This window comes from Hippocampus bargibanti, linkage group LG13, assembly GCF_051943395.1.
Source record: "Hippocampus bargibanti isolate YZ-2025 linkage group LG13, ASM5194339v1, whole genome shotgun sequence".
NCBI classification, from domain to species: Eukaryota; Metazoa; Chordata; class Actinopteri; order Syngnathiformes; family Syngnathidae; genus Hippocampus; species Hippocampus bargibanti.
The window spans coordinates 15,858,489-15,930,577 of NC_142746.1; the positions used below are offsets into that span (position 1 = coordinate 15,858,489).

The 72,089-nt window shown below is 40.5% G+C and overlaps 1 protein-coding gene across 3 annotated transcripts; it reads right to left on the minus strand.

Moving 5' to 3' along the window:
• Positions 1-9,046: 9,046 nt before the first annotated feature.
• Positions 9,047-33,640, minus strand: LOC148889501 (uncharacterized). Of its 3 annotated transcripts, none has more exons than XM_089011945.1 (16): positions 33,579-33,640; positions 22,363-22,413; positions 19,593-19,696; positions 18,521-18,650; positions 18,392-18,441; positions 16,499-16,604; positions 15,815-15,949; positions 15,638-15,743; positions 15,484-15,542; positions 14,757-14,882; positions 14,585-14,676; positions 14,389-14,505; positions 14,110-14,306; positions 13,733-13,862; positions 10,237-10,430; positions 9,047-10,153 (listed from the first exon to the last, which is right to left on the minus strand). In XM_089011945.1, exons 3-16 carry the CDS (start codon positions 19,659-19,661, stop codon positions 9,919-9,921), a joined length of 1,746 nt encoding a protein of 581 aa, XP_088868071.1. In that variant the 5' UTR covers positions 19,662-19,696; positions 22,363-22,413; positions 33,579-33,640; the 3' UTR covers positions 9,047-9,918. The 3 variants fall into 3 exon arrangements, with proteins under 3 accessions (XP_088868071.1, XP_088868069.1, XP_088868070.1); XM_089011943.1 differs by lacking the exon at positions 33,579-33,640 and adding an exon at positions 23,036-23,840 and having other exon boundaries at positions 14,389-14,502; XM_089011944.1 differs by lacking the exon at positions 33,579-33,640 and having other exon boundaries at positions 22,363-22,455.
• Positions 33,641-72,089: the final 38,449 nt, after the last annotated feature.

Here is a 72,089-nt window from a genome sequence, read left to right on the forward strand (position 1 = left end):
TTGATGTGGGTGGACATGCAAATCAATATTTCACATCATCAGCGGTGGTTGGTGGAGCAACGAGGCACAACCCATGTCAGATGTGATTTGGACCATATGAGAAACCAGGTCTCACCAATGTGGACAGCATTTGTTTTGCCACATTCATTCTTTCAAAATTGTGCCTCGGCTAACGGGAAGATAGTTCAACAAAATGACATCATGACAGAATTATTTTTGATGCCGTTTGGATAGAGTGGATAAATACAAAACATGCTGTCCTTGATCAAAGGTACAGTATATGTAAATATTGGATTGTATTTGTTGAACAAACCGATGTTCAGCAATGTCATAACACGGGCATGTTTGATGCAGCTCGGCAGCAACATTTTGAGCAAACATGTCATTCAGCTGTAAATTGCAGTACACCCAAAGTGACCTTGTGAAAAGGGGGCGGGGAACAAGGCTTGATGGTGTAATTCATCTCAACATGGCACAGATATATTTCCCGTCATCATAATCAAATTATTTGCAATGCTCATTTTAGGTAATTTCCTGTCCATGACGATTTACTACGCAAAGCCACGTTTTGTTGCGCATATCATTTTATTTAAACATAGCTATTGCCCAAATGGAAGACAAGTAGGTATTCATGTGGCACCGTAAAATCTCCGTCCTTGAATGACTTTCACCTCCGCACCATGCTCCCCCAAGGAGACATGTCTTAGCATAATTCGGAGAGCTTAGAAGTCATTGATATGTGCTCCCTCCGCTCTGACAAGCCCACCCTTCCAGGCAAAGAAGTCCCCCTTCCTCTTTGTCGGTTTATTGCCTGTATGTTGCCAAGTCTGTGCCGTGCCAGATTTGCCACCCTTGACCATGAACCCTGTTTCTGTCACACTACCCCTCCCCGAGACAGACTGTACCAGACTCTTGCAGTAGTCATACCGACATTAAACATCCTTATTGGATATGATACGTCGCTGGAAGAAACAGCATTGTCGCTTGCTGACATCATTTTAATCCATGAAGACAGCGTATACGAATATCTTGCAATATGTCTCTTGTGCGTGTATGTCTTTGTCTCTCGTTTGCCATGTATGGGTATAAAAAGGCAAGGTCAAATCTATCCCTACAGTCCCAGCTGGCAGCAATCCAGTCACAGGGGTGCCTGTGAGTTGGAGATGTTTTCATGCTGGATGCACAATTTCTCCAGCGTTTACTCTCTTGTCCATCTGCATCACTGACAGTCGACCTGAGTGACATCAGCATGGCGCGAGCAGAGCAAAATACTTTTTTGGGGGAAGTTTGAGTCCAGGTTTAAGTTCAGGCATGTTCTTATTTTTATTCCATCATTTGTTCAAATCTTTGTTTGTGGGGAAAGCGAACTACTGTACACGTTGGCCATTTGACACCCTGGACTGTGTGACAAAAAGCTCAGTGACTGACAAACAACAAGACAGCGGTTTATCAAACAAAATATGTCAGAACAGATTTTCGATAAATAATTCTTTTTATGTGGATTCAACAAATGGAAGGAAGTATTTTCCAAAGCAAGTCTTTAACTCATTCACTGCCAGAAGTGCAAAAATGTGTCCACTTCAGTGCCAGGGTTTTTGTCATTTTCACTGACATTCCAAGACCTACAGAATATTGAGTTTTAGGACTGCATAAACATGCAATGCCGCGTAATAAACCTTACACTCTCTTCTTCCATCAGAAAAAGAAGTTATTTCTTGAGTTACTGTATATGGGTCTGGAGTTACAGTATCTGAGCTTGAAATGCGGGCAGCCTTACAAAAGGCAAATGCAGCCCCCTCGTGGATGGGAAAAGATATTCCCGGAGATCTGGCTAGCGCTTTATCGGCACCTCCCGCAAGAAAAACCGAACCAAATTTGGGATTGGTACCCCACGTCATATTTTTGGGAATGGCAGTGAATGAGTTAATTGCCAACATCGCCACTCTACCATGGTCGCACCTCTTTTCCTTTTTGGAAATATTCGACAATTATAACGCATCTTGCCTGAACTTGATGCTCGTCTGCATGTTTTTGAGATCACGTGCGATCATACGAGAGCTTTGCCTTAAAGGACTTGATTTGAAACCGATGGCGGGGCGAAATCTTTGTGTATGTGTATTATTCTGTGGTTTGATTATCGGAGCAGACCAAGTGCACTCTGACTGATACTGTTAAACCGCATTTTCATCAGCATCTTTTTGTACAGACACTGTCACAGATTTGAAAAAATACAATAAAATATTTCAATATGTGTCCGTAGCCAGCCTAAATCACAAAAGACTTCATCAATGTGACACAGTGAGAGGACTCTCAGGAATGTGTATCAAATTGACTGAGGGTCCAACTAATCAATGTGGGGAAATAGATGTTGAAAACTGTAGCAGAAAATCAATTACAAATCCAGGTCCTGTCCCAAACTGGGGAGTAACCTTGACGTCCTTGGACGAGATAAAGAAACTGCAGTGAATGGGGAGTCTGAAATGTACCCAAGTACAATCCACGTAAAATCTAATGATTCCATTTATAAATGCAAAAAAAATATTGTAAACGTAACCCCACACGATGAAAAAAAGATGACCAAAAAATAAAACATGACAATGTGACATATATGAATAAGTAAATGTAACTGTAATGTATTGCTCAATTCCAGCTGATAAGATACAAGTAGTGTCAGCTCCTGTCATGAGCTGTAAAAAAAAAAAAAACAACAATAATAAAAAATGGAGAATCCCACACAGATATGAGGGACAGAATAAATAACTGTCAGAAAAGAAAAGTGACAGGTAAATCATCTTCGTAAAGGAGTGAGCGAGGAGGCTAATTCTCCAGGATGATGACGACCCTGTCATGCAGTGATGGTGTATGGTGCACTAAAGAAAAACATTAGGCGACACGACGGTGAAGGAAAGATGAATAGGGAAGATGAGTTGTTCTGCTGGAATGTTAAACCACGTACAAATAACAGCATTTGATTAAGATCAAACTGATTTGTAGCCTTGAACAAAATTTTAAAATAATAATTAATGTAGTGCTTTCAAAGAAATGTGAAAATTACTTAAGGAGTTGATTTTTGTTTAATTTAATGGAAAATATATTAAATAAAATGGTGAAAAAATTATAATGTGACAATAAAAAAATCTAAATATACATTCTTAAGACATTCATGTTGTTGCAACTTTCAGGCTTTTAACTCATTCACTGCCAGCCGTGCAAAAATGTGTCCACTCCAGTGCCAGGGTTTTTGTCATTGTCACTTGAATTCCATGACCCTCAGAATAGTGAGTATAAACATTCAATGCAGCATTAGAAATCTTTCATCTGAAAAAAAAAAGTTATTTCCTAAAATATATGGGTCTGGAGTTATATGAGCTCTAAATGAGGGCAGCTGTCCAAAATACAATGCAATGCATACATATTGGTTTACACTTTAACAACAGCTGAAGCTGGAACAAAGCTCTCACATGAAAAAAAAGAAATTATGCCCCTCAGTGGAATCGTGAAAACATTGCCAGAGGTCTGGCCAGCGCTTTATCAGCACCCAAGCAACAAAAAAAAAACAAAACCCGAACAAATTTGCGAATGGCGCTTTCCATCATATTTTCAATTCCCGACTAAATTTGTGAATGGCAGTAAATGAATTAAAATGAATCTCATTCCAACCTAAAAGTGGCTTTCATATGCCTTTTTTAAATCCAAACATATTCTGAAAATAATCGTGGATTACCAATATGTATTCAAACCTGTTTTACTACAGATTATAACAACTCACCCACATCACATACCGATGATAATCTCACGCAAACCTTCCTAGTGCCATTTTAATAAATAAATATTCCATTTAATAAAGGAAAGCAGAGCACAAAATTCAAAAACACTGCAGGGTCTGTGTGCCTGCGTAGCTTCTATTACATAAGGCCAGTATGTCTCTATCCTTGCAAACGTATCCTTACACCTGATGAGTGACCTGGTTTCATTTATCTCAAGAGACATCTGTGCACATGAAGATGCACGAAACGCCAGGCCTCCGTTTCCCCTCTTCCACCGCCTGTCATGGACTCAATCCTGCCTTTCGATGTGCACTCCTTAGGGGATGAATCGGAGAAGATGCGATGCGTCAACCTCACCGCTTTCTCTCTCTGGATGTATCATCCATCCATCCTTCCTAATATTTTGTCGTACATTTTTTTTCCTCCTGCTGAGATTAGCTCTCATGTTCTTCTCTTCCACATGCTGACTTTGTGCACGCGTCTGTGTCTCTTTTTATCTCTACCAACCCCCCTTGAGCTCCCACGCCTCTCTCACTCTTGTCTTGGTATAGTGCAGCAGCTTTCAGAGCTGAGGGACGCCCGTGATTAGGACAGAAGAGAACTGGCGGTATAAGACAGAGGCAAAACCCAGAACTGGGTCATCATTGTTTCTCCGCAAGACTCTCCAGATGAAAAGCTGGAAAATAAGCACTGAAAACTATGCACAGTACAGCAACGTCAGACCGAGACATTTCTGGGTCTCTGCATGAATAAATAAATAAACAAAAAGACTCATTGCAAACGAGGCTGTGCTCAAAAATGGAATTTAATGTATGATCTGACTAAACCGGACTGCAAACCCCTTTTCTCATCTCTGAATCCTTCAACGTAATCATCAACCATGAGTCTATTCAATGGCAGTTCTGGAAAATATACACTGGCTATGAAACACAAAATCCATTGCTTGTCAAACGGTTCTGAATGTTTTGCCACTGAGTAACGTTTTTTTTTCTCTGAGTCTTTACTTCTTGTCCACTGCAATCATCTCTCTTGTGGCATTGCAGCCCTTTAACAGCCACTCTGACAGTCTCTGTCCCACTGGCCAACCATTCAGCACTTATCATGTGCACCATTTCCTCACATCGGTGCCCTCTGTGCGATTCTTCCATCTCCTCCTTGTCACAACGCCTTCAGCCACTCCCCGTGAAGCCATTTTGATTGCCGTGCAGTGAAGAGACTTTTTTGCATGTCACCTTTTCAATGCGTTTCAGTCCCAAAATATAATCGAACACCGAACCTCGGTATGCACGTACCGATAATCACATCGTGCATCTCTTCTACCTTTCTCAGGGCAACTTGAAGTCGTTCGTGAACCCGCATTGACGAGAGGCTGATTTTAGGGTGTGCTTCTGCCCCCCTAAAATATTCACAAACCTCCCTAAATAATTTGCTGGTTTTAATTTAAATTAAAACCCTGTACCGACCAGGCACATGGAGAACACGCAAATGCCACACAAAGGTCGGATCCCTAATCGAATCCTTGACCTATTGACCTATTAGTTTTCAATGACAGGGCTTTTTTAATTGGCACTGACAGTAAAATTCCGAGTGCTTTACTGCCACCTAGTGTATGTAACTTGACTTGGAGGGAGAAAACAGAATGGCGATAGACCAGTCATATCTTGATATGCCTTGAGCGCCTTTCAGTTTGTCTGTCTGCACATTTATTTTCTGTATACAAATGTATGTATGTCTGTATTCATATTTAAATGTGTAAAACATATAAATATACAGTATATTGTCCTTGTTGAGTAGGGAATGGTGGTCGGCTGCTAATCAAATCTGTCTCATGATGCAGAAGTCAGGGGTTCTGGACACCGCTTGCATATGCTCCTCATACCCGGTCCTCCCATATTCCAAAAACATGCATCTTCAAAACAAATCTTTCATATGTGTCTTTACTTCTACTGATGGATTTGTTCATACCATTATTGTTACTCCATCTTAAATTATCCTGAGACTATCTATTTTTCTACACTTATTATGGCGGGGATATTTTTTCATATTGTTTCAAAGCTTTTTAATGGACACAGACTTGGGACATGTTGTGCTCTGTATTTTAACAACAACATCCTACATATTGAATAATACCTTTCGCTGACCTTTCTCAGCCATTGCTTGCCGGAATTGAAGTGGAAGGAAATTTTGCCAACATACAGTCTTCATCTCACACACAGAGCACGTCTCATACTTAACTTTAATGGCTTTTTTCATTAGCCTTTTAACTATGTTGCACACGGAGTATCACAGTGGAACTCTGCTGCTGTAAATTGTTTCAATGCCTGATCAAGTCGATATAGTTTATATTCATTTTAGTTGATTTAAACCTTGATTAGCCCACGGTGCACTCACCCTTCAGACATATTTCCCTATGAAGTTTACCTGTAATGCAATGTCATGAAAAATTGCGGAATGATTGTGACATTAAAATTGCTGGGATCGCCTCCAACATGCCCGCAACCCTTGTGAGGTTTCACTCGATGATGTTCAAGACATTTTTGCTTTTTAAGCACTAGTTATTACCATTAAAAATAAATACAATAATTGTATGCGTTTATTTCGTTATGTACACTTCATATGATAATATGGTTACGGTCTTTGCAACATTGTCCACCTGCTGTTTACTGGACATTTATGATATGTGTTGGAAAAAGATCCAGGAATGATATCTCAAAAAGTTTTCCCCTTCTAAGTAATGCCCTCGAAGTGAAACTTACACTTATTACCATTAAAAATAAATACAATAATTGTATGCGTTTATTTCGTTATGTACACTTCATATGATAATATGGTTACGGTCTTTGCAACATTGTCCACCTGCTGTTTACTGGACATTTATGATATGTGTTGGAAAAAGATCCAGGAATGATATCTCAAAAAGTTTTCCCCTTCTAAGTAATGCCCTCGAAGTGAAACTTACATTTTCATCCTTTCCATGCCTTCTTTTCAATTGATGTACCCCTCAATCCTGACAAAAAGGAAAAATATCACACGAAGCAATGTTGGGTGAAAGGGAGGTTGATTCAGAAGGTTGATACTCATCTAGACGATGAAAAGTTGGATGGTTAAGTACCCCACTCATGGTGTTTTTACTTTATTTTTTTTTAAGCATCAATATTTTTGGCACCCCTGTCCTTAAAGGTTTGTCACTTTTGCAAAGCAATTCTTTTCAAAGTAATTAATTTGGGTCAATTTGACGACTGGAGCTATTCAAATACATCAAACTTATATGTATGATGGGCTAAAATTATACGCAATAGAGTTCCTTGATAATGAACCCGAGTGGTCTTTTTAGGGACGGTGTCTGTGCTATGAGCCAGTAGATGGCAGTATATCATCAGGTTGTGTGGCTTTGCAACGTTATGCAGTAATAACGCAGGAGGGACAGAGGTCATATATCATAGTACATCTGTCCAGGAGTGGGTCAACACATAAATATCTCCTGGGACTGGGACTTAAGTACCTTGTGGAGCTACTTAGAGTGAGATTTGCCAGAGGAAAGGATAAAAGTCCCACTTCCACCACAGCAAAATGAAATCCAAAACCCCTGGGATTTGACAGTGACTCAACCCCCCTCCTAACCCCACCACCACCATCCAAGCACAAAATCATTACTCAAATGATTTTTTTATAAAAACAACATGATTATGCTACACTCTAACTGCTTTGATAAATAGTGAGACAATTAACTAACATAAGACTTTGACATGTCTTTAAGCCCTTTTGGGGAAATCAGTTACTGTGGTGGACAGCTTATCGTGTAATCACGTTACTCGTTATCATTATTGGTCTATGAAAGCGTTAAAGGAGTTATCATGTCATCATATCACACAATTTAAACTGTTTCTAATGTAACTTGTCTGCAATTCATCAAAGGTACTCATCTTCAAACCAACTGTGGAGATGGTGTTATTACAATTCTATAAATGTGTCCTGGTCATGTTGACACGTAGCCATTTACTCTTACATGTAAATGGACTGTTATGATTTTATAGATGGGCCTATAACTAGTAGCGGGAAATCTTTGGATGAGTAATGTCAGTGTCTGCTTCAACGATCCGTATATTCTAATTTAAGACTATGTGTATGGTTGGTGTTTTGTGGACAGGTATTCCCTTTCTCAAAATCAGACCTGCATGCATTTTCTCTCTCTTCCACTTCAAACAGATGTGAGGCACCCTGAACTGTCCAGGAGCGGGATGAGAGTTGAGGTGGTGCAAGGACTGAAAGAAGAAAGCTTTGGGGGGGGGGATCTCAGGAGTGAGCAGCTGCGACTGATAGTTTGAGAGGAGAAATGCAGCTTTAGTGAACTCACATCAGAGCTTATCGGTGTGCGCTGGATGTTGATGCTGAGGCCGTTAAGGCGAACCAGATGTAGTACAGGTTGCGCAGTGCCACTACGTGTTAGGTACAGCTCGGGTCAACCAGAGGTGTCTTGGCAGGAGAATGAGAGGAGGCTCATGTTCATTTAAATGTGCTGCAGATGTTGCTAACTAAGGTGTACTGTATAATGTCTTATGGCTCATCTTCCTGACATGCATAGGCTCCACTTTCCTAGTTGGGCGTTTTGGCTGGCAGTGAGGCATGCATGGTCACAAGCAGCATTGGTACATCTTCCTGACTGTGTTTTCTAGTTTATGTTGGTCACCATGACATTCTTCTTTTGCCATCAGCAGTGTTTAAAGGATTGTGTGTCATTTTCCCCAGTGTTAATTCATTTCCATAAAGACAGCCATGACACACTGTCTCCTCTGCCCTTTATGACTGAAAGCGCTATTCTACTTTTCTGAACTTCATCACCCGTCTTTGCGGATTGATAAACCTACCCCTGTTGCATTTAACTCATTCACTGCCAGACATGTGCAACTATGTGTCCACTTCAGTGGCAAGGTTTTTGTCTTCTCAACAAAATGAGCTAACACTTCCTGAGGTATTACATTATGGTCTGTTTGTGTCAGTCCACAAGTTATGGCCTAGTTAACTTGTATACTTATACTTTTCCCATGCATATTCCAAAGTTGGTCCAGCTTCATATTTCTCCCATATATGTCAAATTATATTGTACTGTACTGATTGGCGACCTTTCTCATCAGCTGATGAAAAAAATGGTTTCTCGTCCTCGGGCTCATTGGACCCCAGTATCCTTGGTCAGCGGCTGGTACTGTTTGCACTGTCAAGCTTGCACGACCTATTGGCGCTTAACGAGGGAGAACGAGGTTGAAATGAGGCATTTCTGCAGCCAAGGGTTTATTCTCACAGCCCGAAGGTTTGCATTACGATATACAAAAAGTCAATCATGACTCAGCTTCCAAAGAAAGATGTACATGTTTGTTCTGCAAAGAGAATATAGGGTGTGTAGCATTCAGGCGTGCATGTAAACAGATGACACATTTTCTGATACTTTCAGGAGTTTCCCTGTGCAGCATCAAGTTTTCTTTGTTTCGCCCTTTGGAATATACTCAGAAGTTAAGGATTTGTATTATGTTCTGGTGAATTCACAGCTCTCTTGTGTGTTGTAAAATTTCAAAACAAGAGTGCAAAAGGAATAGTGTAAGCATGTTCGTGTGACGATTGAAGCTGAAGCGATTGCTACCGTGTAGCAGTACCTGTCTGTGCCTCTGACGTCTCGCAATTCTAATGAAAATGCCATGCAAGAGGGCACACAAAGTAAAAAATGGACGCGGAAGCCGTTATGCCGCACGCCGAATGTCACCAATCTGGGAAGAGGGCGTGTGAATGCTAGCAAAGGGGCACAGAGAACAACGAGAAAGGCTAATGGTGGCAGAGCCCAGTAGTTGGTATGCTGCAGTGGAACAGTATTGCTGTACTTAAATAACATAAACTACTGGCTTCAATAACAGTTTGGATGGAATTTTGAGAATGTAAACACGAGTTCATACATCAAAGTTCGGTGTTCCTTACATATCGTAGTCATACAGCTTTTACAGTGATGAAAAATTGACAAAAGTATACACAGCATTATTAAGACCATGAGATTGTAACTACGATTCGTCATAAATATTAGTTCCATGAGAGAAGAAATATCAATACATAATTAACCAAAATTGCTAGATTGTGTAAATCCACAAAAAAACATTGTCAAGTCATCGCATCAGATGGCCATTAGCCTGCGCAGTGATGGAGTTTCCATGGCAATCACATCTCCGTCTGTTTTCAGGGGATTAGGGTTAACCACGTGCTGAGTGTTACGAGGGGGTTGGTGTGAGGTGGGGGTACAAGGGGGCTGCCGAAGCACAATAATCTGAGCACTGGTGATCTGAAAAAGAAGGTCATTCAGGTCTTCTTCAGTTGAGTTGACCACCGATGTCCCATTCACCTCGACAAGTCTGCGGAGAGAAAATGACCTCGGAAATTTCTTTTCGCAAAGATTTAGTGTTATGATGTTCTTTAGCAGGATTGCTTTTGATACCTGTCATCCACACAGAGTTGCGATTTGTCCACCGCCACAACCACTAATCCACTGCCTTCTGCATAGCGACATGTAAAGCCATAGCAGCCATCCGGTCCGCAACTCTCTTGGAAGGCCATCAGCATAACGACAGACTGTGGTGACACCAGCTGGCTCAAGTTCCCAATGGTCATTTTCTTTCTCTGGGCTTTCTCCTGATGCCGAAAAGACTGTCACCTTACATTGTAATCATTAACATGTTATAACACATATTTGTACACTATTAGATATAATGAAATCCAAGTGAAATTACGAAAAATAAAACTAACCACTGCACACTACAATAATAATAATAACAAACAGATTTTTTTAAACCAACCCTGCAATGATTTTGTATTGTAGTTTGCCAGTTTATTCAAAAAATGGAGGATGTATGTCATAGGTAAATCACATTCAGAAAGTTGTTGTTTTTAAAACGGTCCTTGTAATACACAAGGTAGTAGTACATCAATCTAATTTGCATAAGAAAATTATTTGATGCTGTTTTCAATGGACAATAAAGTACCCATCTTGTGCCTAACACTGAGACATATATGGTCACACTTGCAAAATAGCATAAGTGCATATACAAAATCACTGCACATGCTCTAAATCACATCATCACATGCGAACTTTGTCAAAAGGTTATGATTTACATCTTTCATCCATGTAATTTCCCTGGCTAGGCGACTCTATTTTCTTAGAGGCAGACCAGCGCTGCGGCGAAGTCCCTGGAAGATAAGAGTAAGTGTGCGTCAAAGATCGCAGACCACCAAGACGTGATGATTAGCCTTTGAGGACATTACGCCACAAGTAGCTTGTGGGGATCAGAAATAACTTGTGAGCCTGACCGCTGAATTCCTCAGTTCCCTTTTCCAACTTCTTGGCGCCCTACCCCCGGCTTTTCTCTGTTAGGCGTGTGAATGTGTTATGGCAATTGATGTCGCTTCACCAGGGGCAGGGGTCAAAAACAAAAGGTTCTCTCGTCTCAGACAAGACAGCCAGACAGGGTAGAGCCACAGAAATGCATCTGAACCTCCTTGAAAAGTACACGCTAATGCACATCATTTTCCCTTAGTTGACCTCGATATTGGACTAACGCCCAAAGATGGAGGGATTTTTCTCATGTTCATTCGCATATTTTGATCAAACCCTAAACCAGCGAGGGAAGCCACAGCCCGCATAGACTCAAGATGAAATAAGAGATTGAAATATTACACAAGGCAATCACCAAAAAGAAATTGTTGGCTAAAGCAGACTTTTGAAAAATGTCTCAAACTTGTTGAGCTAAATAGACCTTTAAAACAGTACTGCTACTTAAAAAGTAATGTTTAAGCACAACGTGGGCTGTAGCATCAAATGTGAAAAAGATTAGTTCGATCTGGTGTCACAAATTAGTCTCAGAGCAGGGCAAACAATGGAGTACACCAGCTCAAAGATCCTGGCTAGAAAAGAAAAACAGACATTTACAATAGACACTACGTACAGTATACATTGGAACGCCGAACGTCAAAAATCATATTTTTCAAATTCTGTTGTAATTAAAATAAATAAAAATAGATAAACAGATGGCTGGATCGCTGGATGGATAGCAGGCTGGATCGCTGGATGGATAGCAGGCTGGATCGCTAGATGGATAGCTAGCTAGATCGCTAGATGGATAGCTAGCTGGACAATTAGCTGGAGAGCGAGCTAGGTAGCTGGATAGCTATCTGGACAGCTGGATAGCTAGTTGGACAGCTGGATAGCTAGCTAGATAGATGGATGGATATGTAGGTAGATGGGCGTGGGTATGTGGATGGATGGATGGACGGACGGACAGACCTTTGCGGTATGAAATAATGTAAAGTAAAATAATGAACTGAATCCTCAAATTGTCATAAAGCTCTTCTTACAAAAGAGAATGTTGAATCCAGTGGCTTTTTATGTGTTTTGTTTTATATCTGTATTCTGCGTTTGAGGTTTTTAACTTCAGAGGATTCCACTTTAGTATAATTTGCCTGTCATTGTGTAAATACAAACCACAGGGTATGCGCAAGCAAGTACACACAGGTTCTTCTCAAAACACAATTCCGTGCGCAAGCGGAGACAAGTGTATTCATTATTCTTTCAATTTCCCCTCTTCAAGAGTCTGTCTGAAGTTTTTGTCCAAGCTAAGACGCTTATTTAAAATCATTTCCGCTATTTGTTGTGCTTCCTCTCCGCCCATTGCGCTTTTCCCTCTGTTTCTTTTTCCCTTCCCTATCGGCCGCTTTATTGATGCTGGCCATTTGGAAGAGATCCTTGGAGATTAGACAGCTAATGATGAAATATTTCCTTATTGTCTGCAATGCGGGGCAGCCTACAAGACTCAATACGGGGCGGTCTGCTCCTTATTAGAGCGGTGGCTCCATCAGTTCCCAGGCTGCTCCTCAATCCTGACCTGTGTGTTAACTCTGATTAGGTCATATGATAAACATTAACGCTGCCGCTTTTCCCACAAGCTCGGCACCTAAAAAAGCGTGGCCCCCGGGCAGCAACGTGACACGGGGCGCCATTCAAAAGAGAAGCCGCGTGTGTCCTTTCATGGCACCTTGTTAGGCCTTCTCCAGTGGGATAAAAGGCCCACATTAAAAAGAAGTGGGCTCCTCCGGGAATAGATGGAGATAGTTTTACACATCCTGACCCATTTCTCCATGGCGCTCTCCCAGTGCCTTTTGTCGCACACATTCCATTGTCGTTATGGTCACAGGCTCTCAGGTGTCAGCGCCGGTGCTAAAACAACAATTTTCTCAGACCGAATGCATGACCATCTCGAAGTCTCTGCCTTGTGCCTGCCTGTACCCATAACGAGACACCCTGTGCGGCCTGATGTTAATGTGGCATTGTGTTGTCCCTCAGAAGAACCCACGTGATGGAATCAAAGATGATAGCCATAAATGGGTCACTGACCTTGACACCAGGAAATCATTTATACTTTCCACATCTCAAATCTATTGTTACCTAAAGGACAATACAATGCCTTCACAATGTTCAATATGAATTGATGTCAACTCAGTCATGCAGTTCTTGATTCCAGATTGAATAAATCCATTGATGGCATGTTGACTAAAACTTTATGTTCATTGTGTACTGGAAGCTCGAAAAAGTGAATGTGTCAGCGAGACTGTGACTGTTTTGTGCATGGATTGAAATACAGTAGAAGGCACTCATAGAGGCAAGAATGTAAAAATACATTGTTTTACAACCGGGTGACTAACTCCAACTTGATCACAGGATTTAAAATCATGGTGGTGGTAAAAATGTGCTACCAGCTCATTGTGCACATCAATCTCGGTACATTTTTAGCCATCCAAATATTATTATTCCCACACTAAATATTTTTCCCACATTCCAACTGTCTGGCTGGTTCTCAAGATGCCAACTGAACTTGTTTGAATGTCGACATGAGGCCAGTCCCGGCTGGCACAAAACTGCATCAAATATCGAAGCAAAATACCTTGATATGACAGTCCCGCAGGACATTTTGGAAATGTGCGACCTGTCGGTTGAGATGAACCATGGATATTTCCTCTTTAAACACTTGGCAGTTGAGCTTCATTTTCTCCAAAAGACGAACATCTAGCTGTCTGGAATGGAAGGAATCATAAAGTCCATTTACGGTCAACGAATGCACACATACAAGTTAGAAACACATTTCCATGTAAGGGGCACAAACTATGATAATGGATGATTGATTTCTGCCTTGATGGCAATGCCCTTCAAAACCAAATAAAATATTGTTCATGTATTGGTGGTTGTGTAAGATGAAATGACCCTGTGAACACTGTTTGAATTGTTGTTTCAAATTCAAATAATTGTGGTAGAAGATATTACTTCTTCCGGTGAGCAGCGGGGTGATTGATGTGATCTCTGAGTTTCTGAAGACTTTGCTTCTTGTCGCTCAGTCTTCTTTGGAGCAGTTCCAGTTTCTGTTCCAGCTCAACAGAATCAAGCTTTTCTAAATTGCCATCTCCGTCTGAGTTCTTCAACTCTGAGCAAAATGCTACGAGGTCTAGGTGGAGTTCCTGCACCTTTAGACAACAGAGGTCAATTGGGTTGATGCAGTATATTTGAAGGACTACAAACACATTCAATTTCCAGCATCTTCCTAACCTGGAGGATAACATTTTGTAGTGACTCCACCTGCAGGTTCAGCTCCTTGATTCGCTCCTCCTTTGGCATTCCAGTTGAGTTCTTGGCTTGTGGGCTATTTTGGGTAGCAGTAGTCTGCTGTGGAAAACCATTGATGATTTTTTTGTTTTGTTTTAACAACACACTTGATGGTACTAAAAAAATAAATACATCTTACCCTTTTAGACAAATGTAGCTCCAGCTGCCTGTCAGACAGGGATGTCAGCAGACTTCCAATCTGCTGATCCTGGGAGAGCTCAGCCGTGGATTCTGGAAATGAAAGCAGATGTGCACATGATGTCTCCATGATGTTGTGATGAAACACTAATGTGTTGTGAGCTTTTTTGTACCTCTCTGCTCTTTCAGTGAGAAAAGGCTTCTGTCATCGGTCATTCCCAACATTCTGAGACACGAGTCCATTATTTTGCCCACTGTCGTTTCTTTGGGTGTTCTGAGGTGCAATATTTGCTCTGATGCTATGAAAGACAAGTTTGTTTGAGCACAATATGTGTATGTCTTTGGAAGACGGGTGGGATCCTGCCCAGCCCGGTCATTAGCCAGTCGCAGGGCCAATGCAGACAATGAACAACTCACATTTACATTACCACAAATGGATGATTTCCAATAACGTACACGCATATTACAGAATATGGAACAAAGCCAGTGTACTCTGAGAAATCCCACACCAGCACTGGAGAGGAGCATATAAACTCCACCCAGGACGTTCAGAGACAAGGTTTGAACTCCAAACCTCACTATGAAGCAGACGTGCTAACCACTGACCTACCACATGGTTTCCTTTAAGTACAATTCATCTCAACAGAGAATACGCTCGTCCTGAATCACACAACCACAATGAACACAGTGCCAGTTTTCTTGTCAGCTCTCTACAAATTGTGATTCTGTATGATATCTGTAAAAATATCCCAGTCTAACATTTGTTGTACACATGGTAGAATGGTCATTTCCCAACTCAGAGATTGGTGGTTCAATCCCTGACCATGACGACGATGTGAAGTGTCCTGACCAAGATACACAGTTCATCAGCTAAGACTTCCAACCCCATCCATTACTCACCATTAATAGTGACCTCAATCAATTGTAACCGCTGTGCCATGGAATTTTGATTGGTGTGTCTGGGAGAGAGATTATAAAATCAAATAAATAAATACATATATAGAAATAGGTTGCTGATGCAAATGTGCATCGGAGTTAATGATACGAACTGTACCTTAGCTTAAGTGATGGTCGGTTCATGCTCAGACAGTTGACGTGTGGGGCGGATTTGGATTTGATCATTGGCATGAATGTTTCTACATGATTATAGCTGAATGATTCTGCCAGGAAGTAAACATTCAGTACACTTCAAAGGTGTTGAAATATTAGTTGTGTTGTGTTGGAAGCGTACCAGAATTGCTGGCTGGGTGCAGCTCGTTATATATGGCAGAAAGGAGCTGCTCTTTGTCTTTGAGCGTGTCGATGTGAAGGGTGTCCAAGATGTTGACATCTATTGCTGCTATGTCTGCTCCACACAAATTTGCCTCTGCAAGAAAAACATTTAATGTAATGAACATGACAAGGGGCCATGACTCCATTCCATTTTATCAAAATTAATCAATATTCCTTTGCTTGAATACCTAAAAGCAAATATAAATTTATCAATTTCCATGTAATGTAATGTAATTGTGATCTGGCATTAAAATGTGCTGCTTTTACGAGTCTTGTAATAAAATATAATTTAATAGTTACATTAATTCATTCCATGGCTCGTACCTTGAAGTTTTTGGAAATGTATTTAATCTGTTCCAGTCTCCCTAAAACCACGCTGCAATGCCATATTTTTCACAAAATAAAGAAAACATTAATCATATACTATGGCATCAGATTTTAATTAGATGGAAATTTGAAATGGAGCAAATTGCCTGCATTCTCAGAAAATGCCTGGATGAGAACTCAAGTTTCGATTGCATGCTGTAAATGCCCTAACAAATCGAAATCTGTCACACCAGAGCGTTTCACTCATGAGTTATTTTACTTTCTGGGTTTGTTTTGCAGCCACAGGCCTGGTTAACTACCAAAGCTCGGGTCTTACCTTGGATGAAAGGGAGACATTTTTGCAGACCAATGCTGGTGAACCACTGGCAAATTTCATTTGTGTTTCGCTCACTGAGAGATTTGGCTTCCTGCCTGTTCACACTCTGGAGGATGAAGAGGAGAGTGTTCATACGTGCGACTCATGACTAATGTGCTTTCTAAACCGTGGATAATGTCCAAAACAATTAAAGTGATTGCATAGTTGTCATTCCGTTCAATTGTTCGTTTGCTGTGTCACTTTGTGAGACAAGTAGTGGCTGTTTGAGGAATACAGATGAATGTATCAACATTATGGTGCAAAAGTATCAGGACATTTTGCTGTTGACTGAAAATCTATGGGTTTTACGTCAAAAGATGAATGATGAAATAGATCAGTTCAGCCTTCATTTCCAGGTACAGGTGTACAGCTAGCTGATGGAAATAGATGGAAGATGGAAATGCAGGTGTATTTCCATCTGGGTCTGATACAAAGTCTTAAAGATAGTCGATGAAAAGGTTTCTTCAGCCGTCATCTGTACTTCTTTGAAGGTGTCGGACGTTTCGCTTCTTCTTCACGGAGATGAGAGAGACGACCCGGTGAAAGATTGTGATGATTGAATTAGATGCTGAATATGGATGCATTAAGATAACTCTTATGCTCTATATTAAAGTAGCAGACTGAAAGTTTATTTTGGGTCTTTCAAAGTCAAAAAGTCAAAGTCAAAGTCAGCTTTATTGTCAAATATGCTAATATGCATGACATACAGCACAGATGAAATCTCCCTCCTATTTATGTAAACTGTACTGTATTTATGTAAACTGGATGCTCTAGCGGGCTAAACTCCATTTCTTCGCCCTATTGAAGTTATTTGTTGTTGTTGGTCATGTGTCTTTATGCATAACGAAGGATCTTGCATTCTCACGTGTTCAATAGACAAAGCAAGAATTTTGCTGCCACCATCATTGAAATTTCATGATTCAAGTTGCACAAGTAGCTCAACAAGCCCGAGGCATAAAATTATCCGCATCAAGTTTCATAGATTACTTGGTTGGGATTGTTGATATTTTGGATCATGAACAGATCCTTTTGTTCAGCAAATCATTAGCAGTCTTGTCACTTTGATAAGGGGTTCATATGACTTAGTCTCATTTTTATTTCGGATTTTTCTAATGTTTGTCTCTTTACTTTTTTTCAGAATCAAATTCCAAGTGGCTTTTCTGCTCTTTTCATCTTGTGCTTTAGCCTGCTATTGTTCATGACGTCTTCTGCAAACCGTAGTTAGTACCCCGGTTGGGCTTTTTTTAAGGACATTCCAATTATTTGAGAAATAGCTCTGATTGAGTTTCCATCTTCCCTCTGCTTCACAATTGTTTTTCACATTTTCATGACTAAACTGCACTGTGCGTTGGTGATTATACATTTAACTTGTATAAATGTTTTCTTTAAGGGCAGAGCCTGAGACAGAGAGTGTTAAGTATTGTTTGAATAATTAATGTAATTGGACACACCTGGGCAACAACACACCTGTTATTCACCTGTTCCAAAACTTTCACTGACATAAAAAATGCTTGTGTAGGAAAGAATGAACTTGTATTGTAAATTGTAAATAACTATAATAATAATAATAATAATAATAATAATAATAATATATCAAATGCAAGTGCCAATCATGACATGAGATATGAATTGCAATGAGTATTTAAAATGTGTTGCTGATGCAGAAAATTATACCAGTACTCTCCAAATCCTACCGAGACATTAAGATTGAAAAACAGATACTACTTTCTGAGATATTGCTTTGAGAGCTCCAAAGAGGCGAGAAATATAAACAGAATATAATCTGTAATTGCAGTGGATCTAGGTTGTGTGCTGATGCCACCCTGAAGGCTCTGCACTGATGCTACACAGTACCTTCTCTGGGAAATTTCCATTCTGGTCCTTAGATTTGGGAACACATGATGCTGAAAGAAAACACAGTGCCATGGTTTAAATATGGTGTCATGAAATAATTGGCCTTTAATAAAACCACTAAAGACCCACCAACGGTTATACGTCGTTGCTGTGGCGACCTTTTCTCTTGCTGTTGCTGCTCTGACGTCTTGGTTAATGCATGAATAGTGGCACTCCCAGTTTGTGTGTCCACTAAACTGCAGGAGCGAGTGATTGGCCTCTACAACGTTAACAAAACAGACAAGGGTTGTACAGAGTAGTCAACTTGATGACTTAACTACCTTACAGTGACATTTCGTCGCACATGCTTTTGGCTAGAGGAGGAGGCAAAGCCTTTGGCAGCACATGAGTGAGTGCAATGAAATTAGTCCAGAAGATTAATTGAATTTCATTGTCTTCTATTTCTTCTCATGTGCCGATTTATTAAGTCAGTAATAACAAGTAGGGGTAAAATAAGCCGCATTTCAGCAGGGGTTTGATCAATTATCAAAAACATCAAGGTGAGTAGGCAATTCATCCACGAGAAAAAGAGGCTCTTGCGTACTGTATCTGCAAAAACTAATATGAAGAACCTGTTTGTGTTGTGATCCCAGAACAAGGATGAGTTTCCCTGTCCGGCCAAGTTTTGTTGTGCTTCAATGTGATGAATGAGGTGTTTGATGTCCTTTATCGCAATACATTCCTTCCTGTAATCGTTTTTCCATTATTGTGCTCACGTCATTCCTTATATCACACTCGTGATTAAAACTTAAAAAAACAACAACATAAATCTAAGTTCCTGCGCAACCTCCCTTTTATGACCAGGAGTGTACTGTTTATTTTTGTGTAGTTTTTAGGCTTATTTAGTAAAAAAAATGTTTTATGAGGACATGGGAACAGATTATACTTTTAATGGTTTCCTATGGAAAATTAATGTTTGGAATACACACTTTTTGCCTTACACACACTTTCTGGGAACCAATTAAGTTCGTAAGCCAAGGTATCACTGTTTTCCAATATATGTATCAGTGTGCAATTAAAGCCTTAGTCAGGTAATCAAAATGTTTCAAAGCAATGTGTAGAGACTGTTGATACGTCTAAACACATTAGCAGTACATACGTGGGTCTGTACAGAGAACATGTGATGTTATGGGCAAACAGATGCACCACTTGGCCTTCATACCCGTTGGTGAGTAAATGCATCCATTGTGGAAGCCTTAAGAGGAGGCAGGGCAATAGCAGTCTTCAGCATGCCAGAGCAGCTCACATCACCGTTATTCAAGTCATCTAGGTAGAAGTTTTCATGAATAAATGAATTCTGGTTAGTCAAGTAATAATGAGAGGAAAGCAAGAATAAGTGAAGTATAAGCCGTTTTGTGTCTTTTTTTAATGTTTGGTGAAAATTCATTGGCGCCAAAAGACAACACTGAATGGGATTGGTTTTCAGCAAGTCAGAAAATAGTGTCAAACTGATGACAGTCTATTTTTGACAACTCAAATTCTTTCCCAGAGAACTGTACATTCCTTTATTTTGCAACTATTACATGGCCAGCTTGCAAATTTCATACTTGTCTCCTATCAAAACAACCAAGAGTCCAACCAGCATTTTTCATCCAAATAAACCTTTCAAATGCTATTGTGGCTTTTCCCCCCAAATATATTGCCAAATAAATAAATAAAAAATCTAGTGCATAATGATACAATATGTGATGTCATGACTTTTCCTGAAATTATGCCTCTGATATTGCACCATGCTTTAGTTTTTGGAACACCGTTTATTACATGACATCACATTGGCAGGTTCGCCCACGTCTGCTTATATTTAAGAAATATTTAGCCCTAACTAGCAACAAATTACTGTAAGATTGCATGTCCATGTCCATCTAGAAGAACGTTTTGGAGGTCAGAGTTCACTGAGTGTGTTTTGGCACACAGTCTTTGTTGTTATTCGTTCGAAAGGCATTTGATGACTTGTGGGTACTTTTTTAAACACTAAACTTTTGAGAGCATACTTATGTGGATTTTATGTTGTACACTGAGCACAATCATGCTAAAGTAGAAAACTGTCTGTGCCAATCTTTTGCCATAGAACATATACAGTGATTGTAAAAAGAAATTAAATACATTCTGCCAATGAAGATAATATACCAATATGATTCTAAGCCGAAATGTTATTTATTATGCTTGAATAAGTGAGAGTCCAAATTTTATAACTCAGTGAACAGTAGCCTTTTGAATTGTTTACATAACTATTTATTGAGCCTAATTCAGGGAATGCGTTTTCTATTTCAAGATTCTTGAAAGGCGAATTTGACGTAGGTAGGAGGGAAGATGCGGTTAGCATCAGAAAAGACACTTAATGAGTTTATGTGTGTCAGCGAAGGAATCTTGTCTGGGTCCAGGAGAGACAGAAGGAAGACTATGAAGGCACAGTTTCGCTGGCACCCTCTTCATCACCTGGCAGAACTGGGCGTCCATAAGCAAGGTCAAAATGACTAATCAACAGCCAAGAAAACCACATGCCTTCACTCCTCAGTTAAGTCACCTCGGACCAGACTGGCTGAAAATTCTTTGAAACTCCCTTTTCTGTCTTGCTCTGTGACATCTTTTCACCAAGCATTGCACAATGACGGAGAAATAGCTAATGGAGGCTAGCTATCCACCCACAGCCCTACCACAGTCATCCACAGACTTCACACAGTCTCTATCTTGTCTGGGTCCAACTAAAACAAGAGGACAGAACATTTTGGGCAGGCTCAGCGACAGAGCTTGTTGTTGCCTTATAGGGTGAAATTAGGAGCAAAGGAGAGATGGACGTTGCTCCCAGACGGTGCAGACTCTGTCAGGACATGTTAAAAGCTGGGGTTAAGTCTGACTCTCGAAACGAGTAAGCATTATGTCCTTTCCTGCCAATACACACAGGCACATTGAGCAAACAGATGTGTGATATGTCACATATCCAAAGACAATCAACACTGTGTTTGATGTCATTAATGGATCAGTACCAAATTGTCATGAATACCCAGGTCTGTAATAATAGAACCTGAACTGTGTCAATATGTACATCCCCAGAAAAGTTAATGTTGTACATGTGTACCTGATGGTGAACTATTGACAATAACAGTGCTTTTAACTTGAATACGTTTTTACGCCATTCTTCTGACAAACAAGCACATGCAGATGGCAATCTTGTAATGTACATGGCAACGGAATAGCGATGGAAAAATCGGCAATATACAGATCATCCTAATATCTAAGTGCAATCTGTAGAAGTCATTTGAAGTGATTTTACAAATTATGGACACAACTTGTCCGGAGGTGTCGGTTGTCCTTTAAATGGCCTTGTTCCTCCTTACCTCCCCGAGCTCATCCACCTCTACACACCTGCTGACCAGACATTATTAGATGTGCCAAAAACTCTTAAACTCACGACCTCATTTTGGATCCTTGTTTTTTTATTTTTGTATTTATTTCATCGATGGTTGTGTGATTGATAGTTGCCATTTCCATGTCACGCAATAGCTTATTCCATTATGATGGAGAATCTCCGTTCTTGGATGGCGTTCTTTCACTATCACTGCCCTCGGCTGTTTTGAGAGAAAAGGACGCGCTCATTGAGTGACAACGGAGGGAGGAGCGCATGCTGAGTCACAGGAACTCAAAACCTGGGAACCATCGGTTAAGCCAAGCACCAGGACGACGCGCACAATAGCTAAAATGGGAATCAAACAAAGGGGAACTTCTGCTACTCCCTTAGGAGGTGTTGGAGGCAATGTAGCCATGTCTCATAATGACTGCAATTTCATTTGAACAGGGAACGCAGCTCCACAGCTGGATGATGTTGACCATCATCTGGTGCCGTTTACCTCGCCTCTCTTGTTCCAAATGGAAACAGACCTCTTAAATTTGAATACAAATACTTACTTAATGCATGTGTCTGAATGGAAACTCACCCAAGTTGAGCTCAGTGAAAGGCAAAAGTTGTATTCCACTGTTGAAGTTGCCTGAAAGACATAAAAAATACATAAATGGTCAGTTCGCTTTAAATGAAACCCACCGCTTCTATGGATAAAATTATTATTGGTGATGTTCTTTCGAGACAATCTTCAAGTCAAGGCTCTAATGGTTGCAACCTCAGCCTTTCGCCATCTGCTACACGACATCTGATCTGCTTGTAACCCTCTACAGTGCACAAAAAGGAAGTCTGCAGCGCTTGTCATATTTTTAGTGTCTCTGAGTATATTTGTGATGATTATTTATGTATTTTTTGAGACAAAGATTTGAGTACAGACTTCCTTTCGAAGTCAACAAACCCCGATTTGAATTGGCATCCCACTCGACAGTAAAATTCATTTTAAGCATTATTCACAAAGAAATTGCCCCAAATAACCAAGTAAAAAAATGTAGTTGCATAGAAATATACCCAAACGTCAGGAAGGGCTGTTTTAAAGTGCTCTATAAGTACAGTTGAGTTGAGACAGTTAGGTTTTTATGTTAAATGTTCTGTAAAAAGCTTTTGTGGCATCTGTTCAATCATGAAGTCGTCCGCTTTAGCAGACTGCACAGTGTTGCGGTGGTAGTTTTTGTGAAATTGTTTTAGTGAGTTGTAAAGAGAGTTAAACTCACGTTTCTGCGGGAGCACGGGTAGCGGATCCGCCTGATAAGCATGAAATAAATTTGCCTTTGGTTTTTGTTCATCTGCATTTTTATCTTTGATTATCTCCCTCTCTTCTGCCAACTGACAGTGTTTATCCTCCTCGGAATCCGTTACAATCGTCTCACTCTCAGTCATTGTCAATCCCAACGTTGGCTCATTCAAATCATTGTCTCTGGCAGCAAAACACCCATCACTCTCTGCAGTGTAGCTCACACTCTCCTCTGAATTCATATCAAAAAATTGATCCTCATCAATAACATCAGATGGAGTGGGTGGAATCAAATTGATCTCACAGTGCACCAAGAGGCTTCCAGAAGCAGAGGTGCTGTCATTGCCACTTCCAAACAGAAATTGGTTCTCTTCTTCATCTTCATTCTCTTCCCAGCTGTCAGAAGTGTGATTTTGTCTCGCTCGAGGCTCAAGGGGCAGAGACGAGAGATGTTGCAGTGGTTTCTTCTTCCGAGCCCTTAGGCAAGCCGACACAGAGCTAGTCGAGCGTGCCATGTTGCTTCTAGGAGTCACGGGCGCTTCCTCAAACATGCCAAAACTGGTGTTAACAATTCCCAGATCCTCCACTGTTATGTGGATTGTCTCCTGATTTCCCGATCCCCTTTGATCCACATGTAGACTGTCTCCATTTATAATCTCCTGCGACTGATTCGGCTCTTCACCTTGCAAGCATGAACAACAGAAGACCCAATGACAAAGATGCCGTTTTCTCCTTGGGAACCAACGATTCTGCCGTAAATTGGAATTCGAAACAGGACTCTCCATGACAATGACTACCGAACGCTACGCTGGTTGCTTACCAGTTTAACAGACCCCTGAGAAAATGTCCGACCCTGCACAGCGAGATAAAACTCTATTTGGGATGATGAAGCATCTGCAACCCAAACATGCATTTGTAACACGGGTTGCTAAGGGAAAACATTGTATTCACTGCTGGCCAGGTGAGCACTTGAGGGTTTAATAAGTGTCCTTTGATATGCTAAGCATCATCCTCATTATGTGGACGTCTTTCAAAGGGCTGCAAAATGCAAGAACAATAGATTGTGTTTTAAATATTTTTAATGTATAACTTTAAATACATGTTACAAACTAATAGCTGCTGTTTAGTTCTAGTGAGAGATTTTTCTTAGTCTTGAAAGTTTTGTTTTACCTCTGCGAAAAAAATTTATTTCGAGCTGTATGGACTTGTGGAATGATTACTCTTACCAGGGAGTGTTCAGTTACCCTCTGGGTTATCCACTGGCAGTTTAAGATTTTGTTTGGAAAAAGATGAGAATATGGGCTGACGGATGCTCTGTTAAAGAACCCCTATGGCCCCATTTCCTACATGCCTGTTGTCTGTTGTATGATAAGCCAATTTAGCCCTATGAAATTCATCCAATAACATGTATGAACGTAACACTGTGTCAACTGAAAACAAGTAGCAGGTTAACGGTTACCTCCACCAGCCCATTTTGATATACTGATTGTGAATCTCCTGGTAACCCCGATGAAACGAGTAGTCTTGAATATGTCTGCCTGAATTGGACTTATATCCGCATTTTATTATGCGAACCGCTTCACGAGGGTCAGGGGTGTCTTGGAGCCGATCCCAGCTGTTTTCATGCAGTAGGCGCGGTACTCAAAACAAAAATCTGGCCATTGGTAGTAATTCATGTCCTGGCCAATGTAACTGCATTCAGTTTTGTTTGGCGATGACAGGAATTATTACATTAGATAATATGGTATCATATATATTGATTTATTTTCCAACATAACATGAGATATGTTTTTTTTTACTTGCAGTACATGTCAGTAGATTCAGGGCAATACCAGCATTGGTCCAAAGACTGGGTGGCTTTCCTCCCATAACATCTCTGATGCTAATAATGGGAAACTATGTATGTTCAGTTTACCTCACATTAGAATACCACAACAAAGCAAAGACGCAGAAGAACTTCACATCGCCCAAAGCACAATCATTGCTGTGAGGAATGTTGCAAGTGGGGAACAAAAAAAAACTTTTTTTGTCAAATGAGGCCGTTAGAAATAGATTGCACCATATAGGAAGAAATCCAAATTGAAGCTTCCCTTGAGATACGAGCAATTGATTCTGCATGCGAAACAGAGGAGGGCAGAAGAGAGCAGGTTTACAACACTGACAGGACAGAAACATAAACCAGAGCCCACCACTACCTCCTCTGGTATCTGCAAGTCTGTATAGAATTAAACCACACGTGTTTTTTTTTTATTCACAGCCCTTTAAAGCCGGCTATCATGATATCTTGAGCTACTATTTGAAAATGTATCAAATTTTGTCATAATCATTTTACATGCTGTTTTAATATATCCAAGGGTTAAGGAAACTAAAGAAATGTATGAAAGATTAATGCCCCCATCCTCATTTTATGTCTAATGTTTGTAATCATCTGAAAATCAAGCGACCAAACTGACAAATTTATGAAAACCGAGATCCTTATGAGAAATACTAGGAGACAGATACAGCAGACAAAGATGAATGCAACACAGCTGTTATTGCCTGGGGCAACTTCTTGGAGACATGACTGAGACAGACGCAGAAAGCCATTAGTTTCTACTCCCACAGTGACGATGTAAATTTCAGACAATCCCAATAATTTGTGTTTAGCTCGGCCTCAACCGGATTCGTTTAATTCTCTCCTTGGATTTAGTCAAAGTGGCCAAAATTATATATGTATATATATTTTGCTGAGGTGCGAAATGCTCACATGTAGATCCTGGAGTGTGCGAGACTTCTTTAAGTGAGTCTGTATGACCCCAAAAAGCCATTACGCCAACATCAACACTCTGGTTCATAGTTCTAAACATGGATAAAACCCTCACCTTCTCACTATTTGGGAGACCTGTTCTATCTACACTTAGTGTGACGGTCAAATTTCCTTCACCATCAAGATCCGGGAAGTCCGGACATTTGTGGAGCCAACTCGATCTTGCCGTGGACATGGACAATTTTGACTTCAGTGTCTTCCAATCATAACAGCCTCTTATTTATGAGCATATCTTTTGGTTTTCCACCAACGTGGAAGTCAGACTTCAAGAGTGTGCCAGATATTTGCAGCTTCCCTTGTGGCTGACATTTAATAGCATGAGAAAAGGAGTTTAGTGGAGGGAAGAAGAGGGCAGTGACCTTGAGAACTCGTGGTTTGAACTTTCCCCTCTATTTCCCCACCAGTACTCCGCTCCCTAATCAATTACTGTTAGCAGTCAGGAGACCACCAATGATTAGCGGGAGCAGGGCAGACGTGGTTTAGGGGGTTGAAGTGTGAGGGAGGAGGGCACAGGAGTGGGGGTAAGGGGAAGTGGGTTAAGAAGAAATCTCTCAAACTGCTTTGATCTAAACGAGCATGGGAAAAGTGAAAGATTTAAATGAGTCTTGAACAGTTGAATTCATCAGTGACAAGAAAAAAGAGCACATCTTACTGTAATTTGGACACATATAAGCAGATACCAAATATTGTTTACTGACAGGAGACTGACCCATTACCGAATCATTTAGGGTTTTTTTCTGTCTGTGAGAATGAGAGCCGTTCTCACGGTCAGTATGGCTACAAAGCTCAACAAAGTCACTTGTTTAAGATTGGCTGATTGTCTCGCTTGGATCTAAGTGATTGATGTTTAATAGGATGAGAGGAACTCTTACACCACACCCACAATCAACTATTTTCTCTTATGTTTTACCTGTTTTTTTAACCAGGCTTTCCAGCTCTTATTCTGCAGCCTCTCACCATTAACTTTCTAAGTTTATATCTTTTATAGGTCCCAGTCACCAATCAGCCATCACAAATGTCATCATTTCTCTGCTCTTGTTTCAGGGCCAGAGGCAAAACAGCGCAAATGGTTTATGTTTGAGCGGGTGAGCGAGATATACACAGACGAGCAGATTAAATAAAGCAAGATAAAAGGGGCCGAAAGAATGAAGAGACAAGGGATCCAACAAAGGGAGGAACTTGCTCAGACTGTATGCACCTACCACTTCTACAGGGAACTAGAAAGCTGCTTTTCGAGACGCGATTTCCCCCGGGGATCTCCATGGTATTATAAGTGCCACTAAACACTTGTGTCTCCATTTTTCCCATGGGAACACCATTTTTGTTGTTTTTTGCCAAACACTCTGATAAAGTTATCTTACTTTGCTCATGTTCCCCTTTCCGGATATGCCCTGTTGAGTCTAGCGGTGAGAAGATAATGTTAAATCAAATCTGTTTTTATCTGTCAATTCAGAGCCAACTCTTGATTATCGTCGCTCCGTATCACCAAGCAACGTTTGCTGGACTCTAATTCGAGCAGATTCGGAATTTAGTGCGTGGTATTGTTTGTTGGCTTAGGTTTGCGTTTTGTCATGGGATGTTTTGCACAGGCAGACAAGGGTGGTCACTGCAATGCCTCATCGGGCAGGCATCTGAAAGCTCCTGTCACGAGAGTTTAGAGCGAGCAAGATCAAGGACAAAGGCTTCTAAATGGCATCTTGTCCGTTTGAGGTCTCTGAAGAGGTGCGTGTGCTTTCAAAGAAATCACTGCAAATTAATTTTAACACTCAGTGAAAAGAGAGATTAGTGCCGAGACACTGGCACAAAAGGGTGTTAAATTCGATGAGCAGCACGCTTGACAATAGGCCAGACCTGGGACACATTAGCTTCAGCTGCCAAGAGTGACCTATTTTCACCAAAAGATGAGGAAGGATTTCTAGCATCCTCTATTGTGTACGTAAGGCCCTGCAAGCACACCACTGGTGGCTCATCCACATTCCCTTATTTCGGGCACCGTGCCCTTTGATGGCTCTTGTGAGATTTTAATTAAGCATGTCAGGTGATTAGATGGTCCGTATTGATCTGGGGTGCAGATGTTTGAAGAGCCTAGCAGCGCAAATAGCTCTATAAAGAATACAAACACGGGCCTTATTGTGGGGGAGACTTCAGTGACAGGCCCTCTCTCTATCTTCAAGCAAGAAAGAAACGTGATTTCAGCTTCAATTATCATCCGCCGGAGAGGAAATACTAAGCAGATGGTACCAATGGTCATGGGTCTCAATACGATGAGCTCTGTTCAGGCATGTATTTTCTTTAGGATGAATTTACTGTACCTTTATAAGCTTCATTGAACTGTTGATGAGGTCAAATGGTAATATTTTCTACAATGAACACAAATATCTGGAATGATCATATACAAGCTTGTCTGAAATGTGTCAAGGTGGATGCTCATAAATCGATGCAAACGTATTGCATGATTGATTTTAAATGTATTACAAAATGTGCAGTTCATACTTCATACCGTCATTGTGAAATGATTGTCAAGAGGTTGTCTCACACTTGCACTTTTTGGGGTCAAAGTTAAAAAAAAAAAAAAATTCAAACAGTTACCTTTAGATGCGTATTAGAGGACAATGGTTTTTATTGGTGCTGCTTTCCCGCCTGTTTTCCAGCTCTCTCAGCTGTAATACACCTGATTCAAATCATCAGCTCATCAATCAGCTCTGAGGAAGCTTTAGAAAAGTATTGATGATGTGAATCAGCATGATGTGAATCAGCCCCAGGTGTTGCTCCTGTGAGAGCTAGAAACTAGGCAGGACAGCGCCAGTTAGCATGTTCTCTCCGCGGCTGCGTAGGTTTCCTCTGGGTACTCCAGTTTCCTCACACATTATAAAAACATGCAGGGCAGGCTGATTGAACACTCCAAATTGACCCTAAGGTTAGCGAATAGTTGTTTGTTTCTGTGAAGCCTGCATTTGGCGAGCAAACAGTTCTGGGTCTCCTCTGCCTACTGCCCGAAGACAGCTGGTATAAGCTCCAGCGCCCTCCGTCATTCTAGTGAGGGTAATTCAGATCAGAAAATGGATAGTCTTTATAATTCGATTCACACCAAGGCAGATTGAAATAAAAGTAGACAAACCATTCAATTCACATGAAAATATTTAGTAAAACCGTTTGCTGTGTCTTTCAGTACCATTAAAAATACAAAACATGTCAAGAAAACAAACCAAATGAAGCTGCCCGCAGAAGCTATTAAAATGTGTAAGCTACCACTTATGCGTGCATTTTACAGTATCCACACACACAATGTTATTTTTGTTTTGAGCAAGGCATTTTCTCTTGGAAGCAGAACTATTACATCTGGGAAAGCTGATTCACAATCCAGTCAGAAATAGCTTGTGTTAGTGTTGGACCAATAATCTTGGGGACAAATAAATCATTTTCATGTCATTTCGGGGGTTCTAATTTATATAATTTGCGGTATCGTCATTTAGGAGGCATGCTTGTTGAGTGATACTACATACAAATGATGTTATTTGTCATGGAATATGTGTGCTTGGTTTTTTTTCCTCCGTTCTGAGTTCTTGTCAATGAGTGCATTATTGCTGCTCAAACAAGTCGCTTTAGCCCTTATAACAAACCCCAGAATAAAAGCTCCTTCTGGGCCGTCTAATATACTTATAATACGAGTCAAGCCTTGACTCTTCTAGGCCGGAAGTTTGGGTTTGATCCCCAAGTTGCGCAGTCACCACAGATGTGAAAACGCCACCGGATACACACGTTTTCCGCCAGAAGCAGATGAATGAAAATGGATGTTTTCCAAGTATCCCTGTTGCAACACACCTGATTCAAATGAACGGATCATCAACAAGCTGTACGGAAGCCTCACATTGAGCATGTTCATTTGAATCAGTTGTGTTGCAACAAGAAGCCTTGGAAACCATGCTGGACAATGGTCCTCCAATATCTGGGTTTGACACCTACCCTCGAAATGATCACACAATATTTCTGATTAATTATAACCTTTCACATCCCAAATACATTTTTCATTTAGCAATTTTAATAAACAGAGTCGCTTTGATTATTTTCCCTGGTTTCTATGTGTTTATTACACATAGGCTGTTTAAATAAAAAAAATGGGAACTGTTACAGCCCTTTCATACAGGGGGTGAGAAATATCAAATATGTATTAGAAGGCCCCAAATATAGCTTTATGGCTGAATCTTGTGGGATCCAGTTTCTAAAGATCCAATGTGCTATTCACCAGCTGCTTCTGACTTTGTCTGGTAGTAAAATAAGCGAACACAGCCATGTTGTTAGCGTGAGTGGGATTTGGACACACAAGCCCCTATTAATACAATCACGTCACACCCCACTTGCACTATCCCAGGCTTCATTCAATGGAATTCATCGGAATCGGACGGCAGACAGGAAGTCCTTATTGTACTCATGCCGAGATCCCGGAGCCAGACAGCATACAGGAGCGATGTTAACCCTGGCCAAGCTAGGCATATCTTTGTGCTTGCTCACCGCGTAACAAAGAAGCAAATAAACACTGTTACCCTCATCGGTCTTTAACTGTCATTTCAATTAGGCAGTGTAGTGATGGAAATCCGTAGCCTGTGTTTTTCCCAGCCACACTGTTACCTCTGACCGCCGCGGCTCGTGCCTGAGGTGATTTTTTTTATTAGTCCATGGGGTCAGTATTTAGCCCCATCGCCATCAGTAGCGTGTTTAAATCTGCAGAGTCAACATTCTGCCTTCCTGGCTGTGAGCTGCATTAACACATTGAAGCCGCACAGCCCTTCCACTCCCACTCCCCAAACATCCTCCCTAAGGCCAGATAACATCTCTGGCCCATCCATTCACGAAGCAACCCAAAGCCTGAACTGCGAAGCTGGGGAGGCATTCCGTGACGCCTCATCGTTGTCATGATCAAATCAGTTTAAACCACAGAAGGTTAAAGTTGTTAAACTGTCAGAGGTGTCTTGTAATACAGGGTGTAAGAAGTTTATAAGGATTTCGAACTTTGATTTTAGACATCACAAATTAATGGTTATTAGGAAGAGAGGTAAAAAAATGGACCTCAAGTCATTTAGTGTATACAACATGCAGGTCTACTAAGGCAACCATGTAGTACTCGATGTCTTCAATTTTCCCCAGATTGTCATCTAATTGCAAATAGAACTAAAGAGAAGAGTGTTGACCAAGTATTGCATTTTCCAAGAAACCAAGTGCCTGGCATTGCAACAGTGCATGTTTTGTTAGTGTAAATCATATTGTTGAATTATCATTCTCAAAGTTTCTTCCATTGTGGTTTCAGTCTAAGCGATGGTCCTGCTCGGCTTTTTCTTACATTTTTCTCAACATATTCCATCAATTCTGTGACAGAGTGGAGACAAATGGTAATTACAAGGGGGCATAAATCTGCTCAGGAATAAAAAAAGGATGTAGTGTAGTTATAATTCCTGAGAAAAAAATCACTCGTAACAGGACGGGCTGTTTCTTTTTAACACACCCACCATTTTATTTCTACTACCTAGCACAAGGGTCGGCAATCCAAAATGTTGAAAGAGCCATCATGAAGCCAAGAAAAATCAAAAAACAAATCTGTCTGGAGCCGCAAAAAAGTAAAAGCTTTATATAAGCCTCATAACAAAGGCAACACATGTTGTATGTATCTGTATTATCTCTATTAGCCTTCTATCTAAATGACTAAGTTGTTTACAAATCATTAAATTCAATAATTAAATGTGGAGAATGACACACCGCGTGACTACTCTGTAGGATGGTGCCTCAAGTTTTACTTAAGAATGAATAACAGTATGTTTCATTGCCTTGGTGAAATTAAAGAAACAAAATCATGCAAGACTCTTTTTGTTTACTTCGCCCGAAATGCAAAAAATGCATTTGGGAAAATCAAAAAAATAGAACAGTTTAAATCTTCATATCTTACTATGACCTTGACGAACAGATTGCAGCAGCAGGAACCAAAACAAAGAGTAGTGGTAGGCAAATGTTAAGCATGACCACTACTACTTCTACTCACTGCTACGGGTATTGATGCCATATCTTTTTTCCTTCTTTTGAAATTCCGTGCCCCACAAAACATAGTGCATAGTATCCCCCCTCCACCTCCTCCTCCTCCTCAATCTCAACCCCTTTGGCTACCTGAACTTAATCTCATAGTGAGATCTTAGCTCAACAAAACCCAGTCAATTTGAGTAAGTTGATGCCTTGTTAGTGGTGGTCTTTAAAGACCAGCGGGGACAATAGATCAAATGCCAATGACGATGCTTTGAACCATTGTCTTTCCTCTCTTCCCGTCTATTACTCCTACTCAGTGCCAGTGACCGACTTCCCTTCCTGGTGCACAGTTTGCCTTCTGCCGGAGTGAAAGTCACCCTTTATCAAAGAGCCTCCGACCTAGATACCTTCGACTTAAATACAGACATATCATACGTTAACGGCGGTATGGAAGCAGTAATCTGCTAAAAGCCTGGTATTCGCCGACATCAGTACCTCTTTGAATGTATGCTGATGGATAATGTTTATTCCAGAATAAGAAATAACCAATGAGATGTTTGCATTGCAAAGTATAATAATGCTGATAATTATAATGCTATCTTTGTTCCTTTGTTTTGTTTCCTTGTCTCTCCCAACCCATTAAAAGCATTGGCCCTGAAATATGACTCATCCACAGGGAGCTCAAACAGAAGTGTGCTCTGGGGAAAAGTTGGGCAAATTAACTGCATGGTGGCTGAAACAGACATCAATTTCATAATGGAGCTTTGCAATTCAGTAACTGCACAGACATCTGTGTCAAGAAGAGGCCATTTGTTAAACTGGATGGGATTTGAGAGACAGGTTGGGGAGGCCTGCATACTTCCATGTCTCTGGGGAACACCGGTGCAATCATTAAGGATTTGAACTTTTGGTATCAATCTCTGTCTGCATTATCGTGATGACACAGAGAAGTTGATTGCTCACCAAGGGTGGAGTGCATGCATATTTGTCTGCAGTTCTCCAGTAAATGTTGCCGTCTTCTCCCAAGTTCTAACCACTGCACATTTTCTCTGCCTGAGCTGTCTGCAGATATATTGCAAACGCCGCATGTGCCCTGATTCCATCAAGCATTTCCATAAGACAGAACCGCAAGCAGGCTTTATAATGACAAAACAACATGTATGTGTTCAGCAAGAGTGAACGGGAGAAATTGTGCAAACCTCAAAGCAGCTATCTTCCATTATTTTAGCCAGCTGGCAAGGGCACCTTGGCAAAGCTATCCCCCTACGTGTAATGGATCATAAAGGTTCACCGTAAACCCTGTTGATTGAGAAATGTAACCCAAATCCATCAGTATTGTTGTTCTGAGTAAGCTAGCATGCTGCTGCAAGACTTCATGCATCAAAAACAGCCTCGCAGTACAGTAAAACACAGACTAAATACCCTGATTCTGTTCTCAGGTTGCACAAAAGACTTGCCCCAAACCTCATATCACATAATCCCTGAAAATTCATTGATATGCTCACAGCAATCATCTTCATTTGACACGTGTTAAACCTACAGTGCAATTCCCCCAAACCATTCTGTCTGCGAAATCATTCCACTGAAACCACGTTATATCAGGATTTATAAGAACAAAAGGATTTGGTCCTTTTCCAACTCACAATTTTTCTCCATTGTCACTTCTGCAGCTTGCGGTTGTCCTGAAAATTGAATTTTAAAAGAATCTTACCTTAATATGAGCATCATTTGTTATCATTCCACGTTAACAAGACATTATGGGTTTGCGTGTTAGATGATGAGTGACACACTACATGGGCATGACCACAAGGCTTGGTGCCTGACAGCAAAAAAGGATTAAGAAGAATTAACAACGTCCAGATGCAGGCCACATGCACATGATTTCAAACACACTGCTCTAGAAATGCAACAGCATGTTCCGACGCTATCCGTTGTCATCCCAGCATGCCACCTTGTTGTCAAGTGTGTTGGATCTCCACATAAATGTTCGCTGGGATGTTTGTTACTGTGGCAGCGTGACTGTCTTTGCACATGTGCTTCTTTGTTTTTACATTTGTTGTTAAAAGCTGATTATAGAGGGCCAGATGGACCTCTCTCGGCGCACCCTACGGCACGTGTGAACATAAACACTTGAACACACAGATGCACACATACACACACACATCTGTGTGCTTGGACAACAAATAGCTGCAAAGTGGGTCACCCCTAATTTAGGCCAGATTGAATTTTGAGAATAATGGCAATTGAGGTATACATTTATTTCCTCTGAATGGTAATGATCATTGAATAATATATCAAGAAGGGGTTTTAAGACCATATTGAGATTGCAGACGCTCCCCAATTTACGAATGAGATACGTTCCACACAGTCGTTTGAATTTTGTATGGAATGTATGTTTAAGACTTATATAAGTATGTTTAAGGTATGTATATATAAATATATTAAGGCTTGTATTAGTAACCTGTATTAGGTTGGACGGAAAAAAATAAACATTTAATAAAATATATGCTCTATAAAGATAGGTACATGTACAACTGAAGAGAATACTACAAATGTTCGAGAGAGAGAAAAAGTGTTCGTATGTACCGTTGTTCGTAACTCGAATGTTTGTAAGTAGGGGAGTGTCTGTACTGTATGATAATATCATTTGTCAGCTGTTGTTGAAGCGCTATATAAATTAATCTGTATTGTATTTTATCGTATTTCATTATGTCAGAAGAATGTGGTTCTGAAGAAAAAAATATTTGAAAAAAATGTTCTTTTGACGTATAAACTACAACAGCGCTTATAGTTCTCTTAGGCACAATATTAAGAAAGGCCATTTTTTGACAACCAACACAATCGTGTAAAATTTGCAGTTTGATTGCATACCTGTCGACGTATACGTTATTCAGAATCAGACTCACAAAACCTTTATTTGTCCCCATATTCCCCGTATTTTCCACTTTTTTTTATCATTTCAAATCATGTACGGCATATTACAACTTTTATTCAGGAATTGTAATCATTTGTAAGGGCAGCTATGAGCCAAGGTTGACAGGTATGTGATTTATAATACAAATGTATGTCACATGCTCCAGAGCTGCAGTTAATTTGGGGACGGGGGAGTCATTCTTCCCAGTGACTCTTTGTGCTGTTGTTCCCACTTACAGTATCAAGGTTCAGCTCCTTTTAGTCTTTTTTTAATCAAGGCAAGACTCTCAGTGATTAACGTCGGTCTGGACCAGGGTGTTCACACCAATATGTTTCCTCAAGATTAGAACGAAAACTATTCTTTCTTCAACAGAGGGAAAGAAATTAGTCAAAGAACACAGTCAGTTATTTTTCTTCATTCTCTCCTACCCCCAAGCCCTCATTGCGGACAACAATGAGAGGGCCTGCTTATTTTAGAGAATTAAAGAAGGAAAACAATTTAACCTATAAGACGAAGTTTTAAAAGAACAGCGGAAGGGCCACTTAGACATGACAGCGATATAAATCAGTCAAACGTTTTCTTTCTTAGTCACGCACTGAACTGAGGAAAATCCATAAGTATGCGGCATGTTTTCCATTTCCATGGATCGAACCATTGACACGAAAAATGTCTTTTTTTTTTCATTGAAACTTGTGCTTAAAGTTTAATCTTGGCTTTGTGACTCTTCAACCGGATGGTGTACCATAGTGTGGGTCGGAAATGTTCCTCTCTCCCTCTCTCTCTCTTTTTCCCTTTCAGCTAAAAAAGGGTTACCACAAGATTATGAATGATAGTGATGTGGGTAGTTTTCAGTATCCATAAAGGGGGTGAATTTGCCGAGCCCATGTGACAATGTAGGGTTCAACGAGAAAATGTGCTCAGAATGCCAAAGATGATCTTGTATAAAGAAAGGTTCTACCAATGTAAAGGGCCAATTCAAGTCACCTATCTAATTATGTGTTCCAAAGAGGCCTAATTTAATAATTCCCTCGCGAAAAAGTGAGTGATGGGAATTATATGCGAATTTTCGGTACATATTGATGCATTTCTGAATTAATAGATCACAATGATTTTTGATTTGGAGGGGGAAACGGCACATGCTATTTCTTTAATTTGTACAGTTTTGAAGACATTTCAAGGACTGATGTAGAAAAATGAAATAAGCAAGAACCGTAGTGGGTTTTCATCCATCCCGATAATCGTGCATGGGACTTTGATGGAAGCGCTTTAAAAGGAGGAGGAGGAATTACTGTATATGAGCAAGGATGGATGGACGGATAAAATAAAGTCCCCATCGCTGAAAATACACTGATCTAAAATAGTTTTCCAAAATGAACACATCATTATGCCATCACAAAAACATTATGAGGCATAAATCATGATCGCATTCAGTACAATTTATCGCTAGAGTTGAGAAATGGACTCTATACAGTGCTTGTCACGAAATCAGTTGAATGCCACACCTTGTCTGCAGGCTGTGGTGTCTCATCTGGTGTCTTGTGCAACTTTGCAGAAGGCAGTAGTGTTATAGTTTTTTTTTTTTTTTTTTTTTAACTTATTTTTTGTTTGGTTGTTGTTGTTTTTTTTTTCGGGTGACTAGTAAAATGTTTTCATGTCTAGACGTTGCACCAAAATAGACAGACTGAATGGATTTAGCTGTGTTGTCAGCTACATCCTGCCCACAGGATCATTGTACTTTCTCATGAGTGAAACAAGGCCTCTTCCGTCCTGTGACTTCACAGTTCAATTGACCTGTCAGCCAGACTGGGAATGTTGATATAGCAATGAGGATGGCTGCGATAACGCTGCGGGCTCATTTACATTTCAATACTTGAAGGGCATATGTGATTCGTACTTGAACGGAAATGTCACACTATCTGTTCGAACTTGAGCAAATAAAGGGAGGCCAAATGCCATAATATTTCAAGGTTCACATTTCAATAAAATGGACTATTTTAAATAATCATGTAAACACTACAATTTTTTTTTAAACTGAATCCTTCATTTCGAGACTTAAATGCAGAATAAGAGACAATTGAGCCCTGTGGTGCAAAACTTAGCTCCAGTGCCTGCTTGGGACCGGAAGGTTATATGATTGTCAAATATATGCATTTTCAGTTTTTTTCCCTTATTTGTGTTGTCATTGATTCACCTCAATGGAAAAAAAATGCTTTAGCGATCATATGGCCTGCACTTTTCTGTGTGTAATGTCTACCTTTCATTCAACTGAGGCTGTCGCACGAAAAGCTTTCAGACACTCACGCTGTGCCAGTGATGACATCATCATTTGTTCTCCTCCAATGGCAGATTGTTAAGGAGGGTGACATGATGAAATCATCTCTGCCTGCTAACGTGTCAACGCCCGTTTAATGTGTATGGTGTGAGAGTGCGTGTGCCACAACTTGTTTCATATCATGGGTGTTTATCGGCCTGTGTTCTGTGTCAGATAGCTCTGCATTTTCCCTAAAGTCGTTTCCCTCTGTAGTGAAGTTAAATGGCCTTTAGCTGAGAAAACTACAGACCGCAGCATGTTCTCCGAGGTGGAATGTTCAATGAAAGACCGCACTAGCCTGTTTAATGTTATATTTTATGATTTTTACATTCACAAGAAAAATACATATCTGTCCTTTGGATGGCACCTTTTGTCATGAAATCTTATATTGTTATTATCCGAGGGCCACATGTTGCTTTAATTTACAGTTGGCATTGATGTTAATTGCTTCTATTTTATGTACAGTCAGTTTGAAACCCACTTGGGCCAAATTAGCCCGCAAGCCCAATTTCCATTTCAGCACCGAATGCAGATAAAGATGAAGGTTTTGTGTCTGTGACAGATGCAATGCAACTAGGTATTAACTGGGCTTCAAATGGCCTAACGAGGCTGAATAATGACCATCTATGATTGCAGTTTGTTTGAGACTGGCATTACAAAACAGTTAAGTCCACGCTTGAATCATCGCCCGGTGTAGACTTGTCTATGTGGCTCATGAACAGAAAGCCAAGATGGGCATCACACCTACGACTTCTCCCTGCGCAATCAGGGTTTGTCTCTGCGGTGTCCACGGTGGTTAACGTTCAAGTTAAATGTCCTCCTCCCCTTGCTTCATTGACTTGGTGGGAGCGACGTGGCGGTGAGAGTGATGTAGGCAAAATAAAGGATGGGGCATGAGAAGCGTTTTTCCCAGCCTTTTCTGACATCGCATCTCTCCCTTGCATTTCAGCTGAATTCTCCTGTCCTCACTCTGCAGTCTCAAACAGAAGAGGGCTTCAAGGAGAGGCTACACCAAGTCAGACAGAGCTGAAAGAAGCACATTGTGAGGTCACATTCTTTGCAAATGTAAGCAGGAGCCAAGTCAGTAGCTGGCGGAATTACCCCCATGAATCATGCCCATTGTGATGTCGACCCTGGATGAGAACATGGAAAGGAATTAGGTATGGCAGAGTCTTATCAGTTTCCCATTCGGACCCCAGCGTCCACTGGGCGTGAGCAGGTCGGCCCGTCGGCAGCCTTGTGGCTTATGTCCAGTCTGAAGGTGGAAATCCTTGTTACTTAAGGGTGCAATGAAGCCAAGTTACTGCGCATTTTTCCATCCACGCCCGTCCTTCCTTCCCTCCCTTTTACCCAAGATCTTTGTGGTAGGTCTGGGAGTTCAAACAATATTAAGTTGCACCTCTTAAAACATTTCAGACAGTTTGGTGAAAATTAACAAATGGGAACAGAGGCAAACGCTGTGTTTTTTTATGCCTTTTTCGTTTCACTTAAGCTGTTGGAAATGAAAGAACTGAATTTTATGATGTTGTAACTGTAGGAGTTTATTTCTGACATAATTATTGTTGATTATCTAAAGTAGGTCTTTGAAAATTGAGGATATTTGCACTGATATATGAACTCTAGTATTTTGGGAGCTAAAGGGTAATTCCGAATCCATTTCTCTGTCGGGCTGGTCCCCATTAGAATCACTGTGACTCCGGCAATAGCCAGGCTCGGACTGATAAACAGACCAGGATGGTCAGTCACAATGCACATAAAGAATATCATCTATACACACCAATGAGAAATTCAGAGTTTCGAATTCACCTTTGAAGAATGTTTCAGCAATGTGGGCGTAAACCTAAGTGCCTGGAGAAAATGGGGAGAATTTGCAATACAAACTCCACACAGACAGAGATTAGTCCATGGATCTCATGACTGAGGCAGATGGGTTGACCATGATAAAAAAAAGTGTGTACACTCTAAGAATCAAGAACAGCTGCTTTCTTCACTCAACAGAGTCTTCTTGAAGCTAAACTGTTTTCAGTAGACTCTGAAAAATCGAAAATGGACCTCCGGGTGTACAATTAGTACGACAGGGTGGAAGAAATGTAATACAATGTAAATGATAAAAACTTATGAATGATCGCTAATGATCAGCGAAACAAGTATTCCATTGACGTTTTGGCCCTTTCTGGGTCACTATCCGACATGCCGTTCTTGGTTTAAGAACTCTGTTCTCTGACAGATGGATGACTGTAAAAGCAGAAAGTCACCACAATGAGACAGAAAAGACAACTGTGAGAGAAGTGGCAAGTCGGCACCTTAAAATTCACAGTAAAATAAAATACTATGCGAATGTCCTTGTGACGTTCACATCAATGCCACCAAGAACAGGACAGGATGTGTGGCCAAGAGTCATCCGCCCTCCGGTCTGCCCCTCCTCCTCCCAGGCTCTCTGTGTCTGGGAAGGGCAGCCTGGGTGCGGCTGGCATAAAGCTGCAAGGGCCCTCATAAGGGCATGACACAAAAACTGACTGCATACATCCGGGGAGTGAAGTCTTTGTCATAACACAGCTCTCCGCAAAACAAAATAAACAGTGGAGAGGAAGAAAGGCAAGGGAAGGGAGTGATAAGACCAAGGAGGAAGCGAGAGAATAGTGGTTGATGAAGAATGGTGCAGAAGTCCGAGCACGAATCATAACGAAAAGCTCGCCCAAGTTGATTGCTATTGAGGAAGCTCCAAGTCCATTAGGTTAAATAACAACCAGGTGCTGTTGCGGCTGTGGTGTTTTTTTTTTTTTTGCTGAGGTGTAAACGACTGACTCCTTTTCATGCTTCAACACGGGAGGCCGGGAAGCAAGCCAGACAAGCGCCATGACTCCTTGAGCAATTTCTCTCTCATTCTTACCTCTATCACCTGAGTTCCATGATCACGAGGTCAAATGATCCTCTTTGGAGGAAGGTTCTACTGTAATACTTTTGGATATTTCATTCGAGTTAGTGTTTAGCCTGGTATTGGCTGGCAACCGGTTCAGGGTATCGACCGTCTATTGCCTGAAGACATCTGGGATGGGGTTCATCATGCTCCACGACCCTTGCTGGGATAGCGGATCAGAAAATGGATGGATGCAGGTTGGAAGTATTGTGTAGCAAAAAGTCAACTTAAAATGTTTTAAAAACATTATAAACACAGCCGTCCACAAATCAAATGTACATACGCAGACCAAAGTGCATTGAGTGCAGTGCATAATCATGTACGTAACCGATCTGGTTGAGCAACTGTTCAACTGCTTTTCGGCAAAATGCCCTGCAGTATTTAATACATTTAAATAATACATTTAAAATTAACTATACTAATATAATATACAAGCAGGAAAATGTAAGACATTTCTGCAATAATTACAAAGCAAACTGTCTTTATTTTTTTCCACCACATGAAGTTTTAGAGATTTTTTTTTTCTTTAAGGTTTAACCTGTTAAAACTTGTGCACTACGGGTTATCCAATGTATTGTAAGTTGTAGCTATTTTGTTCACATTAGTTTTTATATGTTTTTGTTTTTGTCATACACATAAGTGTATAAAGAAAAATTAGAATTGGGGATCCCTTCCCGCAATGTGCCTATGACACTGTCACATTCTCATATTTTTGCCTGTTTTTGTGTGTGTGTGTTCTATGCGGGAGTCTCCTCTTCCAGAGTGAGACTTTCCAGTATTAACCGTCCCCCTGTTAACTGTTAACCTTCCCACAACAAAGCAACGAAAAAGAATGGGTCCCCAGAAGATGCTCTCTTCTTGTGAGTTTAATGTGGAGGAGGGAAAAGGAATGCTCAGCAGAAAAAGTAAAGTGTAGGAGGGTTTCAGGGGAGTGACAGTGACAAATCACAGGTAGCAAACAAGAGAGAGCCATAAGACGTTTTGTTAGTGTGTATATTTCCCCCGTTACATATATTTAATTTCGCACATGAAGAATGTCACGACAGCTGGCTGCTGTCTCTCACAAATGACCACTGGGCTACAAAATAGTCAAGACCAACAACTTTACATATGTAGGCTGATTGGAAGAAAGTGGGACTGTACTTGAAATGAAAATAATATAATTGCTTTTACTTTCTCAAACTATTATCAACATATTTGCTGACTTTTTAACATGTTAAGGACCATACGCGGAACCAAACCAGAATGTATCTCATTGTGCGCAGTGCAAATTTGACACAGGAGTCCTTTTTTTGTAGAAAGAGATAACAATACAATACAATACAATACAATACAATACAATACAATACAATACAATACAATACAATACATATTGATTTATATAGTGTTGGAGCTGTAACAAAGCACTTAACATGGACAGCTATCATATACAAGAAATAAAGCAGTGAGAAAGATAGCAGAAAGCATCAGGGAGTCGGAATCATGCTGAGTCGAATGCAAAAGATTACAAGTGAGTTTAGAAACGGGTTTTAAAGACGGGCAGTGAGTGGGCTTGCCGAATGTTCAGTGGCAGGTTATTCCAGAGACTGGGACCAGCAACGGAAAAGGCTTGATCCCCTCTGAGCCTCCGATTAGTTTGTGGCACATTCAATAATGTCTGGCCAGCAGACCTGACCCGTCCGGAAGGCGTGGAGGAGCTCAGAGAGGTAAGGAGGAGCGAGGCCATTTAAAGATTTGAAGACAAATAATAAGATCTTGAAAAGAACTCTAAAATGCATCGGGAGCCAGTGAAGGGATGCCAGAGTAGGAGTTATGTGCTCAGTCTTAGAGTACCAGTCAAGAGGCAAGCAGCACAATTCTGGACCAGCTGGAGAAGCTTCATGGAGGATTGGCTGACTCCAAAGTAAAGTGCATTACAGTAATCGAGCCGATATGTGACAAATGCATCAATTACTGCTTCAAGATCTTCATGAGAAATGAGTGGTAACAACATAATAACAACGTCCATTACCTTTGCCCCTCAAATTGACTTTAAGTATTTCACTGCTTCACAGAAGAAAATATATCAATGATTCCTATTTCATTTTGTCTCTTTGTTTTGAGCTCAACCCAAAACCATGTACCCAGTACAGGATTGATGACTGTGTACTCAGGGGAACCCACATAGTGAGGAGGGTCTTTATCTTTGCACCCTTTGTTGCCCCCATGGCTTGTGTATCACTTTGTGCAAGTCAAAACAAGAATTTCAGTTCCGTAATGATCCCAAAGAGCCTCCGTTCCTCCTCCCTGTTGAATATTTGTACTCTGAGCTGCAGCTTTGTGTTCCCTATTTACTCTTTTTGCTCCTGGTTTCTCGTCACCTTTGGCTTGCCCTCGACTTGAAATACAAGTTGCAGTGAACTGGTTCTCGTGTCGTCCTGTGTCAACTCCCCGCAAGGACGTATGTAAAACATCCACTTGAGCAGCCACACAAACCATAACACGAAACTGCATTGGGGACAAACCAGGCAGAAAAGCCACTCATCCTTAAGATGACCATTCGATGCGGTATGCTGACATGACAAGGGACTGCGTGGTAGTGACGCGCCTTCATCTAAAAGCATCTTGAGGATTTCAGCCATAAAACACACTGACAAGAGAACAAAGCCAAAACTCTGATCCTTAAAGTTCTGTAATGACTGGTTGTGTGTCATCCGTAGAGACCGATCGCATTTATGTTTGCAGTTTTTAGGCCTGTGATCTTTGTGCTCTATACAGGCTGAATACAATGTCCCACATTGTGGAAAGGGAAGAGCTGCTGGAATCTCTCCAGCTTCATTATCAGTACCATGCAGGCGTTCCAAGGAGGGTGTATCCAGATTTATGTGCACAGTGACTGAAGCGTAGCATGGGTGGAGAAGTTACAGGTGAAAGTAAATGAATGCGTGCATGGCTGTGTGCCTGACTATGAGTTTGTACATGCCACTGATTCAATATTGCATGTTTGTATTTTGAAACGTCTCCATGATGAAGACATTTGAACAAAAATATAATTCATAGCTGTGGTGACAAAAAAGCAGTTTAAAAAGGGCTTTGGTAGTGTCTTCCAAAACAAAGTTCAAAGTTTTCGAAAAAATGAAAAACAGGTTTGCAAAATTTTAAATGAGTCTTTTTCAATGTGTGTGAGTAGCTTGAAAACATTTGCACATAATGTACAGCACAGATGTCATAATTTGAGAAATCATTTTTATGTGGCATGTGTAGGTGAATCATAGCCGTTGACTTAACAACATTGACATCTGAGATACAGTGAGTTTGTTGGCTTATTTGCATGTATGGAGTAAAATGTATCTCACATTTCAATTACATTTATATATGGACTGCGATGTAACCATGTAATGCGTTAGTCAATCAGCAACACAGGAGTCAGGCAGTCAGATGGTTCGATCCCCAACTTGAAAGTTCTGGCCATGTTTAAGCAACCTTCAGTAAGATAGTGACCCCCGCTTTTCTCTTGATATTGTGCCGTCACTAGGTGAATGAGAAGACTGTTCAAGAGCTTTCAAAATCGTATAGCTTCAAAAAGGTGATGAGCAATAATAGGTCTCTTTTGAATGCAAAGAACTGTAATCAAACAGGTTGATGCATACACATTTCCATGACAGTATTTTTTTCCCCCGTCAGTAAATCTCATACACCATGACACCACCTCAAATAAAAATGAATGTAACACTTTCAGGGATACTGATGAGTAAGGTGGACTTCTTATCATTTAACATGTTACATGGTGCATGAAAGGGTTATTTAAGGATTACTTTGAAAGGAAAGTCATTTTTCGATCTCATACTCTACTGTATCGTGTATTAACTCTGCTGATGCAATAGGTTTCATTTTAGGGTTAGTGTTCATACTTGATTGCGTACACTGTTGACTTACCATGCCCTTTTCCTGCCCGGTATTGCTGGAGTACAGTGGACTTGTATTGCCCAACTGAATTATATTTCATTCCAACTAATTTCCACAGTTAAACACCCATTTTTCCATGGCAATGGACGACAGAGAAAGCCCCATTTGTGAGTTATTCTGTGGTTTTTCTGCCTCGGTTTGAGCTCGTGTTTGGTGGATTTGATGAGCGAACAGCAAATGTTACTGTGTTTTGGATCAAGTCCATGTTCTGACCCAATTCTCCAGGCTACAGTTCATTCGAATGACATGTTAAAAAACATCATACTGTAAGTGATGTGGCAAAACCGCTGGAGACCAAAAAGGGAAAAATGCTCAGAAAGTATGTGTTATTTCTGCATTCTGGATGCATTCCTTTGACTTTCCCAAAAATCTGAATTCCCCCAGCCTAAAGCACATGACTGTGATAGGCACTGGAATGCACCCATGCATGAGTACCACATAACCCATAATCAAAGCCATGTGTTCCACATGATGCACTGTATATGTGGAAGAAAATGTGAGACAAAAATTCAACCTATTCCATTAACACCCCACATCAGTGTGCTGTCTGTGCCCAGCAGTTCAGAATTAAACCACAAGTAATCAACATAGAGTATACTCGGAGGTTGTTTCTATTACAGTCAATGACTCATTATCGGGCTTAACTAGTCCAAAGGACAACATTATTACCTGGCAGTCTCATGAAGTTCTGAAACGAAGAGGTTCTATGTTGTCGCTTTGATCTCGGCATAACACCTGCCTCTGAAATCTCTGAGAAATCCTTTAAAAGTCATGTTTGTTTGGTTGCCACAGAGACTTCTCATCATCCTACTATCTTTGATATTGTTCTGAAAGAGGTCACACTGAAGCTCCTTAGCATGAGGAAATACCAAAAGACATATAAGCGCACTCCATCAGAATCATTAAATGATTAAACCAAGAACACGGGTACTGAGTCATTTTGAGTAGACGTTTTCCACGTCTGCGATTTAGGAGGCACCTGTGTTCCATCATGATGCCATTAGAGTCCAAAATGATCACGTTCAGGATCCTACTCAAACATCCTGCTTCAACCCTGCATGCATATGTGTGTGTGTGTGTGTGTGTTACTAGGGTATGTTTTGTTTTAATCAGTTTGCCTGTAATCATGATAGGATGAGAGATGCGGGTAAAGCAACTTCCTGTTTCCCATTCTCCGTCTTGACCCCCGCTCCTGTCCCCCATCCATGGGCTGAGTCATAGCTGGGTAGTGGCCGCCGTGCATGTGTGAAGACCAGGGGAAGTGAGCTCACTGGTGGGCCCTCTTGGGACCAAATCACTGTCTGTTAATTAACCACCGAGTGGTTTCTTCCCAGGAGCACTCAGCACGTAGTCTGCAAGATACGGCTATTCTAAAAAAACAAAAAACAAAAAAACATCCAATGGAATTTTATCGTACCGACACTTGACGCTTGAAAAGTTTGACATACAGTGTTGTCAAAGTTGTTTACAGGGGCATGGGGAAAAGATGAAAATATTAATATTAGGCTTTCTGTAATTGGCACTAGTCACGATTGCCGCCAATGATTCTGTGGCCCCCTGCACAAAGACGTGCCATCGACTTTTCTTGCAAGCGATGCCCAGCCTGCATGGAATGGCTATTTTGGCAAAGACAAAAGCTAAGCAGAGCTGCAATGGTCATGTGTTTTCAGATTCGTTTTAGCGAGCGGCATTATCAATGGTAGCTTCTGATAACTGTCACCCCAATATTATATTACTACTCATGTACTGTATATGCGAACCAGCATAAAAGTTCCTATCTTGAATTTAAAATCCATCCGCATCCCTGTTTAACCTTCATGAATCGTAACGTGGTTCTGGTGGGGTTATTCGGACACGATTGCTGCCATTTCTTGTGCAATGTGTTTCATGTGGATAGGTAGAATCAAATGGCATTTCCCTGGAGTCTGGTTGAATTGCGTCCAAGATCCCTTCCTTGGATAAAGAAAGGAAGTGATGATCGCGATTTGTAACGCTTTGCTTTGATTTGTGGAAATGCAGACCACCAGCTTGCTTTGGCTCAGTGAAACGTTTAACTGGCAAAGTCATCTTCTCTGGGGCTCAACGCTAAATGCAAAAACAGCCAAGCCCACCCACACCTGATAATTTTGTGTTGTGTCCAATAATAAGGCAGACGTAAGCAGAATGCGGATTGAAATAGTCAGGCCCTACCACCATCATTATCGTTAGGATGAGAGTTACTGAGCAACAAAAGGTTTTCAGCTTTACAAGAGAGGCTAAATATTGATGAAAATATAGCATACGGTCAACAAATTCCATCATGTAAAGGTCCGCAAACGTGGTCAAGACAATTGAATCGTTTCTGGGGTGGGTCAGTGACTACATGTACAGCAAGAATAACACAAATCTTTGATTCTCGCCTCAGGGATGAACATGTGTTTGCTGTTACGGGGAAGAATCACTTTGCTCCTGTGTTCCTTGCTGCTGTTCTTCTTGATCTCTGAAATGACCTGACACAGTAGAATCAAATAGTGAGAACATACTCATAAGTGCAATGGCAAGTTTTGAAATGAAATATGCTCTTTGTCGTCATATTTCTAGGAGTGGTAGGACCTGCTATCTGAAATCACCATTCTAATTCTTAATTGTCTACTCTTGGGGCAGTTTGTGATGAATCACACTTCTGAAGCAAAATACGACAGTGGAAATTCCAAGTTTAAGGAACAAATATGAAATCACAAACTTTATATTTGCTGCTTTGATGCTTTTGCATCACAAACAATGACAATTAAAAATGTCTTTAAACCAGTTTGGACACAACAATACATTGTATGATATCGGATTCCATGTTGGAAGCTGGTCATATTTTTCCCATGAGCACTCAGCACGTAGTCTGCGAGATTCTAAATGAAATGTTTTTTTTTTTCATTATGAGATTTGAAGCACCAATACAAGTTCATGTTTGATGCTCTTGGATGGTTCTTCCCTTTTCAATAGTTGAATGAGACGTTGCTCTAATACGACGAACCACACTGAACTGGACTCTGAGATCACATTTGTGCATATTTGAATCAGCACATTTGTTCTCGATGACCGTTGTCCTTTCCTAAAATTGATTTATGAGATGAATTATGTATTTATTTATTTTTTTTAGTTTTGCATTGAACACTTCACTGAAACAACACACTGTTATTTCAATAATCACACAATGAAAAATTATCTTCAAAGCATCTATAAATCCCCCTTGGCTGTCATCATCCTGAGAGAGCTATGCGACAAGCTCTGACGGGAAGCACATTAAAGCTTTACATCACGGCATGTGTGAGCTGTTAAAGCTGTTGGCATGGCACCATGTTGATGTAATATGGCAGCCATTATCTAGCCCATAGCCCCCTCCGAGGGAGGAATACCCTCAAATGTCATGTCTGATCAGATTGTTGAAAACCACAACGTCTCCAAAAGCCAATTTGTCAGATTTGCAAGCATGTAGCGCCGCATCGACTGCACAGAACATTTATTGCTGATTTTAATTTGACTGCAGTAAGATCTGAATTGAATTATTCTACAACACATATAATTACAACTATGCAAAAATCTTCACGTTTGACATTCACAAATATTTGCAGAGAAAAATTTATTTGTCTTCACACAAGTGAAGATCCAGTATACAGGGACAGTGTTGAATGTGGAACCGGTCTGATTCTGAAACATGATCTCAAAATTACTTCATAAAAATATATGATATAGATGAGGTGCTATAATATGTCATCAGATGTGGTGTGCAATCTTTCTTTGTCAGTCACATTGATTTTTGGAGTGCAGGTGACTCCCTCCCACATGTGCAGCTATCAAAACCCCGGAAACCACAAACATGTGCTCCTTTATCTTTAAAACTACATGACGAGGTTTTTACAGGTTTCTGGCAGAAGAAAACCATTTTTATGGTCATGTACAAGCACTATAGTGTCGCTTGGTGATTTTAAATCTTGCTCTATTGTGAGTTGAAACATAGCACAAGTGTCGTGGCGGCGTGTCCAGTGTTTAGCTACATTGCTATATTAATATACATAAATTTTGAAAGGAAGGAATTTTGATAAATATGTTATGATACTCTAAAGTGCACTGTCTGGTCAACTAATGGTCGTTGCTACTCCACTTTGTATACTGGGTCCCAATTACAACAAGAAAATGGAATACTTGCATCTGTGTCTGCATCCTGTAAATTTGTGAAAACACAACTAGTACCTACGGCCAGCGATGGAAGAACTCTCAAACATATCCGGAACTTACCTTTCTGTTGTGATGGGGCAAGAGATTAAAGTTCTGAAGCCGCAAATTTACAAATGTGGTGCACTTATGAATTAATGCAAATTGCAACCAGATGAGGCCGATGGCGGACACGTAAAGAAAGAGAAAATAGATGATGACTGCGTAGTCTACTGTAATTGGAAGCAGTGGCCTTCTTGGAAAGAGCTCGCTGAATTCATTAGATTGGTTTTGTCTGCAATGTAACAAATGTTGTTTGTAGACGAATTTGGCATACAGTACACGTTTCTTCTATTATATCACATTTCTTGTATATGTACATCAACATAGCTGACTTTTTTCGGAGTGGGGTCGGCGTGGGCCTGTCTTGAAACAAGTCTATTTTTAGTAATATGTTCTAAATTAAGATAATTTCTACTCATGACAGCATATATTATTTTGAAGCCAGAAGGGTTTTTAGTGCAGCACTTGAGCAGCATGTCAGACATGATTTTGAAGTATGTTTTGTCTCAGTTCTGGAAAATAGACCGGTTTCAGCAGCAAATTTCTGATTTGATGAGGAAAACACTTTCAGTTCGAGGAGCAATGACACTAGTAGTCCTGTAACGGATTGCCGCACAAAGGCAGTGGAAGGGTGAAGGAGAACTTTCCCTTGTTTTGCCTTCAAAAAAATAATAAACCAAACCACTTCTCGGGGCCCGCTCCCATTTGTACATACAGCTAAGCTTTCGGTCTGCTTTTAATATTGTACCAGAGCAGCTGGCAAGCTACATCACACACCTGGGTAAACACACAGCTCCGGTTCACTCTGGCTCTGAATGCTCAATAGCTAAACATTGTCTTTAATCTTTATCCTGTTCTGTCTCACAAGCCTCATGTGAAAGATGAGATCAGTCACTTGTTCACTGACACTGTCCTCTCATTCGTAGTGCCATGCATTTTGCATTACCTCAAGAGGGTGACAAGGCGGCATTGCTCATCTGCATGGATTGGCCCTCGAGCAGAACTCTGTTTGTATCAGTTCTGATGAGCTCAGCCTTTGCCTCTTGTCCCCGCCTCACTGCTTTGCCCCCCCAATGTACAGTATGCCAACCCACCAAGCGGATTAATACGGGGCTCCAAACCACACACACATCACCTTTTCAACACACTCAGACTGCCAAGAGCAGGAAAATACCACCTCAAATACATTTACATGGTGTAAGCTGCCCTCAACTTCTACGATTCACCAACGTATTTCACGTGATTAGAAACGGCTGCTTGCACGCTGACCTTCCTTCTACTTGTTAGTGACTTAAGCCTCGCCTGTAAAACAAAGTGAAGCAAAACAGCCTGGTTAGAATGGGCTTGTTCATTATTGAGCACACTCTTGCCATATTCATTCAGACAAAGGGGGTGGGACAACTTTGTAGTTCTTTTTGCATTTAGTGACTTGACAATAATGTTCTTTGGGACAGTCATTTGAATAACGGCATTTTGAAGTGTGCATGTGCGTGTGAGCACGGATGTGGATTTCACCATACGATAATACATATTTAACTTTTATGACTATAATAAAGCTGTTCAGTCATTTGATGAATGAATGAATAAAAAACGTTTTCCAAATATAATATATAAATATATAAAAGTTTTCCAAATATAAGGCACACCACACTATAAGGCCCTACAGTAAAGGATGGGGTTACATTTTATATATCACAGCATAAACCACACACTACTTCTACTGGGGGAAATGGAGTCTGTGGCTGTGAGTAGTAGTTGTGAGACTTGTTGTGGCTCAACATGACTTCACATATAAGGCGCACCTGCGTATAAGGCGCAGGGTCAACTTTTGAAGAAAATGAAGGTTTTTGGGTACGCCTTATACACCATAAAATACGGTAGTCATACTCCTTACAGAATCTGTGTTTAGACTTGCAAAAGTAGAAGTCCTGATTTGAATCAAAAATGTCATTAACATACAAAAGTAATATGTTTTACTGTCACTTATATCTAATACCTGTCTTGATAACTCGGCACAATGAAAATCTTACATTTTTGAACACCAGAAGTTACATCTTGACTCATTTTGACAGCAATGGCCTGGCAACCGGTTCGGGTTGTCCCTCGCCTACTGGCCAGAGACAGCTGGGATATCCTCCAACACCCCCCGCAACGCAACCCTCATGAGGATTAAGCAGATCGGAAAATGGATGGATGAATGGATGGAAGGATTTGCTTCTATTTAGGTCTATTTTATGTGGTGTTGTCAGTGGAGGTTTAAAAAAGTTTAACAAGGATTTTTTTGGGGGAGGATAAAGACAAGAGTAGAAAGTGCATTTATACTGTCAATCTAAGTGTAAGGAATAATAGTAAAACCAAAAGAAAGAAAAGGAAGAAAAATATCTATATACGGTATATACTATTCATCAATCTTACTCCTTGCAGTCGTCCACTTTGGTTCTGTCTAAATTTCAGATTAAGAAATCCATATTCCCCTCCAATGAGCCAGCTGAAGTGAGGGAATTTTTTAGGGCTGTGCAGGTAAGTAATTTCATCATGCTTGCCACAGCAACTTGGCACAGATCGTCTTGGATAAAAGATATTCCCATGGCTCGATGCTTCCCATAGTAAAGTTTGAAAGTGTCCCACCACACTCGCCCATGCAAGCAGAGGGAAAATGACATCATGGTTTAGAAAGTTGGAGCAATTATTGCCCTATTTAACCTGCTAAAGTGCAATTTGGACCACAGTCGATGTCCAAAGTTGCAATGTAAAATGTCACTCTGTGTCAAGCCATGAGCCAGTTCTCATCTGTCAGGCTTCAGCACCACTGAAGCTAATGGATCCACACTTCATCCCAGTGAGTCTCCATGTAAAGCAATCCCCATGGCAACCCACCCACCTTTCTCTCTTCCTTCATATGGCCTTGATGAGATCCAGACTTAGTGTGGAAGCATATTAAAGTGGCCCAACAGTGTCAGCAGGAGAGCTAAATGGAAGGTAGTGAAATCTTTTGAACCTCTGTTACATTACAAAAGATCTAAACACATCCAGCTGAGTCTAAAGTTCAGGCAAGACATAAAAGATTTTTCCTATGTTACCTTGGAGGATGATAATAGGCGAACAGCACTAAAACTACTAAGACAGTCCACAATCAAAGGCCTTGAGGAAGGACTCCCTGCACCTCTCACCAACTACTAATGGCCTGCGTGTGTCACACAAAATTGATCTGACAGTCGTTATATCCCCTCTTTTTTTGCTGCTGGTGATTAAACTCCATTAAGTGTGGGTTAATTAGAATACAAAAGACAAAGAAGAGCAACAATTACAGCTTTGTAGGTCACCCTGAAAGCAAAGTGATGGTTGGCTGCTTAAATGCATGACTTTGTGAGCGCCAGACTCCGGAGCAAACGTGGTTTACACGAGTCCAACTTACTGCTGACATAGACAATATTTCAGCTGTGAAGGAACGACAATGCAGAGCAAATGTACACTGTCGTGTATGTGCGCCTTCAGCTATGTGTTGACTGTACAGGCTCCTATGTGGCAATTTAACCACACACACGATAAATACGAGCTCGTGGCGAGGCCGTGGTACCCCAGGAATGCTCACATGTGGCCTGGTGGCTCTCACCACCATTGACGAGGGAGTTAGGTGGCTTTTGGTCAGCAGGATTCCTGGTGGAGAGCTACATGACGCCGTGGTTGTGCTTCTTTTCTGGCGCAAGCCTCTTGCTAAAGTGTGGTATTTGTTTACTCCACACACTCACAAAGCAACCAATCACCCGATTGTTTACAGGCCGACAGATCTCACAAACGGACAAATATGTATGAAAATAGCAGCATCCGAAACAAACATGGAATGACATTGGCAAATGGCAACGTTTCTCAGATAAATTATAACTGTGTGAATGTTTTTGCATATTTATTTATATAACTAAAAGAGCCTCCGCAAGGCCAAAGTTAACTCAGATAAAAGTATCTTGGCCCACTGAGGAGGATTTAGAAATTAAAAGAAGGTTAGAAATTCGAGTCCAATGCCAAATAAAATATGAGATAAGAGCAGAGTTCCTTGGACTAGAAGATTATAAGCCTCTAGTAGTACAGTGCTCTCTTAACATTAAATAACTCATGCATACTACCATTATCTGCACTCTCTTCAGTTTATCTATCCCAAATAACACAACATGAATTGTCATCAATTTGTTTTGTTGCTGGAGAATACCTGGGACAGGTATTCAGTGTGAATGTGGGTCTCTTGCACTTGTGATCAAGTCAATCTGGTGTGCATTTAGTCAGACAGCCTACTTACAATTATTGTGTACACGCTTGGAGCGAAATGTGTCGATTTCTCTTGCTGAGGAAAACAATAAACCAAATTTCCTGTTTATCGGAACACTGCCACATCGCCTTTTCCAGACTTCCATGCTGTCCAAGTGACCAGACTGAGAAAATAGTTACGAGCTCAACAAGCCAAATAATGTGTTTTCTTCCTTATGTGCTTCACAGCTGACAATAACATATGACATGACTAAACATAACAAGGTAAAAGAGGACTTAATGTTTTAAAGTCGGTCACACGGACGGTTGTTACAGAGTAACACCTGTCTTTACGACACACCTCACAAGTGGCTTCACTAATCAGGGGCTGTAAATGTAAACTCAACGTAATTTTCTCGATTATTTTCTTGGATGTTTTGGACAATTCTATACTATCATATTTGCGCTTCCAGAAATAATCTTTATGTTCATACTATATTATATTAAGTCAGTCACTGCCATTCACAAATTTATTCTGGAATTGAAAAAAATGACGGAAAGCGCCATTCCCAAATTTGTTCCGGTTTTGTTTTTTCATGATTGGGTGCCGTTAAAGCGGTGCCCATAGCCTCTGCAATGTTTTTTTTTTTCTTTTCCACAAGGGGCAGCATTTCCCTTTTTTCCATGTTAGTGCTTTGTTCTAGCTTCAGCTGTTGTTCAAGCGCTATATAAAAAATATGTATGTATTACATTGTATTTCGGACAGCCGCCATCGTTTTAAACTCATATAATTCCAGACCCATATTATTTAGGAATTATTTATTTATTTATTTATTTATTTATTTATTTATTTATTTATTTATTTATTATTTTTGTGTTAAAAGAAGAGAGTCGAAGGTTTCTAACGCTGTATTGGTTGTTTATGTAGTCCCAAAACTCAATATTATGTGGGTCCTGGAATTCAAGTGACAATGACAAAAACACTGGCACTGGAGTTGTTATGCGGCGAGACAGCAAGCAAGTGGAAAGATGATAAAAGTTCACTCAGCCAGATCCAGGAAGGATATTTTGAGGTTTCTTTATTTGAAGTCGCAATGGATGTCGCTTTTCGGCAGACCACAGCTAACACTGCTCTCCAGGCTGTCCTTTCTCCGTCTTCTTCCTCCTTAAAGTGACTTCCGCAGTCTGGTTTTAAAGGTGATTCACCTGAGCTTCTGGCCGATCAGCTCCCAGCGCCAATTGGGCATTCCCAGGTGGTTGCAATCACCTTCTCAGAGACAATTAGCGGTTGCCCGACTCTACTGTTTTGGATGGGGAGAAATGTGCACCTTTCTCCCATCCAAAATCCAGAAAACACCAAATTAATTAACATTCCTTTTGGCATCACGACAGGAGTGGCATGTCTGGCGGTGAATGAGTTAATACAATTATAATAATTGATGCACAAAGCAGACCAATCCCACAGACACATACCTTGTACAAAAGTCTTCCTAAATTATCCAACGATTATGTAGCTGTGTTCTTACTTGCTGCTGGTGTTATGGCCAAGCATCCAATTGAGTTCTGCTTGCGGCAAAGCACAAATTACGATGAATGCAATGTTTATGACCGCCGTTATAACAATATTGCTCCCACGGGCAGATAAAAATCAAATTACTTTGGAAAATTATTGATGTGGATCCATTAGTCATAACGGAAGGGCAATAGGGGTTCTCAAAAATTGCTTGTCCCTTAAATGACTGTGCTAAATCTGAAACCGTTAAAGACTGGCATGAATTCACACGCCTGGAATGGAATGGGTATGTCTTTGACAGTAATTCATTAAAAAAAAAACTAAACAAAAAAAAACATTCACCAAAGTGATTCAGTTGAGTCACTTATGTTGTGGTTTAGCTATTAAAATCTCAACCAAACGTCAATGGCTTTCCGAAAGCGTGCATGTAAATCATGAGACCACAAAACAGTTCCATTCCACACATCCGTCACTAGAGACTAATCTGTTGTCTCCCATAACTTGGCGGCTGGCAAGGGTCATTCGCCTAAGGCACCCTCAGAGACTCTATCTATCCCCTTGGTGGACAGATGTAGTGGCATAAGGGGGTGGAGAGGGGGAGTTCCGGATGCCCCCTCTCGGCCGTGCTGACCTCTCTCTCTCTCCCGGAGTATGAGAAAGGGTCCCGAGGTTGACGGGGTCCTGGGGACTGGACACATTGCAGCATTAATTAGACAATCAGTGACCACTGATCCTAATGTTTGGCCTCCCCCTCCTTGAGGTTAACTCCTTCCTGACAGGCAGGGAAAGTAATGGGGCCTCTGTGGCTCGTTTGCCCGCAGACAGCTCTGAGACTGCTGCTTAATACTTGATCCCAAATTGATGTACTGTACATTCAGGAAAGAGAGAGAAGGAGGAGAGAGGGAGTGAGATGAGATGAGAGGAAAGGGAAGGGAAGCCTACCTCTGTCGGATTCAAGGTGGGCTGCTTGCAGATGTCCTTCAGTGTGTGAAAGATTACTTCCCCTACAGATTGCCAGGTCTGGTTTCCACAGCACTTTTGGCTACAACTATAATCAGAAGTGTCTCTGCCCATTGCTTAAGTAATCGAACTCAGTTGTCAACAGTAAACTGATAGGAGAAGAATTGGAATATAAAGACTTGTGTTTCACTTGATTAATTCGTAGCCTACAGGATATCTGTGGTAGAAAGGAAAGATCGTGACCCTGAATTTCTAAACAATAACCATCTGCAGGAAACCGTGTTGAGCTCTCACTTTTCCTCTCTCGTTTCATCTTGGTTTTGCACCCTTCTCTTCCTTGAGATAATATTATATGGCCCACCTACACATGGTGCACATACACCTGGAACAGCCCTCCTAAATACTCACCCAACCAGACATGTACTAAAAAAATATGTCATGACATGTATGCTGTTGAAAATAGATGACTTCGGCCTGAGGCACATATCACCTAACACCTGTGTTAAAGCTGAACCTTTCCGAGTTCAATGCCTGAAAGAAATAAATATGAGGGGTCCTTACGCGCCTTTCCTTTGACAACATTCTGTAATTTCACAGTTACCAGTGTATAATCTTTTTCGGTTTCAGTGATTCCATTTCCATTATGACTTTAATGAAGATAATTGATGAAAAGCTTCGCTTTGCATTTTATACTCTCACTTTGCATTTTATACTCTCACTTTGCATTTTATACTCTCAAATGAGACATTTGAAAGGAGACAAGAGTGGGATTTAACATCCAAAGACTTTTTTTTTTGTTTTTGTGAAAAGTGCATTTAACAAGATATGTTCAGTTAATGGGGAGTGAATTAGAACGATTGGCGTTATTTTTGACATCTCCAGTGAATATTCAATTTAGGTAACACACAGGTTCGACGCAATCACATTGAAATATCAGCTCACACAAAAATGAATTTAGAACTGAAATACTAAAAACATTATGTCACTGCAACATCATCATTTCTCAAAATAAATAAATAAATAAATAAATAAATAAATAAATAAATAAATAGTGAGATCACAGGAATCTGGCTGTTACTGCTCACCTGCAGATAAACTTATCCTGTGACTGTAAAGTTTCTTTTGGTGTTGTGAAAGGCACTTATGAATGAAATGTATTATTATTATTATTATTATTATTATTATTATTATTATTATTATTATTATTATTATTATTATTATTATTATTATTATTATTATATGCTTTGAGAAATAGATGACATCCCTCTTTTCTGGTTTGATTCCGTTTGGTTTTGAGTAAAATCAAATTATGTTGAGTCAACAAGATGTCACATCATTATTTTTCTCTTCAACTACCAAAGAGAGTCGACGAAGCTCCGACTATAATCTGAAAGGCACTTATGAATGAAATTTATTATTATTATTATTATTATTATTATTATTATTATTATTAGTGTTATTATTGTTGTTGTTGTTTATAAAATACATAAATATATAAATGGATAGATGAATGAATAAATAAATACATTGCTGAATACATACACAAGTACACAAATAAATACATAAATAACTAACTAAATAAATAAATGAATAAACACATACATACATATATAAGTAAATAAATAGATTAATCCATACTTCCATTTTCCAGATCACTTTAGCCACATAAATAAATAAATTGGTGGCTAAAATTAGTAGACAAATAAATAAACAAATAATAAATAAATAACAGTTAATTTAGCTCATATATCAATTTTAGGAAAGTAGTATGTTTGTCAGACAGTGAGGAAAAAAAAGACTTGAGAAGTGGTTGTTGAGACGTGAGCGCTAAACAGAGTGCAATTCTAAAAAGTGGAACAATAAAGTGAGTTTCACAAGATTCCATTGTCTGTTGTATTGAAAAGTAAAAACATCCTTTCTACATAAAAAAAATCTCTCCACAAAGAATGGTTGCCAGCAGCGGGTCCTTCAAACTGCTGCTAGTAACGTCCTCTTTGAGGGGGAGAGGCTCTTCATTTTGGCACATCTAAAACACACCTGTCACCAATGTCTCTGTCCCCTTAAAGGAATTTTATCATCATGAGGTTTAGGAAGATGGATTAAATTGCAAAGCTCAACACATGCCAATACAGCTGCTTCAACTAGCAACCAGTATTATTTATTGTTTTAATATTTGTTTCTTTTATCTGTTGGATTAATACTCAGTAGTTAAGGAAGAGCATTAATATACCACAAGAATCTAAGTTGAGGACTTCCTGTAAAGTCTCCATGAAGTGAAAATAAAAGTGTCTTGTAAATATGACATATGACTAGCATTGTGAACTACACTGCCAACTTTGAAGGATTAGTATGTATCCAAGGATATAAAATGGGACTTCAAAATCCTGAAAAATTAAAGCCACTCTTTCTGACCTCAAACACTGTTCTGAAACAGAGCCCGGTCAACTGGAAACTGTCAGTCCATTATGTTTGTGTGTTTATGACCTTTTTTTTTTTAAAAATAACTAAAGGTCTCTGTATGATTGAGCTGGAAATATATTTCCTCTTTAAGCCTGTGGTGACTGGAATATGTTCCACACAGCCAAACTGAAAAAAAATGAGCAAAAGCCACCAGCTTGCTCGTGGGTAGCAAGTTCATGGATTCCGTAGACGTGCTGTGGCATCGCACGTCAGCACTTGCTGTTGTCTCACTGTGTAGATCCACATAACAGATACACTTCAGGGAAAGTCATCCATTCATGAAACACGGTGGCACACATCATTTAACCTTTGGCTCACACAACTAGACAAACATTTGAGCACGGGTTCTGTTTGTCATATTCCTGCAATGCTTTACATTTCATCATATCAAGATAGCCTTAATAACACACAATGCACAACTCGTAGGTATTTAAAATATTGTTACTAAGCATTGGTGGATAACCTCACACTGTGGTGCTAGAAATGGGCAAAGTTATTACAACTACAGAACTTGCAATTGCGCCATATACCCGCTGATGGAAACAAAGCGACTCGATATATCATGGGAATTGAGGTGGGGGGTGGGGTTGACTCCTGTTGCCTTTGTGCACCAGCGTGGGATGGAATGTAGCGCTGTCCTGACCAATTTTAGCAACATTCCTATTTTACATCTAAATCAGTGCAAGCCCGAGTGAGGTGAACTGGGTATTTCGTCTGTGTAGGCTCTCAGTCCTACAGCAGTGGTCCATCGAGGAAAATGTTTCTTTAGCCATTTTCTGTACTTCTTTGAAGGTGTCGGATGTTTGCTCCTCATCCGAAGAGCTTCGTCAGCGAACTAATGGACAGAGGTAGCGGTGCCATACCTCTGTACTGATTGGTCTCTGTTCTAAGGTTGTGGGACTAGTCGACTACTCCCTGAAGTCAATCTGATTACATCTTTTGTCCTGTCTGACTACCTTTAATGATCTATCCCTGACTCTGATTGCCTCATTAGATCTGGTATCACCTCATTAGCACGACTAAGCCTACGTGGTAACGACCTAAGAAGTCTGTTGTAAGCACGGTCTAAATTAAACCTTAAATCACCATGGCAATTTAGTGAAGGATTTTTCTGTTTCACAAAAAAAGAGCTTCTTTTACTCCTCTTTCAAACCATTGACTTTCTTTAGCTAAGATTTTAACCTCACTGTCGTCAAATGAGTGGTTGCTCGCTTCTAAGTGCAGATGTACTGCAGATTGTGGCCCACTAGCATTGTTCCTACGATGTTGATAAAGTCTTTTTTGTAGCATTTGTTTAGCTTTTCCAAGGTATTGCTCTTGACAATCTTCATTTTTACAATGTTTAGAATAAAGTACATTACTCTGTTTTTCATTTGGCAGCCTAACGTTTGGATGCACTCATTTTTCTGTTAATGTATTTATAGGTTTGAAATAGGTGGGAATTTTGTGTTGCCAAAGGACCCATTGTAGTTTTTCAGAAACCCATCGAGCAGAAATTCAAATTTAAACCTGTGTCGATCCTGGCCCAAAAACAAATAAATAAATACAAACCACATGACCAAGAGAAACACGAATACATGGTTCAGAAAATGCATTAACCCTCACAGTCACTTCAAGGAAAACTGTTTTCTAAACTAACACTCTACGAGCAGCCTCCAAAAGCTTTCCTTTGACCTTTGGCTGAACAGGATGATTGACCTGTGAAGGATATGGGGACTGCCTGGCCATTACCTTGCCTTGGCGGTGTGTTTACGTTTGCAGGGTGTGTCAGGATAAGTGTACGACTCAGATTCTTTGAGAGAATGAGTGGTGCACCCTGCCCCTTGGCAAGATTTGAATGTCAAGTGTGGATAGATTTTGAACAATGCAACAACAGCAGCAGTGCTCCTGAAAAATGTCACTGGCTCCAAAAAGAATGCACACATCAGATTTTCCATTCACTCTGTTTTTCCAGTGAACCAATCTTACTACAAATAGATCTGCACGTAATATATCTTACCAGCACAATATCCATCTTGTCTTTGCTATTTAACATGATGGAAGCTAAAGGGTGTTTCCTTGATGGTGGTAGCACAACAACAATGGTCGGAGTCAAGTTTCTCTCTTGGCCTGTGACTCTCAAATACCGTGTCGATTGCAAAGTGAGCCCTAAGTTTTAATTACACCCTCCAATTGGTCCCAAACCAACCACCCCCCTCGAACACAGGTGGTGGGGTGAAGTGCAAATCCCTTGTCCTATATACGCACTAAGAGAGGACAGAATAACTTAAGCCATATTTGTTTGGAATGTAATTTGGTTACAGATGTGACGCCAGTCTAACAATGTCTGTGCTGTGTGGACCACAAAAGAAACCAAGCCCTTCATCAGAAATAACACTAATTATCATGTAGCATAACCAAAGAATACAGTTATTTGGCTGTCGCTATAATGCATGTCGCACATTTCACTGTGAACATAAAAGTTTTACGTGCATGTTTGTAAAAAAAACTCCTTCAAATTTCATGGAATTGAATATATATATAGCTGCTTGGCTTTTTTTGTTCTGGTGTGCTTGGCTTTGGTCTAGAGGGAACATTGTGGGGGGGATGGTAGGTGGTCTGGTGGGGTACACAATACTGTATTATGAATATTGAACTCCACCCACATTCTTCCCCGTTTTACACTCCTATACATTCCATTATGTGTTTTGGGGAATTGTGTGATGAGGCCCACACAGCAAGATGAGAAATGGAGTATAGTGTGAGGGGAAAGCAATACTGATTTTCTTTTGTTGTTGAAAACGACTATTATAAACAACAGATATGAAAACTCAAATATGCTTTGTACATTTTAAAGTTCATCTTTGGAATACTGTAGCCTGAACTTCTGTTCTGAGAGTGGCGTCGTTTTGAGCAGGCTGATGCTGCATGTGAGTTCTTCCATCAAGGGGGTCTATGTGGATGTCACTCAACTGCCTCGACGCCATATTGGTATTTAGAATATCACCTGCCGGTTGCAATTTAGTGACAGTAGTGCTTTGTAGTGCACAATAATCAGTGGTAAAAATCCCTTCAATGAGCACTGATAAATAGACAGACCGACATACTGACTGACAGACCAACAGACCGACCCACTGAGAGACAGACCGACCCACCGACAGACAGACCGACCCACCGACAGACAGACCGACCGACAGACAGACCGACCGACAGACTGACTGAATATAGCAAATGGAGGAATAAAAGATGTCCAAGCCAGATGAATAAACTGCATCAGCATCCAAAAAGATCTGTCCCTCCCACAAGAAAATGGAATCTAAATCGGACTGTGAGAATCTATAACGTGGCTGAGGTGTGTTGACTGGAGTAATGAAATCCCTAATGATTTTAAAATCCCCCTTTCCATTTCCAAAAAGCACATGTTTCCAAGGAAAGAAATTTCCTCGACTCACTGTATCTTGACAATCTTAAATTCCATGTTTCCTGTTGTGATGTCCGGTGCAAAACTATTCAACAGAGAATGTTGAATATGGCCGCTAAACTTCATGCAGTACCCACGGACCGCATCCATGTGAGCACTTTCCATTTCTTTACATTAGTACAGATGAACAGAGCACTATTGAAATAGAGAAGACTCAGTCAATACTGACCCCTTAAATGGTGGTCATGCCCTTTAACCCCTCCACCATTCTGTGACAGGAGCACACTTTGAGACGTACAAAGCAAACATAATTCTTTGACTCATTAGCGATTAGTATTCATTTGAAAATGGAAATGCAATAATTGGTTTAAGATTGTCGTTGAAAAGCATTTCCTCTTAAGCAAGTCACGTCACATGATCTCCTCTAATTCTAATTCTTATGTTTTTCTAATTCAAATGTCTCGTTCCAAACGTAACCCACGCACAACCTATGTTTGGTTGGTTTATTTCAGAGGGTTGCGTTCACTTCAATTAGAGTGAGAATGCATGGTGTTATTATGAACCCACATTTATGGTTATGTTCATTTGCGTCAGCTAAACTGGTATTGTTGTTTTGGGTCAGGACACCACCTTTTGCTTTGGCATGCGCTGGACAACTTTCATGTGGGCTGAAACAAGTAAATAACAAATGAGTGATGAGATATGTTGAACCAGAAATGGGGGGAAATGTTTCAAATGATGTCTAGTGTGTGTTCAGACACAGCTTGAAACATAACACAAAACAGTTTGAAAGTGAAAAGTGAAATGTTTTGGTCTTCCACGCCCTTTCTGCCATTTGTCTTTACCAAGCCCACCATGAAAAGAGAGAGTGGGGAGAGAGAGAGAGGGGGGGGGGAGAGAGAGAGAGAGAGAGAGAGAGAGAGAGAGAGAGAGAGAGAGAGAGAGAGAGAGAGAGAGAGAGAGAGAGAGAGAGAGAGAGAGAGAGAGAGAGAGAGAGAATAAAATTAATGCAGGGGATTTTTTTCTTTTAATCCTCCTTCTCTTGTGTGTGTTTGTTTTTTGGAAGTGGAAAAGCAGCACGTTTTACGGAATCCAGCCAACCCACGCACTCTGTCAGGACACTTGATTCCAATTAGAATGTATTTTTTTGCTGTCTTGTTCTGGCCTGTCTGGCCCTCCTGCTTTCATCTCTCCCTTCACCGTCCCTTGCTGTTGAATCCTCCCCACCCCTCTTCCCCTTCCTCGTTTTGTGTCCTCCTTCAAGCAGGATGCCCGGCTTTATTTATCTGGTCCAAGATCACACGACCAAGGTTAAACCCAAGCACACGATATATGACGGCTTTGACAGAATGATTAAATATTTCTTTCACAATAAGACCTTTAAATGACATAAAGCAACTGAATATTAAACTATGGATCATTTTGATTATAGTGTGAGGTCATCCTGATGCAGTCACAGTCCTCCCACACATTCAGTAATGATAGACTTGCCACTGAGTGTATACAATACATTTCACCCGCAGTACATTGGCCACATGTAATTCCTCATCCAAATTACTGTGATTACAAGAATTCCAACAACATTTTATATGTTCTTTCTTGCTTCGCATGCGGTTGTCTCTTTTCCGTGCTTTCTTTTAATTCGGAAAGCAGAGGTTACTGGTCTCACAGTTTTGCGCCCCCTGCTTTAGACATTACTACTGCCGCAGACACAATGCAGTAAAAGTGTGTTTTATGTACAGTATCCCAGAATAGAAATGTCGTTTTGTTTTAGTATAAATCACTGAAAAGCTCGATTTCGTGACTCTTGCAGGCCTCCACAGATGATTTAGGGAACATCTCTCTTTAACCTAAACACTTCCAAGCAGGGGGTTCCTCTGCAGTGTTCAGCGCATCACTCCACAAGCGAGGCCTCAAGTTTCCACGAGCAAAGCCATTGTGTGTGTCAGCAGCATTCATCATGTGGATGTACAACTCAGGATAATTCTTTTTTTACAGCTTGCAATTTCATGGCGAGCCACAATAAAAGTCTGAAATTTTATTTAGTGCGTTCAATGTTGTGAACGATGTTTTGTCGGGGTTTCTGAGATGGGGAGTGTCCAATTGAGTTTGTTATTGAGCTGGCAAGTAATTGCCTGATGGTGAGCTAAATTAATTTCTATTGGACAGTCTGAACATCAGTGGTCACACACGATGAATTAATGCCCATTGATGGGATTTTTTGTGGATGGGCCAGGTTCCATAACAAGCTCAGTTTAGGACTAATGCCCAAGAGCCAGATTTGTACCAAGGATTGCATGTGGCAAATAAATGACTTATTGCTCACTTGGGTCGAACCCTTTAACCCAAGGAGAGGAGATGTGGATGAGAACATAGTCCATGGTCAAGGAGAAAATACATTTACTTAGTCAAAAAAACAAAACATAAAAAAAAAATCAGTTGCCTCAAAACTCAAAGCATATCCACCACGTCCAGGAGGTAACATCAATGACATGCGTGGATGGAGCCAGCAGATGTTATTTCCAGATTACCAAATTTGGCCATGGGTTCCAAAAACTCAAAAGCAAACATGTCTTTCAACAGTAGCCAAAATGGAACTGTATAGTGCCACTTAGCAGTTTTTTTGACAACGATACTAGTGCAGCGTGTTCTACCGGAAACAAATTCCTTGTGTGTTCTACATACTTGGCAATAAAGATGATTCTGATTCTGATTCTGATGTCATAATTGGCAGATAAACGCAACGGAAAAACAATCCATATTGAAGGACAAAGGCCATACAAATTAGCCTACTCAAAGAAGATGAACTTTTTTGATGATGATGATACTAGTGCAGCGTGTTCGGCCGGAAACAAATTCCTTGTGTGTTCTACATAATTGGCAATAAAGATGATTCTGATTCTGATTAAGTGGCATAAAAAATATGATTAAGCAGCACCAACAGTGAGTTGCCAGTCAGTAAATGAGTTCCTTGTATGCTATCAAGTACTGTAGTACAGTCGGCCAAGGTTTATTCTGTTTCACTGCTGTTTTCCTGTACTAGTTCTTTTATTTTGTTTAAGAAATTTGTTCGTACCCTTCCAAGACAATGGCCATTGAAGTAACATAAAACTGACAAAACTAGAATTTGCAAAAAAAATGCATATTCACAACCCGCAAGCATTCTGAGAGAATGTCATTTGGGCAGATGAGACAAAACCACAACTGTTGGGCAAGTCACATCAGCTCCAGACACAAAAATGAAGTAGAAAAGAAGGTAAGACTTTGCACCACGCAGTAGGATCTGTTACGATCTGGGGTTGCTTTGTTTCCTCTGGCACAAGGTGTCTTGGATATGTGAATGGCACATTAACGTTTTTGGACCAAATGATGCCAAGCTTGGTCTCAGTTGCAGGTCATGGGTCCACCAACGGATTAAAATATACAGCCTAAAACACCCCAAAATGTCTAAAATAGGAGCATTGATTGACATTTACTCAGGCAATGTTGGGACCACACAGGGTAGTCCTTCACCACTCTTCAAGGGCAAAAGCATGCATGCATGAAAGATGGCCACTCGAGAAGAAGCCCAACCTTGCCCCCCTTCCCTCTTAAAAAGCACACGCTCTCCTTGAGTGTTTCCAGAGTGGGACAGATGCAACAGGGCAAGCCGACCTTCTTGGAAGGGTCAAGGGAAAACACAAGGACGGTTGGTGTTGGGGGGTGTCGACCTTAGTGGAGGTATGCATCACTCAGCACAAGATGATGCCACCTTAGCGTACAAACACAAGCCCGAATGTGAAAAAAAAACTCACGCAGTACTGCGGCGTTGGAATGAATGAATGAGTGTTGCAATTTGATGTCTGCATTTCACAAGATAACCAAAGACAAATACGTTCCATCCAAGGCAAAGGGACATTTCAATGTCCCCTTGAAACTGTCTGCTATGAAGGAGAGATTGTTCATGCCTCTTTCAGTTTTTACTAGAGTGATGAGGCCTTTCAACTTAACAATAACCACTTCCGCACCTCTGCCATTCCTCCTATTCTGTCTCCATATCCAACACTCACTCAAGTGACTGTATAAATTCAGATTACGGAAGAATTATTCTGGTCTGCCAGGCAATTAAATGCTCTTATGTGTGGCTTTCCAAGGCAGTCAGCCAAGCTCCCACCGGCACCAGTCCCAGTCAGATCTAATTCAACAAGCGTCTGTGGTAATGTCTTTGTCTGCGGTAATGCGTTTTTATCAGAAGGGAATGTGTCACTTTGGATTGAAATATCCCCTTCCTCTCATGATTCCTGAATCCCTTTCCACCCCAACAAAGAGATTGGCGAATTTATTTCCCACTTGTAGATTCAAACAAGATGAGGCCATCTCAAAGTAATCTGACATTTGTGGGACGCTCATTTCTTTTCATTTAATTCTCAGATTTTATTACCCTCTGACATGAAACATCAAATTTACCATCTCTGTTGGAAAGGACAGTGAGTGATGAGGTTGCATGAAGCAGTAAAAATCCATTAACGAAACATAGATACATGTTTATTTTGGAAATTAGTGACAGTGAACACATCATCAGGCCACTCTCACATTATTTCCAAGAGACATCACGTCAGATCTATCCTTACCACATCGGTCGACAAGAGAAGGTCACTGACAGCGGTTGCGTGAACGCATATACACACACACACACACACACACACACACACACACACACACACACACACACACACACACACACACACACACACACACACACACACACACACACACACACACACACACACACACACACACACACACATGCGCACACACACGCACACACGTTGCCTCAAGATGGGAGCCACTAGCTGTGGCAGAGCCTGGCATCATGCCAGAAGAGAAGATCTTAAATGTGGAGCCTGGCCTTACCTCAACCCAAACGCAAAAACCACTTTAAACACATTCTTTCATGTATTTAACACAGCATTTCACCAGCTGAGGTCTCCCAACCACGGTTGAATTAGTTGGGGTCAGTGTGTAGAGTGCTGATAAAGCATGGGGAGCTGTAGGATTAAGCTATTACTGTACTTTAATCACAAATGGGTGAAATATGCTATTTGGTCATTTCACTCAACCATCTGCGGAGGTTTTTGCGCAATGATTTTTTGTATGGTTGGATGGATAGACAGATAAATTGATAGATCCATAGATAGATGGATGGGTTGAGGTGGTGTGCTTGTGTGTATGTGTGTTGTGTGTTTGATTGTTTAGTTTTTTTCCCTCTCCAAACATGGGGGGAAAGTGTCAGATAAAAACAATACTTGCAGAGCAGAATAAAGTCAAATGACTGGAACAACCACCTTGGTAAACTGTTACACCTACATTGCAGCTACTACATATACAAAAAACAAAGGCAAATAAAGTCATTCCAGGAGCTTTGATTGGCATTCATCTATTATATGTATACTGTGTGCAGTCCTCAAATATTTTGATTGTGAGCCATTGAGCAATTAAAATGTTTTACCAAGAGCCTCAAGGTTCGTGCCATCTGACATTTATGATTTAGATTGTGCAGTTCATATTCAACAAGGGAAAAAGTTAGCTCGATAAATAAACTTTTTTCATCCTGTGGGAGAAAATGGATACTAACGATAATTACAAAATGTGTTTTGGGGAGATGTTTAACTGAAGTGATTAGAGGTCGACTTGTATGCTTACAAAGTACACGAGATTGTCCAAAGATTCCCTTGCAATGCCCCAGCAATGAAAAACGTACACCCTGTGAACACAACACATTATTTGCAGTGCTAATTTACCTTCGTGTGAACATCTGATAAACATCTGGTCTTGATGTGAGGTCTTCTGGAGCCTTGCTAGAGGTGTCAAGTTGGACATAGAGTCTCATGAGGACACATTCGCCTCTCATTTGTTCACCACTCTAACGATCTAAGGAGGCCCCACCGTGTTTTTAGACGCTCGGATAAAATAAACACATGTACAGTACATTTACTGTAGAGCCTTTTATAAGACAGGATCATTTGAAGGCGAGAACATGAAGCATATAACCTTGATTTTGGGGAAAAGGATCTTATGTGGGCTCCAAGAGAAAATACAGTAAAAACATTGAAAGTCCCGTTGGTACAGATGTGGTGACTATTAAGAGGACAGATAACACGTGGGAGCATGTGGAAAGAATCACAATCACACGCAAGTGCAAGCCCACACACCTCCTGTCAAAAACATGTATCCCACATAAGAAATGTAATCGATGTGGTAGAAGGGGAAATTCGCATCATTGATGTGTTGCCGAAACTTCAGCTGCACGTGTGATGCAAGCAAATCTATGCGGAATGTTTTCAGCATCTTGTTGAATCTGTCGATGCAGTTCGGAACGCTGCAAAATATCCCATTTGGAGCTGCTAAGTTGGACCTCAAAGCTTTCCAGTGGAATGAAAAGAAAAGATACGACTGATGAGTATGTTTAAGTCGTAATTCTTTGTTTTTCTGTGTGTGTTTTCGTGGAGAAAGAATTGCAGCGCCGACTTTGAACTTCATATATTTTGGCAGACTTGCTAAAAGAGTAAAAACTGACATTTTCTGGCTTTTCGAAACTCTGATTGTTCACCCGCAGGCATTTTGTAGGCCCGTGACACACAGATAACGATTGTTCATATCAACTGGTGGGTCTCAGACCTATCCTAACGACAAGAGTGCCTCAGTTTACGATAGCACAGACATAAAATATTTAGAGGTTCCAGATGACATAGTCATATATCTTTACATTGAACAAGAAAACACACACAGCACCACATTTATATCATCATATATTTGAATGATTTTATATTTTTGAGCCTGGAAGTGTTTTTCATACAAATCCTTACTGTGATTATGACATTAGTACAAAGCTAGCATAGATTAGCGAAAGACCAAGGGTGCAATCTATCTTGCACACAAATTCAGCCTACATCAGGCTGAGGAAGAAGTGAAATATTTCACATGCATCCTAGATTCTCCTTTAATTTGGAGAATGACACAGGTATCATGTTCACCCGCAGTTTCCTAATAATGACATCCCGCAATTGATGTATTTTGGTACATATTTATATCAAGGCATATATTTGATTGGTATGCTTTAGACATTTGAAAACATTGTCCAAACACACGGAGAGTATACATCATGTGTTAGCAATTGTATATGTGACTTCTGAGAGTGTGCAGTGATTGACAAAGATTGATAGCCACGTGCTTGTACGGTCATTTGCACACGATCCATTTTTGCCTTTACATAGAAGAGCATGGACCGGCCCGATCTCACTTTTCAAGGGAGCATGCTTTGAGTTCCAAAGGGGTGCACATGAAAGAGTAGCAGAATATAAAGGAGTGCCCAAGGATACACTGCAGTTCTCAATGTGAGGACAATTTAGCCCTGATGGAAAACCTGGATCAAAGGCCTGGCCTCCATAATTGCACATTCCCCAACAAACACTATGCCATTTGAAAAGCAGGCCAGACCTCTAGACTCCTGAGACATGTTCTTGTGCACACTGTGCACATCAGACGTGTATCTTTCACCTTGCAGTCTCCTCTATCTCAATGTCTTGCCTCAAGATTAGACAATTCCTTCATTCCGCAATCGTTCCTGAGTTTTGTTTGAATGTGAAGAATCCAAACGATGCTTGCTCAAACAACGCTGCTGCTCCTCTAATGTAATGCCTGTTAATGCCGCGCTGAAACAATTCTCGTGAACAGATTGGATTTTCCTAACATGTACTGTCATGATATCGCTGTAGTGCAGGGTGAACTTTAGGTTGCGGTGCGCAAGTGTCACAAAAAACAATTTCCGTTATATAAGAAGCACAGAACGTGACTGTACTCCCCAGCCTCTTGAATTGAGTTCCTGCTTGCCTGCTTGATTCTAATTATATTAGGAAGATCTGTTTAAATTAATGAGTTCTGAGAATATGGTGTGTTGTGCTCACTGTCCTTACCTGTAGCATATACATAACAGTTTTTCTCCCACACAAGTTTGAAGATTCTTTTGTTGTTGCTTTTTTGATTTTGTTCTTCTTCTCGCTTCTTATATTCTTGTCAAGAATAATTATTTTTAAACTATCATAGTAAATTAACAGTGGCTTATCTTCATTTGTTATACAAAGTGAAAATTAAAAGAATGTCATATTGGATCAACTCAATCCACATGACAGACAAGAAAATCCTCCAGAAATGAACCGACATAAGGCACCATATAACAAATCTAACATGCATTCAAATATATAACTCAGCAGAAAATGGACTGATGGATGCATTCAATGAAAAGGTTAAAGACCTTAAAGGTTAAAGACCGGCATGGGATCGAGAGCGCACATTGCTTTTACCAAACTCCAATGCCCTACACACAAGACCAGATAGGATCTTGAAAATGACAAGGAATGTCTTGGCAGCCCTGTAAGGCACAGTTGTAAATATATTTAGCATAGCCAAGAACAACGAACATGAGTTTTCTTCAGAGGAATCGTTTTGGTCAACCTTGATTTTAGTATGTTATTGTCTTTGGAGGTTCAAGTGATGAGACTTCCTTTTGCTCTGACAGAACCCATTTGAGTGGATGCACTGATATTTGCGCACAAAACCCTCCCGACGCAGCTCCGGCGACATCCGAAAGTCATAGTGTTTGGGCAAACACTGACTCTTCAGTACACGAGAGCCATTTGAGTGCTTACTGTAAGATTTCTGATGGTTTTATGTTGCGTCTAGACTTTAATAAGTGGTTGCATTTTCCGGAGAGCATAGCCCAAATCTCCCTTTGAAAGTCAGATGACGAAGCTTTTGTTTTTTGAGCTGAACTCAAATAAACATTCCTAATATACCGAAATGTGGACAACCTTCAAATGTTTTAAGAAGCGTTTATCATATGTCCTTAAAAAAGATGATCAAATGTAGGCAAATGTTCAAACTATGAAATTCATCAAATCATATGCCTGTGTGTTGTGTGAACATCAATAGTATTGAGTTCAGAAGCAAGATTTGAGGTATGTTGAGGTCCAAAATCCACCGAAATCCAATGTTTCAATTACACCAAAGGCAGATCATCTCTATGAAGATTAAAGCTGGGAAGACAGAGGAAAGCTTTTCTCATCATTTCATGCTGAATGGTTGTCAAGATAGTGCATTTGATGGAGGAAAGAGGGATGCAGATATTGTGTTAGTTTAGACTTGAGAAATACCATATGATTAGGGTTGGACACAGTAAGTACTCTCAGACAAATGTCAGCAAACTGATTTTCAGTCTCCATGAAACCAAACCAAATTTCGCTTGGTAAACACATGAGTCAATATCACTCTTTTGTCATTAGTCAACGTCCTCCCCCTTTGAGGAAGATCTTTTTGAAAATGGGGCTCAAGTTTGTTAATTGGAAGGGAGGCAGGGTTAAACAATTCCCTCAACATTGCAATCTGTCAGTCTGCACGAGTGTATGCTGAGAATAAGAACCGGATACAGGAGTCAAGCTGAGCCATTCCAAGGACATTAAACTGTCGCAGCCTTCGTCTCTGAAACACTCAAAGCAGCTGTGTGCCGTTTGATAATTTTACTGACAACCTATTCATACATCTTCCAGATCACTTAATCCTCACGAGGGTACATACAAACTATTTGGGACATTTAATGGCAAGCTGGTTTGGAACAGAGAGATAAAGCACATTCTCAATTGATAACTCCTCTATTCGGTGTATATCCAAAAAGATGCAAGTCAGTCGTTTTGTCTCACTTACATTTTTGGATCATAAACGTGACAGCAATGTCACTCACTCAAGCGCTGATGTCTCCGCAGACTGAACTGTGATCAAAGTTTTGTGTACTGTACATGTTTACTCATCTGTTTGTTCATTTCCAGACAACTTCCTGGTTCATAGAGAATTTTGACATTATGATTATGATCGTGCTTCATCCCTGCTAAATTACAGTTCTTCACCGCTATTTTAAGACTACCAGTAAAACAAAAATGGTTACCAGGGTAAGACCAGTGGAAGCAACGTCAGTGAGTTTCACCAGTCCGTCATCCATCATTTGCCAGCGGACGACCAGTTAATCCGTTACTCCATGATCATTATTTTAACCTATGAGCAGTTGAGAGTCTTCAATCAACAAGTACATTTTTGGGATTGTGGGAAGCCAAGATTCTCCAAGCCCCAGAACTGTGAGGCAGATATCCGAACTACTAAAATATTGTACTACCCTGGTCTTCTTTGTAGAAAAAAAGAGCAGTGGATTAATTGCTCATTGTTTAGCTCATGGAAAAGTGTATGGAAGTACAATATAGTACTATACACTTTTGTACATTATTGATTTATGTAGTCGTGTTGCAAACAAGAACTTTTTTAGACTCACTTGTTTCCCCTGTGTCAATTTAGTCAAGTGTCTTTCTTGTAACTAGACTTTTGAACTACATCACTTACCAATTCCATGTTGATTTGCCTTCCGTTAAATGGCTGCAGGGAGGAGGCCTCAATTTTTTTTCTTCTATTTTTTGACACAATTTGAGTTACTGTAATTATTGCACCCCTTCTGTCACGGTCATGAATTCTCACTCTTGTCATATGGACGCATCAATCATTTTAAAGCCGTAGTCACTTCCATCCAGAACATCTGTTACATGATTTAATATTGTCATGCTCCACACTGCACTGGTTTTCCTGCCACTGTTAAACACTAATGAAATAACAGATTCTAATTGATTTGCACCAAATAAGTGCTTTTCAAAATATTACATCTGATAAAAGAACATTAGATTGAATTTATGAACATGTCAATCTAAACAGAGGGGCCTTTGTTTTAGCAAAGCTTTGGCATTATTCATAATCGTGTCCAAGTATGGAAAATTGACATGATGTTGTTTCATGTTTGCTCATCATTCCAAGCCATGAGTCAGCAGGAGATATTTCCCATGACTTTCAAATGTGTGCGTGTGCGTGTGTGTGTGTGTGTGTGTGTGTGCGTGTGTGCGTGCGTCTGTGGTGCGTGTGGTGTGTGTGTGTGTGTGGTGTGTGGGGGGGTGGGCGAGATAAGCTACTTAAATTCCTCCTGAACGAGAAACAGCACAAGAACCTTATTTTAAAGAACAAAACAGTATGTTGGCCCCATTCTCTTAGATTACTTTTCTTGATAAAGTTGTCACTCAAATCAATATCCAGCATTATAGCTCACAAATGGAAAACTTGGGTATGGTTGTATTTTACACGACTGCAACCACACAGTGGACCACACCTGCAGGATGTACAACCACAGGATGTGTATAATTTGTTCCACAAAACATTGCAAATTCCATCTAAACCCACTTTTCAGAAAACAAATG

Coding starts and splice junctions, on each gene's coding strand:
- LOC148889501 (XM_089011943.1), bottom strand. CDS start 23,840: ATGGAGAGTCCTGTTTCGAATTCCAATTTACGGCAGAATCGTTGGTTC. Junction 18,651..19,592: donor ATGCATTTACTCACCAACGG/GTATGAAGGCCA, acceptor TTAACGTTGTAG/AGGCCAATCACTCGCTCCTG. Junction 13,863..14,109: donor CCCGCTGCTCACCGGAAGAA/GTAATATCTTCT, acceptor CTTCCATTCCAG/ACAGCTAGATGTTCGTCTTT.